The sequence below is a fragment of the Buteo buteo genome, chromosome 16 (genome assembly GCF_964188355.1).
Source record: "Buteo buteo chromosome 16, bButBut1.hap1.1, whole genome shotgun sequence".
Taxonomy (NCBI): domain Eukaryota; kingdom Metazoa; phylum Chordata; class Aves; order Accipitriformes; family Accipitridae; genus Buteo; species Buteo buteo.
In genome coordinates this window covers 22,515,533-22,587,621 of record NC_134186.1, presented here as the reverse complement: position 1 = coordinate 22,587,621, position 72,089 = coordinate 22,515,533, and positions in this window count along the sequence as shown.

Here is a 72,089-nt window from a genome sequence, read left to right as displayed (position 1 = left end):
GAAATAAGAAAGGTGTTTCCTTCACTTGCTGCATAGAAGAACGTATGAACTGAAAGGTAAGTCCACTTCTAGCCCCAGCAGCCTCACAGAAAATTAACATCAATCCAGAATGAATATAATGATGACCACTGGATTCAAAGTGTTCTGGCTAGAGGAAAGTTTCCCTCAACACATGTTAACACCCAGCATCCATCAAATATATTATTGTTCCTTGACAACAGTGTGAAAATACAGAGTGGGGCCCCAGAATAGTCCAAATCTGGAAAGTATTTCATGCATTGAAAAAAGTTTGCAGACATTTCTTGGGTTAAATGGTAGTAAAGACCTGTATGCAAGCATCATGACACATTTTCAAGGCCACGTGCTAGACTTCGAGTAAGTTACAAGTATACCTCTGACAGGAAACACTTTTAAAATTCTTAGGCAGAAAACACAGGCCTACTTTTGTATCATCTGTGATGCTGATTACTCTTGTTTAGAACACCTTTGCACAAAAACCAAATAGAAATGAGAACATGCTTGGCACCCCTCCCAAAACACATTACATGACGTACTAGAAAAAAAGATAATTTTTTTCTCCATATTAACTAACCCATGAGTAAAAGAATAGACACAGCTATTACAATTTTTACATATTTGATTTCTGAAGCAGACAAGGTCCTGCTAACATATCGTGCACACTTAATAAAACATATACACATGCCTTCTTAGCAAGGACATACACTAGGAAGAGGAAGGTTTGCTGAGCAAAACCAAGTCAGCTGCTCTAGAGCAAGCTCTGCAAATCAAGTTTCTGCATTATGCCTTGGCTAAATCTGCATGTGATACTCCAGCTCTTCACTGGACTGCCCTTTTATCAAATTAGGCACAAAGACATAGAGAAGGAGGAAGAAAACTAAAATAATAAAAATGTTCATACTTAATACTCCATTTCCTTTTAAATACTCATCTTCCCACTGGCTAGAGTGCTCATCAGGCTATTATTAAGTCAATTGTTTCTCTCTGAAACCACCTAACCACCTGTAAAGCGTTAGGTTCTCACACCTTGACTAACTGCAGGCAGGAAACAACAGGTAACAGCCCATGTCCATGCTGAGCCATGTTGACTTCTGCCAGCCAAAAGCACCTGAGCTGCCACTCATCTCTCCATGCACATGCAGACATCCCAGTGATAACTGTCTTTCAGCAGTGGAAAAACAGCAAAGGCACAGTTCTGCAGCCAGTGAGCCTTCCAAGTATTATTTAGGTGCCATCTCCAAAATCCTCAAGCTCTTCTGGCAAACGACTATCAGTGGCAATCAAACACATTTACATTGCAAATCTGCTTTCAAGAGATTACCAAAATCCCCCTGATTTCACTTATTTAATTTGGTAAGCAGATTGTGCTGCTGCAAAGTAGATTTCCTGTCTGGATGAACTCTTACTCTATGCAAAACATGATACTGACTATAGGCTCACAGAAAAAGTTTGTTTTTGTAACTGGGCTGGTGCTGTCAAAGAGACGCACAAAGGAAAGAAATAAAAAATGCTGCAAATTTTTGACCTCATGGCTAGGTTACAGTGGGCAGAGCTGTAGAACAGCAGCTCCTTGAGCACAGAAGTAAAGCACCTGTGTATTGTCACCTGTGCCAGCACTGTAGTCCTGATTTCAAGCAGCACTATAGTAAGGGGAATAAAGAAAATCACATTTTGTGTTAATATTTACCCCTGCTTATTAGGTACTTGCATCATTTGCACAGCTACCCTGTTGGATAAAATCCCCACTGTAGATGCAATCAGATCTGAAAATATTTAAGAAATAAAAACACTCTGTTGGTCCACTATGCTAGATCTTTCCTGCATAGTCAGTTTAACCTCATCCAGAATTGTAAAACACATTTATCAGCCCTCTGAGCACTACTGTGAAAGCTTACCATGTAAAAATGTCATTTGTCTTTTGTGGTGACAGCTATAAATGTGAACTACAAGTTTCAACAGGAAGTAGCATTTCATAGCACAGCTAGACCTCCTCCTCTCCTGTCACCAGCCAACATAAATGTTAGCTGCATTTACTGGAGAGGACTGCTCTATAAAAGGGTACAGAAGGCAACAAGTCATCTCCCAGCTTTCACTGTGGAGGATGCAATTGCAATAGCCCTGCCTCTGGCTCATCTGCCCAGCAGTAGATTCAACAGACCTGGCTTGCACAGATGGGGAAACATGAAATACATTTAAAAAACACTAGGAAACAGTTTACTGCAGAAAGGTAGAAATATGCTGCAACAGAGACAGTACTTGTCAGCTGTGGCCTCACAAAGGCAGGCTTTGACATTTCTCAAACACAGTGCTCTCCTCCATAGTTCTGCACAGAAGAAGAATTAGGGAAAATACCTATTTAATCTGTAGCTCAGACAAGAGTAACTCACTCTCCTCATCTTATAAAATTATATACATGCAATCCATCCAAGATTAGGAAATTTCACTCACATATACCCACATGCACAGGAGGTACACCATTAACTCTGTTTTGAAAAGGTAAACAGAAGAACATGAGGCTCAAATAGACTGATAAATTAATCTGAATTATTACAAAGGCATGTTATAGGATTTCATGCCCATTTTTAACATTTATAAAATGTAGATACACGTGGGTTCTTATACAGCCGAGATGTATTTTGAAAGCAAGTATGATACTTGATGCACACAAGTAACAAGGCTCTCCCCCTTCAGGGTGATCCATTTCTTTTATGATGCCATACCACTTAGGGAATTTAATGTGATACTTTTTCTAGCCTCCTCCCGTCACTCCTCTACCTTCATATAGCATTTCTAGTTTTTGAAGAATGCAGGAACACTTTCTAGGTAGGGTGGTCCAGTATGAAGACAATTTTTAGCCTTTTTGCTTGCAAGGGGCATCTGATAAATGGGGTGGCTTTTGACCAGCCTCCCTGTAACAATAATGGCACAGTTTGAGCAACGCATAATTCTCTGTTGTTTAAACAGAAAGCACTAGCTGTTAAACCAGGCACAGAGAAGGTTTGTAGCCTGTGCTTTACCAAAGTATTCTAATAGGTGAGATCTCACCAGTGGCAAACTCAGCAGGAAGGGCTGAGTGGCCTCACCTCACCCCCACCAAAAAAGGGGGCTGCAGCACCTCTGCACCGCACAGGAGCGCGGTCACTCGGACTTTCCTGTGCCGACCTGCCACACGTGGAGCCCGCTGATTCGGCTGCCTAGGGCTTCAGTCACCGCAGGCACAACCAAATAAAGCCTTCCCAAATTCTAACACCTTTTCTCCTGCACAGAAAGGGCAGATAATTCACAAAAAATGTACTACAAAACCTTGACTTTTTCCAAGGATGTTAAGTATCTGCAACTATAACTTCAGTTATAATCCACATACTTCCCCTACCTCTATAATCTTAAATACAAGTGCACGTTACTATACTTGAAGTGTTGAGGATGTGTATTTTTTATTTGTTGGGTTTTTTGGTTTGTCCTTTTGTTTTGTTTTTTAAAGGAGAAGGAATAGCTCTGTTTAGCTGCAAGCACCTAGCTACTAATTAAACCTGCAAAAGGCACTCTGGAGTTTTGTTTTGGTTGTTTTCTGAGTAAACAGGGAATTGATGTGCGCTGTACTGGCCTTGCCAGGGCATCGCATAGCCCTCACTTTCGAGGATGAAGTAAACAGCTTAAGGAAGAAGAAAGAGCTCTGAGGATTGTGTCATACAAGCATTAATATAATGCTCACATCAGCAGCACTGTGGCTTTTTAATTTAAAGCATGTATTCCTTTGAGAATTACCATTATCTCATTTTTTTGCACTCTACCTATTACACAATTCTTTTCGGAGATCTTAACGTGACTGTCATGGCTTCTGAAAAGCAGCAATCGCAACCCCCAGCCACCACCAGCCCTTTAAAAGGGCCCAGAGGGGAAAGCCAGCACATCAATTGTTACAGCTTTCAATGCGTCTTTTTAAAAGGAAGAGTTAAGTGTTATTTTATATATTTTTCATGCATAATTTCAGTTATTTCCCAGTAAACATATATCCCAGGGCTCTGGCATTTCATCACAGAAGTTTAATTGAAAAGGGGGGTTGAATGCAAAGGTGGACGGGACATGGGACGTGGGAAGGGGGGGTTGTTCAACCTTTGGGGGGAGCGGGCGGGGGCGGGGGGGCGGCCCCGCGGCGGGGGGAGGCGGCCGCCCTGACACCCCCCCCCCCCTCCGCCGCCGCCGCCGCCCGGGCACGTCCCGCGGGGCCAGGGCGAGCGCGGCACCACGGCGCCCCCTGGCGGCGCCTTGCGCGGGGCGCGGAGGGGCGCGCTGGGGTAAGGCCGTCAGCCGGGCGGGCGGCCCGGGGAAGGGGGGGCAGAGCGCCGGCCTCGCTTGATGACTACACAATGAGGAGTGATATATTTTAATTTAAACACCATAAACCTATTGAGTGCTTAATTAACTTTAACCGTCTTTAGGGGAATGAAGCCAATTTGAGGGGGTCAAAAGGAGTTGTTTCAATATCAAACAGTTTTACATAGTCAATCCATTCATTCGGCCTACAGCTACTGATTAACACACAAAATTAACATGTTAGTAAAAATTCATATTCAGGTCTCTGGGGAAATTAAGATGCACATGCACAGAGCATGATTAGCACAACTATTGTTTTCCCCCAACAATATAATTTAATGGGTTTTCAGAATTACAGAAAGAGAGACTTGGTGCTGGTTTGAATTGATTATTTACCACAAAGCTTTGAAATATAGAGAAGACGGAAAACATCCTGAGCTAAGAGGCCAGTGACAGAGAAAAGCAGGAGCAGAGCAAGTGCCCGCCACAGGAGGGTACGGCTGGAGCAAGGGAGCAGGCGAGCATCAGGCCCTCGCGTGTCTTGCAGCACAGCCTCCCCTTCGCCCGATCAGCCTCCCCAAAAGCTCTTCCCTTTGCCCTCGCCTACTGACGCCTTCCCCTCCTCCTCCTCCTCGTTCCCTTTCATGTCTCAATGTTATTTTTCCATTGTGTAATTTGTTTTAGTAAGAGAACAAACCACTCAAATCTTCTTCCTATGCCTCAAAATATTGCACATGCCAACTACTTTTCAGAAATAAGAGGATTAGGAAAGGCGCCAAACCGACAAAGCAAAGGTGAATAAAAGAGGTGGTATTTTAAAAATATACAACTGGCAAGCCAAACAAAAATCACAGCCTGGAGGACCTGGCTTAAGTAATACTGAAATAAAATGAGAAATCCTCGGCGACTTCAGTAGTTTTGGATCGGGCCTTCACACGTGGGCATTTCCCCCCATGGGAATGGGGCCACACATCCTACAGGACAAATCATCATTTCCAGTACAGAGAGGCACAGGGAGAGTTACCAGCCACGCAGTTACACATGAAGGTGGGTCATATGAGGCCACCAAAGCCTGAAAGTCAGTAGCAGAGCAGGAAGGCAGAGAGTAGCAAATGTCTGATTTCTTGCATCACTAAACTATCAGCAGGCCTCTGTGTTCAGCAGGTTAAAAAAAATGTAGTCATGTGGGGTTCAGATCAACCATTTAGGGTAAAAAAAGACCGCTTCTCCCTCTTATCTGAATAATGTATCCAACATCTACACAAAGATAGATTAACTGCCAAACTAACAAAGGTCTTGTGACTGGCAAATGGTCCCCTGGCTTCCTAGGTTTAAAGTATTAATTGTTTTATGACAGTTAAGTCAGAGAGACAGGGAGTTCTCTCATCATAAATGTAGGTGATCATACATGCAGCTGGTTAGAAATCTAGCTACTACATCCATCTACTATGTTTGAGCTACCAGACCTCAGGTCCCACAGAGCTCCAGTCTGCAGTGCAAGAGAAGCTTATAGCCACAGTACAGTGCCTGTGGATACCAACAACATCCATAGTCATGGGGAGAGTCTGGAGCAGGAACTGGTGATCTTTCACAAGATAACCAGGATGAAACAGGTGCCCAGAAAAACTGTGCAATCTCCATCCGTGTCATTTTTTTCAAAACTCAACTGCACAAAGTCCCTTGCAACCTGACATAACTTTTGAGTTAGCTCAACCATTAGCAAGAGATTGGACTAGATGACTTCCAGCCGTCCCTTCCCACCTACATTATTCTATTATTTAAATTAAGCATTCCAGTAGAGTGCCTCCTCATGTTGAGAAGTCAGGAGCCATACCTCGCACAGCACCAGGATGTTGTGGAACCTAACCATGGCACCTAATCACGGCAGAGACAGCAGCACTTAGACCCCAGCTTGCGGTGAGCCTGGAGTACAGGAAAAGCCAAGAGCGCCATTCTCTACAAACTGGGAACATGACCCTAAATGTAACGTAATAAAATGCTGCCCTTTTCCATAATCCACAAAGATGACTTAAATTCAGGACTATGATGATCCAGGAATCTCTAAATCCTTATGCAAAGTCTGTTAGAATTAGAATCCCAAGTGTTGTAACAAGAACACAGTTATCTACTTACTTTGGTATTGCAGAAGCATTTGGCAAAGGAGAGCAAAACAAAGCCTAATAAAAATCAGTATACAACTAGTTGGGTCAGAATTTTTTACTTACCTTAACAAGACTTACAGTTCTGTTTCTACAGTTTAGCATCTGGGCACGCAATTCCAAGTACCTAGGTATCTTTGTACAGCTCTGTTTTAAACACCTAACAATTAAATTATTAGGATGGCTAACAACAGTTATGAATCTATATTTAAATGATCATTTTTGGAAGAAGGGCTAATGAGAACAATAGCATAATCCCATTCATACTTGTATGTGATTTCCATTCTACAACTGATATTAGAATAGTTTTCTACGTAGAAAATTTAAAGACCAAAGAATTTGAAAAGCATCTGGATTCTGTAGATCAGAAAACAGCATTAAAGCAAAATACTGGGGGTAGTGGAGCAGAAGGGGATGGGGAAAACTGGCTGAATGTCTCATGAGAGCACAGGTTAGGAAACTAATGTTTGGTTTATCATCAGCTGATTTTCGCAAAAACTGGTGAAGCACATACAAGTGGAAAGTTGATAGCTCTCTTGGACTCAGCCCTTAATCAACCACTGGAAGGACTGCGAGAGAATAAACACAGTTCAGCAGTGATCATAGTTAAGGCTGACCTCCTTGCAGAACATGATATGCAATTGTAATCCACAGTAATATCTTAAGAAAGGGAAGTGATTTATTTATTGCAAAGATGGAAGCCAGAAATAGCTCATAATGGAAAAAGTTAGGAAACTTAAAAATAACTCCAAAGAAGTAAAAATATATTTAAAGTGATGGTGTTAAAAATTAGTCCAAAGTGTGGGAAAGCAAGATATAAAATCAGGATTCTGATGTTATAGAGAAACAAGAGGAGTCTGCAGAACAGACAGCCAAAGCTAGAGGAGCAAGGAGGATAACTAAATTTCAGAAGACTTCTCGCTGCTTAATCTGTTTAACCAGCAATACATAAATAGAAAAGGAGAATGAAGAGACTACAGAGAAGCAAAAATTTCTGTTAACTGGCTTCAGCACAAAAAGAATCTTGCCATTTCACAGATACTGAGGGCATGGTCTGCCAGAAAACCTATTCAGATTCAGTAAAATATACCATAAACAGAGACATCTAAGAAAGGAGGGGGTTGTTTTCAGTGAATTTGCACTAAAAATTAGGACCAGACAAGGCAGACAAAGATTTCCAAGAGCAGCAGACATTGTAGCTATGAAAAGAAATTTTGTTTGAATGCAGACAAACATTTAAAAGGAACGGCAAAGGCCAAAGAATGATCATACTTAAAACCATCTTAAAAGACAGGTATTATGGATGGGTCTGGAAATCATGCATCACAGTCCATTTCACTGGGTCCGACTGACTCTATGAGGTAGAGATCTGGATGCATTCTGTCTATTGAGCAAGGCAAAGCAGCAGAGAGAAGGAGTTGAAATTCTGGCTTTTCACATCAGTATCAAGCAGGGTAGTTAAAAACACATCAGCTCTTCTCCCAGTGCAGTGTGGGACTAAACAAGTACAGCATCTGTAAAGGTGAATGAAAGCCTCCTGTCCTACATGTAGGAAATGTCAAAACTGCCAAACTAAGCACACGCGGTTATCATTTAGGCAGTATTGAAAAGTCTTTTGATCAAAGGGCCTTCTAAGGATCTACTAATGAAATCACCTAAATTGACTGTAAACGTGTCAGGATGGGTGTTGAGAACAGGGAACACTCAGATGCTGTCAAAACTAAACATGAACCAGCCAGGTGACACCACCCCATTAAAAGCTGAACTCCTTAACAACAGGAGTTCAGTTCAACAACAGGAGTAAACAGTTCAGGAAGAGGCATCACCATGGGAAGAAGCAAAAAGCTGGCTCCAGACCCATTTGCGTATTTATTTTTAAATACTTGAAAAGAGTGGGCACATATGTTGTATAGATGGCAGAAGTCTCTACTTTCAAAATGGCATAACTTTGGAAAACCTCAGAATTTCCCTGTGTGTCTCTACAATGGGCAATTCAAAAATGCAATGGCATTCAAATTTCACAAAAATGAGGGCCACAGCACCCAGTAGATAAACTGCTTAGCATTACCTATAACACTAGATACTAAAAAGTCTGAAAATTAGTTTCCATGGCTCATGTTCAGGGAATCTAAATGTGGGGATAACATCTCCCCACTGTAGAAGCACTGTAAATAAAAAGCAACAGTAAACCAAGAGGAGTACCAGTACCCACTGCCTTCCAGGAAAGCAAGAAATAAAAACATTGCTATTACATTAATTACCTTTTCTTATCTTCAGCTTTGGCTGCTGCAAATCAAAGGATGCCACAACATTTTATGGATGGAGATACTTTTTTCACAGAACGAAATCAGCAAAAATAGGACTATTTATCGGCAAAATTCTGTAAATGACAGGAGATAGCACACATACAGCAAGAGAATTTTCCACTGGCCTTTCTCAGAATCCATGAGCAAAAAGACCCAAGGAGAAATCAGAGTGCAACAGCATAACACACAGGAGTCTAACACCTAAGATTACATTACAGCAAACATTAACATAACAGCATAACATACAAACAGAATATTAACAGCAAATGAACAAAAGATACTTTTAATCACATCATAGAAGCAAAAAAAAAGAAACTTTCATCATGAGAGAGCAACAGATACATACTGAGAAGCATATTTCATAAAGTCTCCAAGTCTCCTGGCAGAGAAAGCTGAGGGAGTGTATGTATGAACTTCGGTAATATAACTCTCCCCAAGTATACAAAAAGTTCTGAAGCATTTTTTTGCTAGCTTGTAAAAAATACATTTAGAAAAAACACCAAATTTATTTCAGATTACATGTTGTCTGGCAATTGTTTAACTTAAAATAAATAAGTAAATGGAAAAGTAAAAAAAAAAACCCTGCAGAAACTAAGAAGTACATTCACAACTTGCATCAGTAATTCAACTCGAAGTGCACGAACACACTTAACATCTGCAAACTCTGTGTATGTTCTCCACTGAAACCACACAGGCACTTACCAGTGGCATATGACAGGACATAAGCATACATACATTTTATAGAGGTTTACAGTAGTATATTCCAGAAGGCTGTGTGGGTTTGGAGTTGCAAAAAGAGCTCTCCTTTATTTTATGTACGTGATGAAAACAGTACTTGATGCAATGACATTTTTCTATGAACTTTTTGTATTGCACAAGTGATAGTCTGAACTCCATTTAAAAACAGAAGAGCAAAAGCTTTTTCTATTATGATCTTTTCAAGCAGAATAAGTGAAGAGTTATGGCAAGTTCATGCCACTTCTAAGATGTTTAACACAAGTATCATAATTGTCACTTAATGGGTCAGGAAACAAAGACAGACTTGTCTCGGTGGTGTTGTCTGTTCTCTATAGATCACACTTATTTTCCTTTCATATTTAGGAAATGTAATTATGTCTAATTCAAATTACAAGAGAGAATAATTACACAAAGCCATTTTTTTCTTTATAGTTAATCCTCTGAATATTTTATTTGCCAAGGCATACAATTTTCCAAAAAGAAAACATTAACTTATGTGGCCCGTATGGAATTTATTTAATTATATGATATTCCAATATGGTTGCCTGCAATTTATTATGTTAATTAGTTAGATTATGTGTGAAACATTTTATAATGAGCCCATTCCTTTATTTTATACGTATTTTTTTAAATCCTTCTAATGAACCATTTTTTCTGCAGTTGTAAGAGATAACTGGGCTTTGCAGTTTAACCAAGACATATTATAATTTATATCAACGTTGACTTACTGAAGATTTTGAGAACCTTAAACTGCATATTTGTGAGACTGCAATCTCCTTACTATAATTAAACACAATAAATGGACTATGTTGTGTATTTGATATCATAACTGAATCCTATACTACTTTGGGAGTAACTGCTGTATTCTTGATTACAACTGCATGGGGCGGGGGGCGGGGGGGGACACCTCCAATAGTTCTTCAACTAGGAGGGCAGAAAGATATTAAAAGAAAGCCTCTAAGAATCAGCATGTGCAAACCTCTTGGAAACAGGCCAACAAGCTAGATCAACATGGGTTTTTTACAAGAAAGGAAGTTACTGTATGTTTCCTACAAGTTAACTACAAGTTACTACTACCATGTGATCAGAAAAACAGATTATTGAACATAAAATCCCTTCCATGATGTCTTCTACAGAATATGTTTTGCAACAGTCCTGGGGTACTGTCTCGCTTGAAACTTCATTTTACACATGTAATTTTCCTTTCCTTACCAAAAGGAGGAACGCACTCCACTTCCTTGCCTGAGTTTTCAATAACAAAAGGTGAGCACCTTTAGGTAGATACCAGGGGTTTTGTGCCGACACAGCCTTATGTGTCAGGGCTAGAAACAGATTTCCAGGACCATACTGGGACTCCTAGCACATTCTGTATTTAGCTGGGAATTCATATCTGGATCTTTAATCTCCAAATATACCCTCTGTATTTGTAGGTGGATGAAGTATTGACAGGACATCCTTTTCAGCTATAGATGCTAAACCTTGAAATATACCCACCCACTACTACACTCCTATTACTGAATTCAGCCAAAGAATTCCACTTCATAAACATGGGGGGGTTTTGTTAGGTTGTATTTATTTTCATATCTGCCTTTTCCTCCAGGCAGGGGAGACAATCCAGGAGGTTCCTGCAATGTATTGATGATAACTTCCTTCTCCAAGTGATGGAGGAGCCAACGAGGAGAGGTGCTATGCTGGACCTTGTTCTCACCAACAAGGAGGGGCTGGTGGGGAATGTGAAGCTCAAGGGCAGCCTTGGCTGCAGTGACCGTGAAATGGTGGAGTTCAAGATCCTGAGGGCGGTGAGGAGGGCGCACAGCAAGCTCGCTACCCTGGACTTCAGGAGAGCAGACTTTGGCCTCTTCAGGGATCTACTTGGTAGAGTACCACGGGATAGAGCCCTGGAGGGAAGAGGGGCCCAAGAAAACTGGTCAATATTCAAGGATCACCTCCTGCAAGCTCAGGAGCCATGCATCCCAACAAAGAGGAAGTCAGGCAAAAATGCCAGGAGGCCTGCATGGATGAACAAGGGGCTCCTGGGCAAACTCAAACACAAAAAGGAAGCCTACAGAGGGTGGAAACAAGAACAGGTAGCCTGAGAGGAATACAGAGAAATTGTCTGAGCAGCCAGGGATCAGGTTAGGAAACCTAAAGCCCTGATAGAATTAAATCTGGCCAGGGATGTCAAGGGCAACAAGAAAAGCTTCTATAGCTATGTTGGTGATAAAGGGAAGGCTAGGGAAAATGTGGTCCCTCTCTAGAAGGAAACAGGACACCTGATTACCCAGGATATGGAGAACGCTGAGGTACTCAATGACTTATTTGCCTCAGTCTTCACTGGGAAGTGCTCCAGCCACATCACCCAAGTTGCTGAAGGCAAAGGCAGGGACTGGGAGAATGAAGAACTGTCCACTGTAGGACAAGATGAGATTTGAGACCATCACTGGATAAGGAATTGGCTGGATGGTCGCACTCACAGAGTTGTGGTCAATGGCTCAATGTCCAAGTGGAGACCAGTGACGAGTGGTGTTCCTCAGGGGTTGGTATTGGGACCCGTGCTGTTTATCATCTTTGTTGGCTACATGGACAGTGGGATTGAGTGCAACCTCAGCAAGCTTACCAATGACACCAAGCTGTGTGGTGCAGTCAACACACTGGAGGGAAGGGATGCCATCCAGAGGGACCTTGACAGGCTTGAGAGGTGCGCTTATGCAAACCTCATGAAGTTCAACAAGGCCAAGTGCAAGGTCCTGCACATGGGTCAGGGCAATCCCAAGCACAAAAAGAGGCTGGGCAAAGAAGGGATTGAGAGCAGCCCTGAGGAGAAGGACTTGGGGGTGTTAGTTGATGAGAAGCTCAACATGACTCAGCAATGTGCACTTGCAGCCCAGAAAGCCAACCATATCCTGGGCTGCATCAAAAGAAGCATGACCAGCAGGTCAAGGGAGGTGATTCTCCCCCTCTGCTCTTGTGAGACCCCATCTGGAGCACTGTGTTCAGCTCTGGGGCCCCCAACATAAGGTGGTCATGGACCTGTTGGAGCAACTCCAGAGGAGGGCCACAAAGATGATCAGTAGGGCTGGAATACCTCTCCTATGAAGACAGGCTGAGAGAGTTGGGGTTGTTCAGCCTGGAGAAGAGAAGACTTCAGGGAGACCTTACTGCAGCCTTTCAGTACATAAAGGGGGCCTGCAAGAAAGCAGGAGAGGGACTTTTTACAAGGGCGTGTAGTGATAGGACAAGGGGTAATGGCTTTAAACTGAAAGAGGGTAGATTTAGATGAGATGTAAGGAAGAAGCTCTTCCCTGTGAGGGTGGTGAGGCACTGGAGCAGGTTGCCCAGAGAGGTTGTGGATGCCTCATCCCTGGAAGTGTTCAAGGCCAGGTTGGATGGGGCTTTGAGCAACCTGGTCTAGTGGAAGGTGTCCTTGCCCGTGGCTGTGGGGTTGGAATTTTGCGGTCCCTTCCAACCCAAACCATTCTATAATTCTCTGATTCATTCTCTAAACTGAGAACAAAATCTCACTTTCTTCACCACCATTTTCAGCCCAACGTTGCATCATGTAACACAGAACAACACTGTACCACAAAGACACACAAGCTCACAGAAAAAAGTACTGGTGAATTGAGATGTACACCCATGTACATGACAGCAGAAGTCTTAAATGGCACTTAACCATCATAAACTCACTTTAACAAAAACTTCACTATGTCAGGAGAAACAGTCTTTCAAACAGTATAAAGAAAAATTCAGACCTAGAGGTCATGATAGGATCCATCTTTTGCAAATAGTACAGATGTCATTTGTTTGTAGGTGATAGAGGACAGAAACAGGGTTACAAAAAGCCCTACTGCTCAATGGCAAGGGCAATGGATGCTTAACACAAAAAAAATCCACAAAGAAATTCAAGTTGAATCAGCCTTCTCCTTAGGTCCTGAAAGGTTTTGCCTATGTGTCATCTGAAAATATGTTAACACTACAGAATCACTGATGTTGGCCCAAATGTCACATTTCAGTCAGTTTCCAATTATTATCTGACCATTTATATTCATTTTCCCTTAATGGGAGCACTGTTAGAGTACTATAAAAAATTCTGCTGTGGTCATATACATTTCAAAGACTTGACAGGCCAGCCAGCCACAGAAGCCCTATAAATATTTCAGATGACCTAAATTTTTTTTGACCAACAGATACTGATGTAATAATAAAAATAATAGATGGAGGCAGAGAAGAAGGGGTCAGGGTATATTCCAAGCAAACTAAGTTTGTGTTGATTTCCTCCAACTATTATATTCAAGTTACATTCGCTTCCATGTACAAGTCCATATTCTTAAAATGTTTATATGCTTTGTGTTACATCTTTTGGCTTGACTGTCATTAACAAACCAAGGAAGTTCAGGACTACATTATTGTTTATCTCTGGAAGAACAATGGAAATATTGCTACATGTCACAGTAAACACAGCGCACCTGGTAACAGACATTGCATATCATGCAAATGCCAGGAATTTTGGCTGCAGTGGAGATTTTGCTGGCACTAGGTCCACCAAAACTAACCCCAAAGCATTAAGAATTACAAACAAAAACCCTCACACCAAAAAACAACCATGAAAAATTGCAGCTGTGTTTCATAAGGTATAAGCAAAATCCAAACATAATTTCCTTCCGGGTCTGCAAGCAACTGATTCCTTAATATTGCATTTTGTATGTCTTCATACTGAGCTAGTAGAAAACCAAAAAGGCAATCTTGCTAAACTTGGTTATTTAGAAGTCTTCCTGTGTTATGAGATGCAGGAAACATCAACTATAAAATAACCAACACAGATAATCTAAAATATTTACATTCTTTCATTTTAATAAAATGACTTGCACGCTCACTCCTGAAAGACTGCTCAGTGAAGGAACTCTCCAGTGTACGTTCCTTTAGCAGATATCCTTGAAAAAAAAAAGTCACAATAAATTTGCTAGACTAAGAAGGTATGTATTAGTCCAACCATGGGTTTTTTTAACTGCAATTTTGCTGAATAAACATCCTAAATGTTACTGTATAGCAAGAATGAGCTTGTATCTCACTGTCCCTTGGATCACGCTGAGCCACTAACCCGCAAGAGGAAGGACTGTCTAAATTGTTGCAACCACTTCCTCAGAGATCTCCCACAATGATGCTCACTTGCAGGTCACAGCTGAGAGCACACCATGGACTAATAGTTTAATTCTCAGTGCAAGTTCTTAGAATATCATTAAAGGCGCTCTGACAGTGAGCCTTTAAAGCGCCTTATCTTGCTTTAATGCTCTTTAGAGAATAATTAAACAGGCCTAATACATTCACAGTGAAGCTTATATGAATAGTTCAAGAATGCCTGCATTATGTTCCAGTATTTTTTTTTTGCAGAGAACAAAGTAGTGACCAGATATAGATCATATAAAACTTATTCAGTTCTCCCCACTAAATATCTCTGTACATCACTACTTGTCTCAGCACTTCCTCATGACCTAACAACCAACTAGTCTCTGTAGCCTGTACCTTCTTTCCCTGTCAACACAGCATGTACCATCAGAGCAGGCATTACAGTCTGAGTCATGCTATGACTGGCAGGAGTTGAAACATCCAAGATCAGTCCTTGAATCTTTTTGTGGTAGTTGCTGGATGCAACTATAACAAACACACAGTCTTAAGCTGCAGCACTGTATAATTTTTGACAAGTCTTTCCTGAAAAAAGTCTGTGCGCCAAGTCACAGGATTCCTCAATTCTTAGCTCTAAGCTTTTCAATACTGCAATAGTTTCAAATTAAATGATTAGTGATCAACAAATATTCTTTCCATGTGTATTGTACACTTCAACACACCACTGACAGTTTTAAAAACTCATGCATTAAAATAATTGTCTAGGTATGTATTTAAAACAATTAAGTCATCATTAATTTGGTAAATACCATAATGGGCTTTTAGAAATTACAAAATAATCCTTTCCCACGACATATATTGATATATTTGTCTAACTAGGTGATCTGCTTATCATGTACTAATTTAATGCTTTCTTAAAATATGTAGCAACAAAATGCACAAAGGAACAAAGTTACCCAATCTAATTATTTGACACCGTAAGTTTCAAAATCCTGATATGCCAAGCTAACTAAAAACATTGGTGCCACCACAGGACAATTCACTTGGCACCAAAGGGTTAATCTCACATATTTAATATCCTACCTCAAACAAGAATAATTGTAGCAAGAAGCAAGCTCTTATAGTAGCCTTAGTAAGACCATACCACTTCTTCAGAACACAACAGTAAAAAAGCCATGCAAATGGAGATGAATGGAGCACAAGCCACCAAGGTAATTAAAAATGTATTTTCCATCTCCTAGTAATTGAATTGTGTACAAGCTGCAAGTTAATGAGGTCATCTACCCTCGAGCACTGACAGGAAAGCAGGAATAATTATCTTTCAATTTTTTCTTATGTAGCAATTAATTTTAACCATTCGCCTACACCCCACTCCCACTTCCCTCATTCCAGTCAGTCAAAGTCATAGCTAAGCTGAATTGACAAGCAATTGATACGGTAGCGGCACGGAGCTGCCGAGGCGGGCAAGGTAATCAAGGGGCTGCAGCTGTTAAGGGCTAAGCGCTTCCAGGTGAATGTCACCTGAGATTTTGCATTCTGCCACTCGGAGGACTTGGGACACACAGTAGTGCCTGACAGCACATCTGGTGCCAGGTGGGCAGGGAGGGGACATTGCGGATTCGGGAAAGGAACAGAAGGATGGACAAGGATTGATGAATGGACAAGACTTGAAACAAAATGTCTTTTTTTTTTTTTTTTAGGGCTTATCTACTATCATTGAGTGTTGCATACTACATTTGATAGCTGTATGAAAAAAAGTGTCATGCCTTGGCTTTTAATTCAAAAACACAAACACCAATTAGACTCAAACCCTTATGATGCCTCCTGTAACTATCTGACATGCACTTACAGCAACTCTACACTTAAAAGGAACTAAACATGTGCCAAATCAAATCTGTGAGAGAGGGACACACAGAGTAGTTTGGCACTTTGACCTGTGGACCGAGGCTTCACAAGCTCTGTGCAGATGCCCACATTTATAATTGGGCTGGCAATCTCTGTGGTTCTTCCTTTGACCTGCACCATCTTTCAACAGCTAAAATGAGCAGTTCTGTTCACAAAAAAACAGGTGGCTAGGGGTCTTTTAACAATGACAACACCACCAATGTAACAAATGTACTTAACTTGAACATTTCACTAAAATGGTTAAGATCAAAGGGAGGAGGCCTAAGTGTTCGATTATTACTACAACTCCTACATTTCCTCTCTCAGTTAAGACTACTACAAACGTTATCAGCACATTGCATGCTAGATGGAACACACACTCCGCAATAACAACTTGTTCCTGTATGTCAGTGCACGTCAACTTGTCCCACTTACCCTCAAGCTAACTTTCTTCTACAATTTTTAATTATGATTTTCAGCTAGAATTTTTAGGGAAAAGCCCTTTCCCAACAGCAAGAATTCTGATTCAGATGCTCTTACATTCATGAATTATGACAATGATTGTGTCTTGCTCACCTGGCTGAGCAAAGTAGCAAGCCTGCCGACCAGGTAAAACTCCTTTGCATTTGCAAGATGTATTAAAAAGTCTTTCTTATGTGCACTACTATAACTGCAGAGAAACACCATAAAAATGGTAAAAATTATTCTGTGTCAGCAGTGGTGTAAAGAGAGAAGAAATCTCAGACCATTGCCTTAGACTCCAAGTCCACAATCCAGCTGCCTCCTCCTTTTAGTCTTACTAGCCAATTCAAGGGGGTTTTTTGAAGTTGATTCTACGTATTTCAGAAGTTCCAACAAATACGTTTCCTTTTAGATGAGCATAATTTTCAAAGCAAAGCTTGGTAGAAAACATAACAGAAGTTAGTCCTCAGTGTTTTACCTCATTACAAATGCAAATACTGGTTATTGCAGGGGTGAAAGTTAGTAGGCAACACCTGGAAAAGTGGTACATATAAAGGTCACCTCAGCTTCAGTACAAAATTATCATCAGGATTGAAATCAAAGGCAAGCAAATGCCAACGTGTAGAGACTGGAGGGAAAAGGAGTCGTCACTTTCTTTTGAGCACATAAAGAATATAACAACACATGACAGGGCAGTAATATAGTAATAGAAGTAATTTCTATACATTTATTTTATCACCTAACTTTCTATGTAATTTGCAATGGAGTCTTCTACTTTTCTTCCCATTGATGTTGCATTTTACAATCTAAAAGCTGTTGAGCTAAATATAAGTAGATAGGAAGTGGAAAATCAGTTTGCTTCTCCTGAAATGAAGATCAATTTTTGCTTCTAGCAGAAGACATCACAATCTCAATTTCACACGTCACAGGAAGATGTCTGATGCATACCTGCAGAATGTGCACAGAGCAACACATTCACAAATATCAGCAAAAGGAGATTTTACCAGAAAAAATTTATGCTTTTTGCTTTTTCCTTCACTACTGAGCAGTGCCCAAGAGACTAGAAATTGAATCAGTATCTAGTCTAAGAAATCACAAATGAAAACAAGGGCACCAACTCTCTTTTAGCCAACCAAAAATGAATATTCTTGGGTAATGACAAAATAAAACCCCAAATTTTTGCTCAGGATTGAAACAACAACATAAAAAACCCACAAAAAAACCCACAAAAATTCAACTTCCCCCACCAAGCCCCAGTAGTTTAACTAACTGCAGGTAAGTGCAAACCTGGGACAGTTGGAAACACTGGTGACAAGTCCAGATGAAAAGTGATCAGTTACAGAGAAAAGCACATCCATAAATGTAGTACTCATCACTCATTTGATGAATAAATTCATTTGAAAACACTACACACACGGACATGATGGAAAGACATGAATTGTACTACAAAGACAAACTCATTCTCAGTGGTTAGTTAAATGTTGTCAGTCAATCCTAACCATTTCACAGCCAGCTTTCTCTTTGTAATGGCAAATTAAACATGGCAGACTTGATGGGGCGTAATAAACTTTATGTAGCTACCACTCCTCCTCTTTTTGCAAAGCAGGGGCATGTTCATCCCTTTAGGTTTACTCCAGAAAGCCCAGATAAAACAAGAAGATCAGTTTCCATGTCCTCTGGAGGTTCTTCTGCTCTCATTAGAAGGGAAAGTTCAAATACATGTGCATAAACTGAGGAAGCTGCTTCATCCTCTCTCCTGCCTCTGAAGTGCAAAAGGACAGAGGAACAAAGGGCTTACTCAAACAGTGCCAGTGATCAAAGAGCAAAGACAAGGCTTAAAAAAAAAAGTTTAACATTACACAGCTTCTTCTCTTCTGAACACATACAATGTTCTGCTGGGTCAGATAAATGGTCCATCCTGGGAAGCATTCTGTCTCCCAGAAAGGGAAAAAGGAGATACTATTTCATAAGAGCAGGCAACCTTGATCATTTCCTGTGGTTTGTTTTCCTTGCATCTCCCTGCATCCAAAACTGTTGGGATATCCAAATGTTGGCATGTTTCTAGGGCATGTCCCTCCTTAATCCTTTCAGTATCTGTTTATAGACCCGTTGTCCATCAATTTGTCTACTCCTTCTTGGAATGTGCAGATACTGTGTCTATGTAACTTTTTGTGGCAATTGATTTTAGAGTTCTACTACCCACTGCATTAATACTTTCTCTGCTTGTTTGTCTTCTGATTTTTGTTAAAGTTCTCATATTATGCCAACAAAGTGTCCCTTTCCCTGATCTGCTTCTGTCACAAACTGATCCCAGCGGTAGAAACAAGAGGTGGTTACTCCTGAAGCTCAGTATAAATCACAGCAGGATTTGAGAAGGGGAGGGAGGAGGAAAAAAAGAGAGAATAATTCTTGCCATTAGAAGTAAATATCTTGCCCTAATTGTAAAAATGTTTTTACTGAAATCCAAGATGATACTCTTTCCTTACTTTCAGGGATTTTAAATATCCTAGATTTGCCACAGGCTTGCCCACTAATGATAAACTGAGATGAGTTGACATGGAAATGACATGACAAATTTAAAAAAAAAAAAAAAAAAGCAAGTGTTTAGAATAACCTCTAATGAATAGAAGGTAAATTGTGATGATGCAAAAGTTGACAGGGGTTTGGTTTTTTTTAATACTCAGCACTGTCAAATTTTTTTCTACATATTAGTATCAGATATATTATTTGTATTAGATATATTTACATATTATATCTCCACATTAAAATGTTTTGGGGGTGTTTCTGGGTTTTGTTACAACTTCGTACGTTTATACATCATAACATCTGTGTGAATTTTATGTTCACTTTCTGTGAACCCAAGTTTTCAGATTTGTATTAATCACCCTTTTCCTTTTCTACCATTACTGCAATGTAGATCTGGGGAAAATGAACATATGAAGAACTAGCCCCAGAATCATCACCCTTAGCTCCAAAAGCAAAAGCCTTTCTAGAATCATACCAGAGCTAACTGCTGTTTGGGTAAAATATGAGAAAGGGAACCACCTCTACCTCAACACACATGGAACCCCATAACAGTAAGTATGCTACCCAGCTACCAAAAAAGCTCTATGATCAGGAGAATTCATGCAGCAAATATGACTCAAAAAAGCAGGTTAAATACTTTCTCTCCAAAAAATCAGAAACCTAAAACTTAGATACCATTCTGAAATAAACCACAGCCAGAACAGAAAGCAAGAAACTACATAAAATGCTTAAATCTAGAAAAGCAGACAGAGAAATGTAATTGTTTTGCTTTGCCATCAAAAGCCTCTAGCACACAAATTAAACTGAAATCTCTGCTTGGATGCTGAAGCATAAAGGAACTCACGTTCCCACTACACTGCAAGCAATGTGTTCCCACTGCACATTGTCACAGATGCACAGGAACAACTACACCTTGATACAATTTTGTTTAAATACAACCTATTCTTTTCAATAATGATCTTCACAGGAGAGCTGATATGATTTAATCCTATAGAAAGTCTGAAGGCATCCACAAAAGCCATCCTAAACACCAACATTAGACAAATCAACTCTTCAAATTTGTGCTTAAATTTGATAACCAAAGTGCCAGTTTGAAAGGTAGAACTTTTCACACATCCATCTCAGGCTCTTTTTAACTGCAACTAATTTTGGTCTAGCATAAGTTTTACAGTGTGAATGGAGAGCATTGCACAACATCCCAGTCTGTTTGCCTATACTGCATTCCTTAGATTTTCTTTTTATTACTGTGAAAACACTAAAAGAAGCAACCTGGCAGAACCTATTCAATCCATTACCTTCTTTTGAAGTAATAGCTAAGAGCCCCAGCCCTGCATAGAGATGTAGCATGTAGGGATGTAGATGTAGGGATGCAACATCCCTAAACTGTGCCAATCTGCAAAAGAATATGGTCCCACTCCAGAGGCATGTCCAACCTAAGCTTTAAAATTCAACTTTGAGTTTTCCATTTACAGTATGTAATTTCTGATATAACTGATGCTAACAACCTTTAACTTGAGACAGGTCAAATCCCGCACAGACTTTTTCTTCTGAAGAGTCCCAGAGAGATCAACAAAATTATTTGCTATACTAATGCATCTCCTATAAGTACTTACAGAATATAATTTTTTTATAATGCTAAAATAGCTTCTTACATAAATATACGCACTTATGAAAGATTTTAGGCTGCACCATTGCATACTTCTGTTTTTCTAAAAATCCCAGCTACACAGCTGTTGCTTATCAGTCGTCCATTTAATTATTGTACTCTGTTGCCTTAACCTGGCGCTACCACACTGTGATAGATTGTGCACATGGGTACTGCACACACTGTTCCAGGCACTTCCCCCCGCCCCCTTCTCCAAAGGGTCATATAGGGCATTTACATGAAATAGATTGTTACAGGAAATTTCACACAAATAAGGAAATGCATTTTCTTTTTAAAAAAGCCTGAGATCTTAAAAGGACTCTGATCACCCTCACTGAACAGTATGGCAACTTACCATACAGACTCGCCCGTACTGCTGGTCAATGGCAGTCTACACAATGGTTCAGGGAGATCCAGGCATAAAGAAAATCATATGAGGTATAAGTCACAGTATTGAACTTATCTCCAGAGCAGAGAATCAATTTCAATTATCATAATGACATTTACTGAGGATCCTTGACAAACCTGGTGGTTCTCTCCAGATGTTAAACTACCAGATCAAGATTATATTCCATAGGATCTCTCTAAGCCCTCACAGAACAGGTTGCTGACTGTGCAACTCCATAATAATAATTAAAACCCCCAACATTTACATTCTTTGTTGTCAGTGCTATTTTAGTTTTCAAAAGCACTATCATTTAAGGGTATTTCCATTCACCAGCTGGCTCAGTATTAATTTCTCATCCCCCCCTCCTAATCACACACAAAAATTGGAGAATATGCAGAAGTGAAGATAGCAAAATAGGTGTTCAGGTAGCAATCAATGAAAACAGCAGGAATTTCTGCTCAAAGCAATTGGGGAAACTCTGCTTCCTCCAGACACCACGATTGAAGGACTGTATATGAGTTCCAGCTAAGTCAATTTTCTTAAACCGAAAACTCCAATGTAACAAAGTTTCTACAAAAAAATTGGTGAAGTGCTGTTGTTTCTAACTGTCCTCAGATTTGAATGGAAGTTACATATGGTCAGTTACAGCAGGCTTAATATTGCCTCAAAGATTCTACACAAGCTGAGTTCTGAATTACTGTCTCCTGGCATCAACACTGATTTACTTTAATTTTTTAATTTACTCTTTTCTTTGAAAATTTTTTTCCTCCATTCCCACCTTTCCCAAAAATGGCATGATAACTAAAATACTTTGCTCTATTTCTTAGGTATTGCCTGAAAGAAGAAAAGTGATTTTAGTTTCTAATATATAGGTACGGATTACCTACTGAGTTCAAAAACTAGAACTTGTATCATCAGTCAAGGTATGTTGCTCATCACAAATTATGCTTTGCAATTCTGATCAATAGAAATTATATATTTCATACTTTCATTCTGTTCACATTCAAATAAGGCATTTAGCAATCAAATATTTAACTGAACAGAATTCTAGAATGCTTTTTTCTTTTAAAGAAGCATTTTTATGTGATATTTAGAGTATTCAGATGATTTGATGCTTTTCCAAAACAATTCTATTTTATTACTATTAAAAGGTAAGCCCTGAATAACACATAGCATACTTGAATTAGTTTTTACAGTGAACTCCAGAAGGGAAAATAGAAAACTCAGGGAAATACTACATGGGCCAGCACTGCCTCATAACACATTTTATATACTATTGACTAATGATAGAAGACTACTAACAGAAGAAGAAAATAGAATGTGAAGTTAGCATCTTCCTTGATAGAACATCACATTCTGGACTATAAAGGTTTTATGAAACATAACTTGAAGCCTAATTTAGAAAAATGCACGATGCTTTAAACACCCAGTCTGTATCTGTGCAGGATTGAACTTCAGCAAAACAGCACTGCCCTGCACCGCAGCATAAAATAAGCCCAAAAAAGACGGACTGCAAGATCAAAGTAGTAAGACATCCTTGCTTTTCTTCCTCTTCCTAGGATACTTCTCTATACCTATTTTTCTTTCATGTCCATGTTTTAAAATAGTTATTTGACATTTATACCTGAATTAATTCCAGCTATAAATACCCCCCTTTTAATATACCCAGCTAGTTTTAGGATGTTAGCAACTTACAGTGTCCATTTCATTAAGATCTTAAGGATTTTAAGTGAAAATTTTTAATTAACCTTTCATGTTAAAAACAGTCTCTGAAGTATAACAATTAAAATAAGCAAATCTAGATTAAGCAGGTCTCTGAAGATCTTCTGCCCTTTCAAAATAGTTGTCTGTCCTTATACAGTAGCACTTCTTGTTTCTCCAAAACTGTTACTCAGTAAACAATTCTTAAATTCTGTCTGAGAAAGTCATCCAGCAGAGACAAGAAGCTGGTTTGCTCTCTCTCTACACCTTTTAATCTCTTTACAGAAATTTCTACCTTAAGTGAAAAATCACAACTCATCACAGTAGTGGCTTTTCTGACAGAAACACACACCCACAATGGGCTGGTCAATGTCCCCACTGGGTCTGCTAGGACATTGCAACACCTGTTAAAATAGATTATTTTTTTTTTTAGTCCTGGACTAAATAAAAATTAAAGATACAGCCTTTTCAGCTTACTCTTAACAGTTTACCTTCTCCAGCCATTGAAGCATTCTACTCATTGAAGTTCAAGATCAGCTAAACCCTCACCTTTCTCTAGCAGTGACGACTGTGCTTGACTGCAAGTGTATCTAGAAAAGAATGCCCCTGTGACAAAGTTTGCTAGCTGAGGTGCTAGAGCAGTCTACCTGCATTACTACAGCTCTATTCCTGCTCTCTGTATCAACATAATTCACTATGCCCTAAGAAAGATCCTGATCACCTCTTCATAATTCATGAAGCCTACTACACTATGCCTGCTCTGACAGTCAACCTTACACCTTTCTCACCTAGAAGCCATGCACTGTGAATTATTTTTTTTTTCCTCCAGTAAAATAGAAAAAGAAATCAGAACTAATCTTTCTTTAGGTCCTTCCCTTCCCCCCAGTTTATGTGGCACAGACCAGCCCGCAATAATCAAACCAGAGCCATTTAGTGTATAGTCTAGTCTTGCTGTGACTAATAGGATGATTGGTTGTATAGCTTCTTTATGGTTGTTCATTATATCACCCTTACATAAAGTAATTTAATTTCAGTGGGATAATTAGGGTATTTCTAATCTAACTGATAGTCTGAATGAAATGAGATTCTCAGAGGGAGATTTGTGTACCAGGAGATTGGTGACCTTCGGCCCCAATTTTCACACAATGTATTAAGCTGACAGCCTTACTTCCAAGCCCTGCTGCACCGGCTCTTCACCACTTGTGCAGATCTGTGTGCTACAGACAGCAACACTGAATGAGGTTCTTCTACCCAAAATCCCATTATAAAAGGAAACTGTAATATTTTATTTGAATTACAGAAAAATAATCCAGACCATCATACGCTAGTTGGAACTGCACCACTATTATTAATCTGCCATGCAAAGTGTGCAACTAAATTCTTGATTTTCCTGTGCCTTACAAGTCAACATCAACTATATATAACATTCACTTGATCAACACCTACACTTTTAGAAGTATGGAAAGGAAAAACTTCCCCCACCCCAGTTTTCTGGAAACATATGCAAAAGTTGAAAAAAAACCAGCTTCTATACCACTGGCAAACTGAATCAATGCTATATTGTATTTATGAACAAAAAAAGTGGGTTTCTCTACATTTTGCTGTAACCTGTAGCTGTCAAGTAGACCAGACTACCTGGCTGGTTAACAGAGAAGGTCCTCCGTTTCTTCACTGACATTTACATACCAGCACCTTTCTTTCTGTCTCTCTCTCTCTCTCTGTTCTCTGAAAGCTAACATTCTTTTCCCACATCTGTATAATACCGTTGTGGCTCAGACCAATCCAACTCTCTGGAAGCAGCAAGAGCCTTTTTCCTTCAGTTAAGTGTGGACTGCATCTGGCTACTGTAACCTAAACCCTCATCATACCTGCAGTATCGTCCCTGCGGTTGCACATTCCTCTGTTGATCCTTGTCTTTACAAAGGATGATACCCTTAAATACCAGAAGCCTTCATCCACAGACCTTTGAATTTTTTTTCCCTGTGATTAGTAAACATCTTCAACCTCAACAGCTTAGCCTTTAATCCTAAGAGTTAACAATTAAAAAAGGCCTTGCAAACTGAGGAAAACACTTTCCTCTGTCATATAATTTATTTTTAGTGTTACAATATTTGATTTAAAGACAGCAAATAAGTTATATGAGCTTTCAGGCTTCTTTGTCCCAGACTAACAGAAACAGCTCAAGCGAGGGACTGAAGACATTGCTCACAGTCTTTTTTTTCCAGACACATTGAAATCTTGTCTAGAGTGAAGTTAGAGTTCTCACTAACTTCAAAAGCATAACAATTTCACCTACAGCTCTATAGTTACACACAAATAGTCAATACACAGTGTCAAACATATGTATTGTGTACACATTTAGCATATGCATATATACATACACACACACATGAAACTATTAACCTTTTTCCTATTTCAGCGTAATGAAGCATAACTCAATGAAAGCATGCACACTTGTTCTCTGAAAAAGAAACCTCAACATTTACACTTGGGCACAGAGGAAAATATATAATCTGTAGTATTTATACCTCAACACTTAAAACAATAGACTTCATACAGAGGTAATTCTTTTCAAGAAATTATTCTGCAATTAGCACCTTCTTAAAGAGAGATATGTCATTGTTTTTAAAAATCAAAACCCAATAAACTGCTACATATTATAGCTACTCAAGGCATTTTCTTTAAAGAACAACCACATTAAAAAAATACAGTGAGGATTAAGATTCTGCATACATCCATATTTTAAACTCGGGGCGGGGGGGGGGGGGGGGGGGGGGCAGTAAATCCAGCATAAGAAGAGCCGACCTCAATCTTTATTTCACTCAGTCTGTCACCTTATCATTATTCAGTAATGGTCATTTGTATTTTTATGTTTTTCACCAAGCCTTGCACTTGCAGCTATGTCAGGCCACTTCCTTGGGAATTTGTAGTGATGGGGCATGTAGTGATAGGACAAGGGGTAACAGCTTTAAACTGAAAGAGGGTAGATTCAGATTAGATGTAAGGAAGAAGCTCTTCCCTGTGAGGGTGGTGAGGCACTGGAACAGGTTGCCCAGAGAGGCTGTGGATGCCTCATCTCTGGAAGTGTTCAAGGCCAGGCTGGATGGGGCTTTGAGCAACCTGGTCTAGCGGAAGGTGTCCCTGCCCAGGGCAGGGGGGTTGGAACTAGGTGATCTTTGCAGTCCCTTCCAACCCAAACCGTTCTATGAGTCTATGATTGTTGTTAGCAAGTCACTAACCTGAAATATGGTAATGGCTCTTTTACAGAAGTAGCAGTCTTGTCAGGGCCTATTCAGGAGACTCCTGAGTTTACGGTTCATTGACCTGGTAAAAGGAAGAAGTCATTATAGTTTAAGGGGCCAATATAGAGTTCCCATACAAGTAAAGGTTTTATACTAAAGATGACAAAGGGCCATTTTCTACTTTTTGTGTACCACAAACTTAATTTTAAATACATTTTCAGAGAGAAGACAGTGTCAATCAAAAGTAGTTTTAAAATAATACATATTTTATAGTGTCTTCATCAGATTGCTATCTTAAGATTTGCCAAAATATTCTTCTTAGTCAAAGGAAAGACAAACAAATGAACTCCTTGCAACACTTGCAGATAATCTTACATTAAGTGATTGCCCAAAACTTATCTAAGGATTAAGAATATTTCCTGCAATAAATCTACTTTACATTAAATCATGAAAGCTTAGAAGGGCAAATCAAAAGCAAATGCATTACTATTATATTAGTGTATTTAAGAGAACTCACAATAGACAGTACTGGATTCCGCATTTCTGCATCTGACATCAAGTCAACACAAGTTAGTATTCATCTGAACTTTGGATGAGTCTTCACTGCTAAAGTATCACTAACTCTCCTTTACAATGTACTCTGACATCCTCACATTAAGTGCTACAGACATATTTCTACTTTAAGGGTTTGATTTTCTAAAAAGTTAAGTGTTAAGGAATATAGTTAATTTGAGCATTTAATGCTAAAATACACAACACTGAAATTGTATCTATAGTCAGATGCATACCTACTCATCTGCATGGGGTCATCATTTTGCATGCACAACAGAAACAACTGCCCTGAAGTCCTAGCAGCAGGTTCATCTCCTGCCAGCTGAGACAGCCATTCAGTAAAACTCTGCTGCCTCCATCTGCTTCTGTTCTGGACCTTTTCAACCCTGTCAACACTTAATTTCATACACTTTTAAGAGAAATCAAAAGATTGTGCAACTCTCTGGTGACCTGAAGATCAGTTATTTTGCCAGGAAAATAATAAAAGACCCCCATGCTACCGTCCATTTTTATTCAATTAGGAAGACAAGCACTGAAGCCTTCTACTGGGCTGAACCATATTTTATGTACAAGCCAAGCTAGAGCTATAAGGACAACATGAGGTGGAAGAGGGAAAGAACAGCTCTTTAAACATTTGGCCAATAAAGCACATCTTAAAACCTGGCTACTCCTACAGCTCCTGTACACAAGTTCAAAAAGTTCCTCATCTCATTGTGTCTTCATAAAAGCTGAAGGTACTTAGCAGCTCCCAAATGATGTTTCAGTGCCTCATTGGAGCTTGTTCTTTGTCCCTGAAGAGGCACACAAAGTATTTTAATCAATAGCAGAAAATTATCTTTTTTCGTATAACCAGTAAGCTATGTCCTGATATCAAGCTGAGAAAGAGCACACAAAAAACATCTCCCCTGCCCTAAAAAAAATATATATATATATCTCTTTATTCTTAGTGCAGTTAATAGAGTAACAAATTGCTATGGTATAGAGAGTGTCAAGGAAAGAGAAGACACATCTACTTTCACATATTTCAGGAACATTCAAACCATGCCAGCATATACTTCAATCACAAGAAGCCTTACTAAAGCTCCATTTTTAAAAGCTACAACTGCTATGAAGACATGATTATAAAATTGCTTTATTTCTTACCCATTATATTACTGCCACCAAATAGAATATTTTGATTAAAAAAATCCAGACTCTGCCAGGAAAAGTCAGCACTGTTTGGAAATGGGGGACAGACAAACAGAAGGAAAAAAAAAAATAAATCAGAATTTTAGGCAAAAATCACCCTTACTTAAATTGTACTAATCAAGTAATCTACTAAAGTTTTTACTTTAGCATTCCACCGTTTTTTTTTGCTGAATTTTATTTAGATGCAAAGTTCACATCTTGTCCTTAAAAGCTACACAATATTAAAGTAGTCTGTAAAATGACTCCAACATCAGGTCTCCAAAGAGAGCTGCAAATCATGCAATTCTTAGTGTAATTTGTTCAGTGCTTAAAACACTCAAGATTCTCCAGGAAGAAGTTCTCTATATAGATGTGTTATATAAAACTCATTAACTACATAACAAATTTTGCCACCACATTTCAACACAACACGTGTAACTAAATTAAGGGTAAGGCTCCAGCTCTGCAATGAAAGCACAAGTTTTAAAAAGACAAAGATACAGTCCACTACAAAATTCATACGTCATTCATGCTTTGTGCTATATTGTTGTCTTGTTATTTTTTTCCTGGGAACAGTAATTGTTTACCTCATTTCATCGATTTCCATTGTCTCCACTGATTACTGGAATCACATTTCTAAGGTAAACAAGGTGAAAAAAAACCACCTCTTTCCCACTGTCCCATTTTCTGTCAGGAAGGTTTGAAGCAAACTAGGCCTCCCAATAAGTTTTCTAATCCAGATAAGCAGGGCTAAGATATCTGACAGCTGTTTCACGCTCTTCATCATCATCTGAAACAATCAGTACGCATTAGAGAGTACTTTTCCCTTTACAAAGGTGATAATTAGATAACAAGCTGAGATTAAAGTAATTACAGTTAGACAGCTGGCAAGGCAGCACAGTCATGTTGAAATATTGTTGATACTTCAGCATCTGGTTCTAATAACAGCACAGGCTAAAAGATTTTACATTAATTACAGCACATAATTTAATATAAACATATTTAATTACAATTGATGAGTGATAAACTGTTCAAGAATGACTTAACCCCTTACACATGTCAAAATGATTGGAACTTCATATATATCTTTCCATTTTAGGAGCAAGCTACAGTCAGTATGAAAGGTGAGGAATCTCCATTTTTAAGAAAGGGCTCTAACTGGAAAGATGAATTGTGGGTATGTTATTTAAATCTAATTCAAAAACATGTTAAAACTGACAGCATACTACAGAATTCAGGGCCAGCTCCAGTAAGACAGAATTGCAGCTAAGCCCAAAATTGCTGTCTCAAAAATTCCAACACAATTGCCACCCAACCCTGAGGCATCTACAGCTCCCCGGTGCCTGTATAGTTTTCCCAAGGATGCTCTCAATTACTCTGATCTTATCAAAGCTAGGCAACACAGAGCCTCTGCTTCTTCCTAAACCACTTTGGATCAGGATGCAAGGGCCCTCCTATGTATTTGAAACGGTCATCGGATAAGACGCTAAACAGTCCTAGGCATGTAGCTGGTAGACCCTTGAAGGTACTGACCCTAACCATTAACTTTCTGCATCACACTCACTCTTGTACTCCTCTCTGATCCTGTCAACTTTGTAATTTCTTCTATGTACACAGTCAAAACTATTTGTAGTAGGAAAGGTCCCAACAAGGTTGCTACAGCTTAAAAAATTACAGCAGTGGCAAAGAATGGTAGAAATGAAACAAGCTAATCCCTCTGACAAAAAGGAAGAAAAATGAGGCCTGATTTCCTGGGAATGCATTTTGCTCACCAACAGTGTAAGCAGCCCAGTGCTTACCTCCTCTGCTTATGCTCCTTCTTTGCAGCCCATCTGTAAGAAGAAGCATTCCTTGCTCCTCTTCTCCACCCAGGAGCATATGCACCAGCCCCCAAGAGCAGAAGCATGGCTCTACCTTCCATGCAAATGGAGAACACTGCAAAGGTACCTGCAAGGCTGGCTGCATGTCCTCTCGCAGCCTGAGGCCTCCACTCCTGTCATGGTCTGGCTATGCATGTATATAAAAAAAAATTATTGCCTTTCAGCTCCTGGGTGACACTCCCCTGAATCAGTAAACTCCTTGTGCCTTAGCTACGTCTCTCTTCACAGGAATATTTTCATGTTTGCATCTGATGCAGTCAAAGCTTTGTATCTGAGTGACACTTAAGTAACTTAAAAAAATCTTCTGACATCTGGGGCTTTTTCAAATGAAATGATTAAAAAAAAAAAAAAGACAAGAGAGGCTGGGTATGCTGTGATTCTGAAGATGGCATGTGATACGAGTAACAAATTGAAAAATGTGCACTGATCATGATGGGGAACCCATTAATGCACATATTAGGCCAAATGCATATTAACATTGGTTTTCTTAAAGAAATAAAATCAGAAAGGTGAAATTAAGATGAGCTTAAAAGACAGCATATGCCCTCTACTATAATTTGGCTCTTTTTTCTAAAAATATAACTCCTTCTTTCCCCCATCTTCAAACAGGCAAGAAAGAAGTCAGCCTGCTGCCTTAGGAGAGAAATAGAAAAACTAGGCCTAAAGCAAAGTTGCAGACAAGCATAATTCTCTTTCCTAGACCCACCATGATTACAGTTATACACAGAATATAGGTAGCACACCTTACCTAGCACTGACCCTTGGCATCTGCAGTGCACAGCCTACATGGTGTTTAAACAGTTCTAGTTAGCACGGACCTCACAGTATGTCCAACCAGCTGTAATGTTTCTGGCAAGGCTGTAAAACCATCTTTTTATGAGCCTGCTCCCCTAGTCCCCACTCGGAATAAAACGGCATCTAGAATATCACATCATTACACATAGAAGAAAAATAGAAGAAAAAAAAAAGAGGAGATCCTGTGAGGTGGTATCTTTAAAAAAATAAAAGGATACATTTAAACATTAAACTTTGCCAGGGGGGATGATCAGGGATTTTAGTCCCATGATTAAAAGAATCATATGTCGCTTACAGGTACTAGGTCAGCAAAGGGAATTAACATCTTTTGGAAATTGAAGGGCACTTTCAATTTTTATTTAAATGCTTCTATACAAATCTAGTTCTTTCTTTCAATTAGCCCCAGATAAGGATATTGGATTTCTTCAAAATAATCAATGTTCAACTCTTTGCTCCAACCTTTTTTAGCAACATATATTATATTACACTTCCCTGGGTAATGATATATAGAAAAAAACCACATTTCTCTGTACTGTGAAACAAAGAGTTGCCATTGATGGGATGCTCAAAATAACAAACCCTTTGGAAAGATTAGCCTAAAAACTGAGTAGGCTGCAATATAATCAATTCAAGAGAAATAATGAAAAGCTTAATTTTCTACACACCTCTTTCCTTATTTTCTAATCATTCATTTTAAGCTTCTGGACAAATGAGTCATTCCACAGATGTAGCCAAATGAAGTGCAGTGGGTGCTACCTACTTGAATTCCTGTAGACAAAGAATAATTATTAGCTTATTTTCCATTTTACTTACTCTCATGAATCTAACAGCCTCTTACCAATTTTAATAATTTTAATCTGTCCAACAGATTTTTGCTACCACAAACATTGTTTTTCTGTGTTTCTGCCAAAAAAACTTCTGTATTTTTGTCCTCATCTGTCTTTGGGATTCAGCACCATCAGCGATGTCAACAGAACTGTGACAGTAACTTATTGCATCAGCACAGTGCATTAAATCATTTTCTTTGCAAGGTCTTCTTTCAGCCCTACAAAGAAAAGTTCTGAAATAATTTTAAATATTTTAAGCTTACATGAGGTAAAATTAATCCCAAGAAAGCCAGAGTACCATTGGTCGAAAGCAATTTAGTTGAGGAAAAATATTAAGTAATTAGTTTATTATCTCTTCAAGGTTTCAATTTTTAGGACTTAAAACTGAGCAATAACAAAAAACCCAACATGTGTCAAAAGTGATTTCTAGATAATACTTCCACAGAAAGATTAAATACATGGCCTGAACAAACTGACAACTTTGATGGACAAATTTTGGTGAGCTGCTTTTGCTTTCTCTCAGTTTCTTGTCATTATGTGAATTTCTAGGTTGTGTTAAATCTGGAAGGTCAAAACTACTCAATTATGCTGTTAGAGTTACAGCTTCTCCAACTGTCTACTTACTCTTCTGAACTACAACCAGTCAAAAACAAAACCAAATTCTACTTGTGACATGCAGGTGAGGTCTGAACAAACTTTTCTGCCATTACCACCAGTGTCCTCAGTGCACATGGAGAAACAGAATGTATGTTGTCGGTACACAGCAAGGACTTCATTACTCTGTGCAAATGCACAGCCATTTCCCTGACAACTGATAATTTGTACATAGCTTGCACAACTAGCTTCTTTCAGCAAGACCACAGAAGGAAAGGGTGTATCTTTAGCCTGAAGTGACTGATGCAGAATATACAGTAACTTCCCTCAGATTTTCTGCTGACCTTAGAAAACGATGTAACCTCACTCTTCTTCATAGTGTTCCCTGTAGCAAGTAGGAGAAGCTCTGATGTTATGCTGAAAAAAAAAAGGGTATCAGGACTGATGCATTATTCGATTTCAGCATTGTCTCTCATCACTTAGAACCACTGTGGCCTTACCCCTAACCTCACAACAAAGCAAAGACTTTGAAATACAGAGCTAGGTTACTGCAAACTTCAGCTTGAGGAGGGAGATAGACATTAACCAGGGCAGGAGGAGGAAGGAGAGATGGTGAGGAGGGAAGGGAAAAAGACAGCTTCAGGTCTTTCAACCTTAATCATTATTCTCTTAAGCAACAAACCACAGATTACCTTTTCAGAAGAGGCTCAGGTCAAGGGAACCCCATTTTCATTCCATATTTTAAGTCTTCAAATTCACTAGCTCAAAAAAAAAAATAGTTAAATACCTATTTACAGGTCAAGATCACTCACATTACCTCATCTTAGACCCTGACCTTCCCAGTAGTTTCAGGGCAGGGAGGCATCTGAGGTGAAAGTATCTGTACTATATTCTAATTGTGCTGTGCAGAGTCACTGAGGCGCTTCAGCACACTTGGCTTTCTGAATACAAATATACACAAAGAAATCGGGTGTGTGCTGCCGTTTCACAATAGATGATCACACTTTGGTAAAGGATGATGCATGAAAGAGATCTGCCATACTACCTAGGATTTACCTCCTGTACAATTAAATAGTCATGTATAAGAAATGTTTTGATTAACATTGTCTCTGTTTTAATGTTGCTATACCCCTCCACCTTACAAAATTTAAAAACTTATCTTCTGTATGCACACAATTTTGTACAATAATTAAGGAAGCATATTTTACAACAGTTAGCCCCAACAGGCTATGTTTTCCTTTATGTCAGTCCTAGCCAGTTAAAAGCAGAGATGTTGAGAAATTCTCTTGCAGGACATATGAAGTCCTCTGTTTTGTAATGTGGGTCCTTGTAGCACATGAGACATAAGTAAACGCAAAATACAAAACCCAGAATTGCTCCGTGGCCAATTAAGTCACTCATCTCAACTTTGGTTCCTAAATCTTGTGTAAACACCAGCTGACCTGTCTGCATTGAGTGCCATATGCCACAGATAGCTTTTTAACAATACCTAAACTATCCTGGGTGTTTCTATATGAGATATGAATGTACTAAAGGTCCACATGTAGGCTATGATAATTCGAGTGCTTGTGGCCATACCTTAGCAAGATCTATCATATGAAAAAATACAACATATACAAAACATTTTGCTCTATGTCTTTCTGTGTTGTTTTTAAACCAAATAATTTAAATGATCCTCCTTAGACTGTGGCCACAGACATCTGAGCAGGCACAAAGCAACTTTTACCCCTGGCAGGTATAATAGGAGTAAAAAGCTGAAAAGTGAAAAGAGGAAAGAACCGCTTACATTGCATCCACGGCAGAAATTCTAACAGGGATGTCACACCATTCAGAACACCATTTCATGGTACACTGCCATGGCAGCAAAGCAAGCTGGAAATTTTCTCTACGTGCTTGTTTCCACATGTGCAGAGCTGTTACTCCTTAAAGTGCTGCCAATACATCTGTCTGTGGGGTCACAGTACAAACCCACCACTAAAGTGATTCAGGTTAGAATAAAAATGAGGAGACTTGTTTGGATCACAGATCATTTCGGCTTATTGATGATCACAGCATCGTTTGCCACACAATTGCTAGTCAAAAGCAACAGAGCAGAAGCAGGAGCAAAGAGTGAATCTCTTCTGCCAAAGCAGCACTTCATGGATGGACCAATTCAGTCTGCTTGTAAATTCAATTCGCTGCCTTAGCATTCTTTAAATCCTGTCAGTGAGGTGTAACCTAAAACAGAAGTGCAAGACAGATACACAATATTGTTTTGAAGTCACTCATGTAAATAAATATACATACTAATCCTCGTGGAGATACACACATACCTGATCAGATAATGGTTGATTATAGTGTCAAAGTAGCTATAATAGACTACACTGGTCACATGCCCATGTTGGTCATTATCCTTCCATCTTATTTGTATTGGTAAGAAGTAAGCATAGGAAGTATGCTATCAATTACAGTCCTCAGTCCCTAATTTCACAACTAGTCAGATAACAGGAATTTCTGTGCATTAGTCCCAGAAATCATTGTAAAAGCCTCATTGTTCTAAATAACACCAACACAATTCTATATTAAAACAAAGAGAAATAAGTACTAACTTTGGCATGACACTGTCAGTAGTTTATGGAGAAATAATCACAGCTCTCAGCTACATAACTGGTACAGTTATGCTGATGAAAATCCTTTACAATGTACACAAAATATTTAGGAACAGATTTATAAAACAACTAAAAGTAACAACACCATCTTCTCACACTTCAGCCTCTACTGTTTTCAGAACAACCTGAAACCAAGAACATTCACTGTCAGCTGTTTTTAGGTTCATGCCTCTAACACATCTACCAGCTGGCATGCAAAAGATTTTTTACCCTTCTTTTCTTCTCACTCCCCCATAAACCTATCACCCTCATTCTGTTCATCCCTGCTCTCATTCTGGCTGAGGAGGGACAATGTTTGTTTTGCCACCCATTATTTCTCATAGCTCATGTGGTTAACTTATATACAATGCATAAAATACAACTATATAAACACAAAAAAGGCAGCCAAAGATCCAGAGATTCAACCCTGTATTTCCTCTTCCGTATTCAGCTTTTTTATTTCTCTAATCTATTCGTGCCTTTCTAATATTTCTTTTTACTACATGTCCTTCACCTACTGCTATCTTCCATTCAACCTCTTGATTACAGAGAGTATAGGCATGTAGTGTAAACCACTGTCCCAATTTCCTTCTCCTCCTCCTCTATTCAAAACAGAAAAGCTCAACCAAACAAAGAAAAAAAAAAGAAACCTGAAAACCACATCTGCTCCACAAAGCACTCCAGATGCAGTGCCTACTGGCCATGCTGCAATTGTTCTGTGCAACTGCTCATGCCTCTTTAGAGATGACATGCTTCAGGGCAGAAATTCCTTTGTCTGGCACATCTACCTTTTGTGAATTGCAGTGTTCACTTGGAGGTGAACACAGGGCACTCAGTTTGATGCAGGTTCAAAAAAAACAACTTATACAAACCAGGTCATCAATATAGATGTAAATTAAAGCCCAGGCTCTGAGGAATGAATTTAAAAGCTTCTTCACCTACACTGGAGAGATTTCAGATAGGCAATGACTATTTATATTCACTAAACCCAACACAATCGAGGGGCAGGAGGTGATTTATAAGATTTTAGGGGAGAGAAGGTGGACTGTGGATCCAAACGTCCCCAGATTTTGGAGGAGTTCATGCATTCCATGGTAATTCCAGTGCATGTGGTTTCCTCATTGGGAGGTTTGGGTTTTTTTATAGAGAATACACGAGTAATCAAGTCCATCTACAAGGACAGAACTTTCATTTCATTCTTTAGCATTTCGAATAGATTAGGACTCCAGGTGGGATTTTAAAAGAAGCTATATTTCAAAATTAGCATATTTACCATAACCATTTTAGAGCAATTTACATCCATCAATTCTTCTTACAGGTTACGTATACACTAATGTCCACCCATGTGGACACATCACCGTACTAAAGAAAGAAAAACTGCATGTGTCTGAAGAGTAGTAGGCAGTTTTGATAGACATGTGCTGCAAGGGCAATGGGGCTACTTAATAAAATGTAGGTAGAAAGACTTGAGCTGGTAGAAGCTGTTGGACTGTAGCGCTGCATGCTAGCACAGTTTGATCTTTTTCATTCCATTAGAGGAAAATACTGCTATGCAGCCCTCAAGAACCTAGAAATAGAGGCTGGGGAACAGATCTGTGGCTTTGTTTTTTGCCTTCCTGAGAGAATTATGTGCCACTTTTAAAAACAGAAATCTAGCAAGAAAACAGAAGTTTCAGGAAGCTGCAAATAAACATTTGTTTTGATAAATTTATTCACAAGCTGAAATAGTATATTTTTTAAAAGTTTTATTTAATTTAATGAAGTATTCATCTTTTTGATAGGTGATAATTAACCATTATTCTGTCATAAACAGAAAAGAAAGATGTACCTATGCAGCATTTAACTGAGCATTGTGTTAATCACACTGCAATGACTCAAAACACAAAACCAAAGCAGTGAAGTTTCTTATATGAAGTGTTCCTTTTGCCAAGGAAAATATAGCCTTAACATCCCTGAAAGTTAACTCATGATCACATAAATAAACCTTCAATTCAGTTTTACCCAATCTATTTTGATTAAATTTCAAAGACAGATAGAAGCTGATCAGCTGTCATGATGACAGATTTAAATAATTTACACTTATGTTGAATAGTATGGCTTAGAAACTTCTCTGCATGCACAATTTCAGGAACTTGTGAACAATCCCTCCAAATATCCCATGCTTTAAGTTAGATAAAAATATACATTGTTAAACATTTATCTTAGCAACTGATAGAGGCACAGACCTTGAGCTCTACTGAGTTGATACATCAGAATTAGGGTGGTGAGAAACAGCAAAGACGAGGAAGGTTTCTCCAAAGCACTCAGGACCATGCCAGAGCGGGAGCTAGCTAACACACCTGCACATCAGCCCAGTCAGTAGGAAAAGTATTCAGTTCATCTTTTCAAAAAAGCAATAACCACACATAAACCATGATATACACTGCTTTCAGAGTTCAAGGGTAAGGAATCAGCTAAGTCCAAGGGTAAGGATCACCAACCAAGTAAAACATTTTACATATAACATTTTTATTTAAATATAGTTAAAATAGAAAATGTATGGGTTCAGATATACTATTTTAAGTAGTGTGAAGAAAAATAAAGTTTAGGCATAAAGATATTCCAGGTCCTCAACTGCATACCTTTAAATTAAAATTATTTTTAAGATGCATTTTCCCACTTTTCTCAAAGTACATGACTATAAGTACTACATACTTTTCAAAATGGAACAGAGGCTGTGAAGGACTTAAATACTGTACATAAATGCCTTTAAGTGGGTACACTGACATGGCTGATCCTATAGAAATCTATTAATTACTTTACAGTCCTTCAAGAGCGCAATAATGGCTCCAATTCAGCAGTCATATGATTAATATAACCAGTCCACTACAAGATTTTATTTCCATCCTATTTAGAGAAAATATACAAGTCAATCTGACCCAGTTCAGTCTTGCTTGAAACCTCCAGAGAATTATGCATAGGTCTATGACATGAGAAAACTCATTTAAAAACAGATTAACATGCAAATCTGGTTTGAATTATTCACTTTACAGCATTTATATTATTCCAAAAAAGTTGGGCAACACATAGACTATGCTTACAGAAAAGGGCCTGCATATCTGCATTGCTACATCTCAGAAACAACTACTGTAATATTTTCCATTTTCTTAAATTGAACGATATATGGAAGTCAGACAAAAGTTGTGGCAGATGGATTTATCCCTGAAGCTAATACCTCATTAAATAAAGGAACTGAGAGAAAAAGGAATTTGTACTACAGACCTCATTCTAGAATTAGGACAATGGCAGTTTGGCCTATCTGGACACAGCTTTAATGACTTCATCATCTTCAATATGTACATTGTAGACCAGTCAGTTAAAGGCAGCAGAAGAGCCCTGCACTGGGTAGGAAGTATTCATTGAGTCAATATGTGCAATACAAATGAATACAAAGCCCAAAAAAGGAAGTGAAAAGGGTGATTTAAAAAGAATCTGAAAACCTGATCTCTATCAGTCTATGTAAGACTCAGTCTTTCTTAACACAGTCTGCTCAGTCAGTATGAGACACCGAACAAGTTATAGTAAAATTGAGGGATTTGGGGACAAAAGGTTACAGAACAGATAAAACTATTATCAACTATAGCAGTGTGAACTTTCTTTCAAAAGTATTTTTTCCCCCCAATATCTAATTGCAAAATGTCTAATTTAAAAAAAAAAAACCAAAACAAAAACCCAAAACAAAACAAAAAAAAAAAAACTGAGGGGGGGACTGTTCTTCCCCAATCTGTTGCCTACAATCACACTTTCTGCATCTTCAATCCTGAAACAGGTTTGGGATTCCAAGACATCCAAATCTAGGGTTTACTTTCATCCAAACCACACAGAAGATCAAGCCTCTGTGTGTGTGTACATATACATTTATACACACATATACACATGCACACACCATGTATATATGTGTGTATATGCATATGTACATATGCACATACATACATGGTGTATATACATATGTATGTATGTCTATACATACACACACACACACACACTGACAATGTGCGTGAGAATACAGAGCAAATAAAATTACCTGACAGGCTGAGGATGGCAATGCTGTGTACATTCTGTATATTGAATATGTATGTTAAAATACTAGAAATCAAAAAGGAGCTCACTGATATTTTGTCCACTGGGATATTTCATTGCCATTGCCATTAACATAGGAGAGAACAGTCCCATCTCACCATCAAGCACAGTCCAGTTCTTGTTTTTTCAACTTCTTCTCTCCCCGGCCACTCGAGATAGTAACAGCTTAATGATGACTGCCTGGAACAGAACCAAGGACTGAGAAGAGAACCAGACTTCCTCTGCTGAGATGGTTTCAACAATTTGTACAAACACTACATGAGCATTGGTTGTGATCTTTTCATTCTATACCCCCAAAATCAACAGCCTATGTACATCCTAAAAGCACAATACATATTTGATTACTGAAACTGCAGAAACTGACAAGATCCCAGACCTTGAGAATGGTGAATCTGACACCAGAATCACAAAACTGATGCCTGTCCCAACCTGGAATCTTCTTCAGAAAAGGAGGCATCCTTTGCTCCTTTAAGGACACAATTAATGAAATGACCCTACATTATCTGAAATGTAATCAAATGCTACTCCCTCGAGTTGTAAAAATGTGAGAACAGCTAAGTTCTCACTGAAACTAATAACCTAGACTCAACATGATCAAGCACCAGGAAAATAAAGATGACGCTTAGCTCCACATAACCTTTGCCACATAGAAAGTCATTACTACCACACCGTAAAGCTTGTACAAGTAGCTTGGGGCAGCCAGGTGAAGCTGAATCAAGGGAAGGCTAAGGAAAATGTGGTGAACAGTTCAGAGCTACTGCACAGTTTTCTTGACTGAAGGTGCATACACACGGTTGGTTAATCCAGTCCACAGTTAAAGACTGAGCTATGGAGTACTACTTTTGATTTAGGATGCCAATACACTCATAGATATCATTCCTCATAGATGCTACTGCCATCTCCAGTTGGCTAGAGGATAATAAACATGAGGCATCACAAGTAATTAGGATTGCATTTGCATTGTACAGAAGCCAAATATAGCACACCAAGGACAGGCAGTGAAAGGCTTCTTTACAACTGATCTGGTTGCTTACAGAACATAGGGTAACTACATGAAAACTGGATCAAACCCCATTGCTCATCTCCTTTCCAAGCTGTGCATCGTACCAAAAGACTGAAGACTAAGTGACATTTACTGGAAACAGTCAAACACAATTTCAAATTCTTTGTATCTTATTTTTTTATGTTAACTTCTAAATATAAATGCCAAAATCATTACATTGAGCCTTGCTGAAGTGAAATAGAGTAAAGGTTTACCTAAAATGTGTTTGGTGCAGAGATAAAAGTGGTAAATGTAGGATGCAATGCTTTCACAGAGACACTGGACTTAGTGGAAAGGCAAGGGAGCATTCAGAGTGACCTAAACCTTGAAGCTATGCTTTGGGAGCCTCAGAGCTGCAGAGCACAGCTTGGCAGTCTGCAGAGGATCTGAGAGGAGGGCTGCGTTGCAAGCTGCCAGGCAAAATGATGAACTTGCAGCAGCCCACAGGAACTGTATCCCTGCTTCAGAGGGCAAAGGGAGTCACTGTGCAACTGTGAGTAATCCCCAAGGTATTAAATCCTTGCGTTGGCCAATCTTGCATGTTTCTGACAGACCAAAGTAGTCCAAAATCAGAAACTGAGCCTCCAAGAATGAACAATGCCACACACACAAAAAAAAAATAGTTTAGAGTTCTGATACATACCACTGCAGACATGCAAATCCAAATAGATATGAAGTACTTATTTGGTTGAGTTTAAGTGTATTTGGTGGAAACACAGTGCTTTGAAATTAAGAACAATTAAGAGCACAGGTGATTTCCAAAAATATGTCTGTCAATGGCCAACGTATTTTTTTAAGTACTTGTTTATCTGATTACCTGCATACATTTCCAAAATGATAATACCTACACTAAAATATGAATTACCTGAATAGACTTAAGCCACATAATCAGTAACTTATCTGCTAGAACAATTAAACATCTGGTACCTACATTAATCTAGTGAAATGAGTTCCAAGTTAAAGACTGAAATTCTTTATCTTTTTTGAAATATACAAAGCCAAAATGGAATGTTTTATTAATATTAAAGGACAGCTACTAGTAAAAGTCAGATAGTTCAAAGTTAAATGGAATGATCTGTTATCCCTAAGCACTGATACACATATTCAGAGTAACATCCAAGAACCTATCTGTTCTAACCTCCACTGAGCAGTATTGTTGCTAATTGAACATGGAGAATGGGTTTGTTCCATCAGATGTGTTCGTTTCTTCTAAGAACACCCTATGGAATATCAAATGTACTAAATATAGCTGTCAACATTAAAAGCATGCAACTCGAAAGTGCTATTAAAGAGCTAAGTGTACTTCACTTGACATTATAAAGCCAAAGCCCTCTTTAAACATACATCATGTTATTAGAGACTATTCACATTAATGCAAAAATCATCATTCTTAATATATTTTACAAGACGTGTCTTGGCTACTTCCACGCTCAAGAGTTCCTCAATTTCTCCCACATTTACTGGTAATTACATAAACAAATGAATAGTGTTTCAAGTAGGACAAAAAGAGATAGTGAACTGTAGCAAATCGATACATTAGCTTTCCATCGCAAACCAACTGCGTCCAGGCAAAGCTTCAAAATAAGAAATGATGCAACATCTACAAATATTTGCCAACATCTTATACTATTGTATTTGCCACTGCAGTGTCTAGGTGCTATAAATTTTCAGATATGACCCTGTATAATTATTACAGGTTTTTAGTAAGAAACACTGGGAGACTTCTAGGAAAGCCTTTGCTCAGTAACTATGCCTTCCCTAATATAAATACATATGAGAATCATGGCGGGGGGGGGGGAGACAACGCAAAAATGAAAGCACAAGGGAATCTAGAAATAACTAGGCCTGAGGAACGGCTTGCTAAAATCACAAGCATTGTTCCTATGTCATAAGCAGAACTACTGTACATCTACTTACTTTCAGAGGCCTCTTGCTTCTGCTACAATTCCATCCAAATTAACAGCACCCCACTGATACTGTTTGAGAGCAAAATTTAAAGTGTTTAGCTGGTACTTTGGTCTCTGTCAAAGAGGTGTCAGAAACACTGATGGAAGCTCTCTTCATTTAAGAATACCAGAGATAAGCCCCACTAGTAGAAGTAATAACATAGAATACTTCAGGCAAAATATATTCATTTAACATGATCCCTACTACATATCCCTCTGTTAGTCTGCTTGCTCCTAAAACATGCAAAATTAATTTCAAAGACATATGATTTTAAGCAGCATGGTGTTAAGCACAGCAAGCAATTTGTGCATCTCTGTCAACTTCCCCACCCTCTAGTTTGTGGGAATTTATATAATTTTAACTATTTTATTTCTATCCTAAAGAATGCACTGAGATCGCTATCTTATTCTAAAAGTAAGTCAAGTTAAACACAAGATGTCCTTCCAGGAAATTAAAAAAAACCCCAACAACACTTCCAAGAACATACAGTCTTCTCTTAAGTAATTGGATAGCTACTCAAATTAGAGAGTAAAATTAGCCCTGGTGTAAAACAACAAATAGATTGTGGTAAATAATCTATAAATTCAAATACAGTCTCCATAACGATGAGGTGTCTCAATTCCAACAAGCCAGACAGATAAATAAATTACTAGATCACCTATCACACGTTGGTATACAAGAATTTCTCAGAAGGAAAGAATCTCCTCTCTACAGTAAACTGGGTCAGTTTAAAATACTAAGAGAACCACAGAACAGTAATGTCTTTTCTAGAATTCAGAATACTGCTTGGCAGAGCACTAATAAAAACCCAACTAATTCTGGCCTTTACCATAGTAACAGAAACATTCATGTTATTAATGTCAGCATGGTCTAAAACTGAAAATATACCCATAGCAAAAGAGTAAACTCATGGAAGAAAAACTATTTTTTTCCTCTCAATAAAGCCTACCTAATATTCACGTCTGGAGTTAAACATTGATATTGTTCTTCCCACCAAAGCTGATCCAAGAAAAAAAAAGAAAAAAAAAAAAAGTCAATTCAGAGGAAAGCACGAGAGCTACAAAAGCTTAAACTATAATCCAGAAAATATTTCTCCTGTTTACTCTGTAAACCACACATTATTAGAGCCAAATCCCACAGGCCTTGTTTTTGTCAAAATTCCCACCGATTTCAGAAGCCATTTTGCCTAGTTTTTCCTCAGCCAGGAAAGACAAATGCAATCTTTCCGTGACACACAGCAGAACCCTCTTATGTAGCTCATCGTCTCTTTATTATTGCTTGCTGTCATAGAGCAGTGACTTTTGTATGGTTACGATTTTCCCATTGCAAGCGCTCAATGAGGAATAGTCAGTCTCTGATTAGATATTACAAAACCTTCTCGGAAGGCTTTCTGAACCACAGCCAGTGGGATTCCCTGCAGCATTAAGGGCCAGTCTTGCTCCCACTACAGTCTGTGGGAGTTTTGCCAAGGATATAAGTGGCATTATGACTGGTCTCCAACAGCAGATATTACCCATCACACTCAAGACTTGATTAAAGACCTACCCACCTGCAAATATATAATAAATAAAGGGCTTAATTGCATAATTAATTATAAGGGCTTTTAATCCACAAAAGACAACACCATAGGTTTTAGGTAGCCCACATACACCAAACAATTCATTAGCTCAGTGTTTGCTTGACATCAGTTTACAGGAAGATTGCAGAGGGATTCAAAAGATACATATTTTCAAGAACCACAGAACACAACAGGAAGCAATAAAATACAGTGAAATCAAAAGAATACCACCACAGCCTAGACCTACAGGCAGAAATAATTTCATACCCGTGTACACAAGCTTCCAACAAAGGTTTTCTTAAGCATATATGCATGATGAGCAGTGATTTTGAATAGTAAGTACAGCACTGCTACTAGACTTTTCCTTTTCCAAGGCACCAGGCAGAGATGTAGAAGTGTACACAAGTGAGGTGTAAAGTCAATGGGATTACATTTTCCTAATTATTTTCTGCTTGAGGTTTACATCACATACACAAAATGAGATCAGCCGGGACTTGCCTCTCTAACAAATCACTCAGACTTAAACATTGCTCAGATAAACAAAAGGGGGGGCAAGGCTGAGAAAGGCAGAGGAGTGCTTCTTCAATCACAGTTGCAAGGAACAAAAACCTGGAGGGGGAAAAAAGCTGTTGGACCGCCACCAAATCTCCCCCCACTAGAGACAAGAGCCCATCTGCTGAGCTCTGCAACTTAGCTTTAACTACCATTCAACTCGCGTCTCTGCAGAGATCAATCTACAGAGCTGGCAGATGGACCCCTGCTTCCCTGAGTCGCTGTGTTATTTGTTTAATAAATTTAATTAATATCCATACTGCATTGGATTGCTCCCAGAAAGGGGGCTGCAGCTCTCTCTTTCCCCGATAGCAACATGATGAGTGATTTCCCAGAAAAGACCAGATAACAGTACCCCCAGGCTATTGAAAAATTAAAAGTGCCATGTGCTTACATTACTTCGCATGTATTAATTTTTGCAGTGCACTAATTTGTTCTTGAAGCCTATTTTAACTTTATGAAAGTATGGGATTTCGAAAAAGTCATAATTCATTTTGTTTTATATCAGTTACAAAATTAGCTGGAAAGGAAAAAAGCATCAAATCTAATTGGATTTCCAAAAATTTTATCTATTTGCAAGAAAGAAACAAATTGTTAATGAGGGTGTCTCCTTAGGCAATATATATTGTCACAGTTTCTGCCAACAAGTTACAGGCATTCAGGGTCATGTTGGACATGCTTTACTTTAATGCTTAAGAACATACTTATTTTAACCAATAAAGACATATTCAGCCCACATAAAATAATTTTTAAAAGCATGAAGAACGAAGGAAAATAAAACTACTAGCAAATTTTTACAGTGAAAAGCATAAAGAAACAACACATGTTAAGATATTCCAGTAGCAAGAGGAAGCATAAAATATGCACAAGTGTTGAGAACAAAAATGTTATTTGTCTTCAATATTAGCATTTCATATTTGCTTCATTTAAAGTGTTTCATTTTTCATCCTAAAAAATGAAATTGAGTTATAAGTAAGAGAATGATTTCAGTCAAGCCTATTTAACTCCTAGAGTCATGTTAAATGGATACACTTCTCTTTGGGTCCCATTTCCTTATTAAGTCACCTTATGACTGGAATATTTCACCCTCATGCTTATTAGCTCAGCTCCAGCAGCAGGTGTCCTAGCAGACAGTACAGGCTTGCCAACGTTATCTTCAGCATCTAAGCTTTCCTAAGACCTTTTTCCAGAAGTAACTGTGGCAGGAAAGGTTAAGCACACCTAAATACTTACCTCTGCCTCTGGGGAGGGGAGGGTGAGAGGTACCCATCCCTCAGGTCAGCCAGCACACCTGCTCCTGGGACCAACCCTCTAGTCCATTTCACTTGAAGCCAGCCTTATTTATTCAAATAATGAGTTTAAATATGAGGCCTTTGCTAGCTTAGGTGATTATGAGTGAAGCAGGTTAAGGAACAGCAGGTTAAGACACACAATTCTGCACACAAATCCAAAGAGGCATTTAACTGCTTTCAGTTAACTACTGCTCTCTCTCCCCTTGCTGGTAGTTGATCCCTACACATTAACCTTTTCCACCACTGCTGCCATTTTCATAACGAATGTCTAACCTTACCTTCAGAAAGCAAAACAGTAAGAATACCAGTGACCATGGGTATTCTATCCCCATCAAAGACAGCAGAGATAGAAGTCAGGAAATAAGGGCCAGTACACTTCTGTGGTGTCCAAAAAGCAATTACCTTCTAGTTCCAGAATGACATTCACTTGTTCAGAGAGGATCCAGGAAGGCAGCCCTGCATGGAAGGGGGAACAAGTGAAAACACCTACTCAAAACAGCTGAAGACCACTCTGTGTTCTCTGGCCACATGCTTTGCAGTTGCAGCGCCTGGAGAAGTGGAGGCAAAGCCAGCTACAGGACACAGAGCCTGGCAGTGTCCCTATCCACAAAAGCAGGAGTCACAGCAAAACAAGAGGTGCCAGAGAATTAGAGCTTCTCCATGGATAACTTCGGGGAATACTTTTCCTTCCAGATCTCAAGTATTGCTACACAGAGCTCACTGAAAGAGTGTTTCAAGAAGGTGTTTAGTGCAAAAAGAATTTGTACAGCTCAAAAATGGTTCACACATGCATTGACAGAATTTTTTTGCTGGTCTGGGGCATTTGACTGTGTTCTGAAAGAAATTAAGATTTTCCCCTCAATATAACACCTAAACAATCTTTTCTCTCATAGTTTTAACTTTCTAAGATATTTATAAAGTCAAATCACAAGCAAACAACAACTGACTACCAAATATTTACATAGTAGCTTTTATTCATTAATTGTATTGTGATTTTCATACAAGTATTATTTATTACTCCTGTCCTGTGAACAAGGAAGCTGAGACACAAAGAGACAGCAACTTGCCACAATCTCTCCCCCAAAGGTCAGTGGTACAGTCAAGAGCAGAGCCCTCATTCACTCACTCATGTCCTGAAACTCCTCCTTGCCCAGTGTCTAGAAAGATCATAGTAAGTAGCTGGAGTCTTGAATATAGTGAACATCAAAAATAAGGCAGGATTTTTTAACAGGATTTACATTTCAGAGTGATGGAAAGGACAAAGTACTATGGAATAAGCCATCAACACAGTATATTCCACTGTCAAGAGCTTCAAAATCAGGTACTTTGTGTATACAGCATTCCATCACTCAAAGTAACTGTGTCACTCTTATACAGGGCAGGTTTGATACTCCAAGAAATGACCCCCCCCCCAGCCACAAAACAGCCATTGCACAGTGTTAGTCAAAATTTCATGCACCTCAACCATGACTAGTGAAAGCCTATGGGGTGAGGGCACAGTTCATCCTTTGTACAGAAGACATCGCTGGCTTCTCTGCCAGGAAATGATGGGAGGCTGCAGACCCTGTCTATTAAGAGAAACATGCAATGGACTCACCATTTCCCATAGGCTATGAATGCCTCACAACTTGTGACTTGACTTGGAAGAGAAGTTTCTAGCTCTGTTTTTCACTGCCTTGGCAACCTCATTTCCTTACTATGATTCAGTTTTGTTTGCCAAAGGGAGGCTGGTCATTTGTTGTCTCATCATACTGAGCTGCCTTGATATGATTAACTTCTTTTTTTTAAGCCTCATTTCTCCTTCCATAACATTTTTTGTAATGTTATTTATCATCCTCTAAACCTGAAATGAAAAATGCCTTGAATGACTTGTATATTTCACTTCCCAGAATAAAATGAAAATAAGTTTTTAAACACTGCAAGGAAAAGGGAAAGAAGAAAATATGTTATTTGATTAAAATTCTAATTGTGACCATGTGATTTTGCTTTGTAGGGGTGGGTTAGGATTTTTTGGAGGGGGGGGGTTACATCTTTTGGTTTTGTCAACTTCTCCCTGAAAACTGTCAACAACATCAGCACTAAGGATCTACCTTTTCTAAAAAAGCCAGAAGTTTCAGACATCAAGTGCATACTCAGATGTCTGAAAAGGAAATTAATTTTAATGCAACATAAAGGTCACTATTCTTTAAATGAGAATCATGCAGTTATATTCAGGACAAGTAGATTTCTTGAACTAAAATCTGGCTACTTTCGTAGCAGTACTAATTTTCACAACATACCACATACTCATAATGGCATATGAGTTAATCAGACTGCATCTGCCTAAATTTATTTTCACATTCTCAATGATATGTTATTAATTGGAAGACTAATTCACCTGACAGCCATTAAAGACACACAATAACATTATTCATATTCCCCTGTGAAGTTATATGCATGTAAAATATTGAAGACAGCACAGAAAAGCAGTCACCTATATAACAGATATACTGTAAAACCCACGCAAGCTGTTTATAGGACACTAAAACTTAAACCTCTCTTTAACAGATTTACATCTGACTTTATTTATTTTCCCCAACATAAATTCAATGTGCTTTTACATTCAGGAGTGCATAGTCCTTTCCAAGTCATTTTCCTTTGCGAACTCCAAACACTAAAATGACAGGAAAAGTAGGGTTACTATTAAGAAGACAGACAAATTAAAGAAAATTTAGCAAATGTGACCCTTCCATATAAAGTAAGCATGCAAGCCTTAAGTCTACCTTATAACTTATGTAAATATGCTCTGCATTTTTCTTGTGAGTACAGAATTTTGCCTTACATGAGCCTTGGGGACTAAAAAGGAGGTGAAGAAATCCTCCAGATATTATCCTCTTCAATTACAATACAGAAGGAAAAAGTTCTTTGTAAAAGTAAATGAATAACACTCTTAACCTCCCTTGTGTCTTTTCCCAAATCAATCGCAAGCTGAATTGATAATGCAGCTTCCAGAACAGTGAGAAAAGTCCTGTTCTTTCAATATACTCATGATGTTATGGGTTTTATGTTTGGTTGGTTAGTTGGGGTTTTTTGTGTGTGTGTTTGTTGGCTTTTTAAGTTTTTATCTTTATTTTTACAATTTTCAAGTCAACAGAAGACTTCAAGTTAACTGTAATGCAATTTATCTGTTGCTAAAACCTTATCTGAGTTTAATGATAAATTTCAGTCTCATTTTGAGAAGATCACCTGGGAAGTGTGTTAGAGCTGCCTCACCTCAATCAACTGATGTTACCAATTGCTAGAGAAAGATAGGATCCTATCATTAACATCTCCAAGTATATCTTTTCTTTGGTTGTCATTTTGGACAACATTGCTAAACCAAGGAATATTTTCCACAGGCTCACATAACACTGCTAATCTAAGGTCAATCACCAATTCAAACAAAATAGCTAACGGCATAATATACCATGAAAAGTAAGCGCTGTCTGTCCTTAGGGCAGGGAGGTATCACCAACATGAAAGGTTAGGAAAATATGAGTTCAGGAGAGCAAGTGGAGCTTCAAGCTGATCTCTCATCACATTATCAAAGATAGAGAATTAATTTCTTTACATAAAAAGAAAAAATAAAGGAGACATTCTAATACGCAGACACTACAATTACAATATGATAACTGACAAACACAATGGTATGCTTTGACAAGATGACAAATATTTATTGACTGTTACTTAAAATATCAGCTAGAAATTCTTCAGGAGTATCTTTAGGGGTCAAACGGACTTTTCAGAGATCAGAAATCATGGCAAAATGGGCAAAATTCCTTTGTGTGGAGTTCCAGAGCCCAGCTGCTTAATTCTACCAAAACCAAATGAAAACTAACTAAAACCAAAAGCCTTAAAAGGCTGAAGTAAGTCCCTTGAGGACATGCTCAAGGAACAAGGCATCTAAGGCTGACTTGCAACTCACTCAGAGGTCTGCTAAGCAGCAGTGGACACTTAATTACATATTCAGAAGGGAAGATAATGTTACCTTAATTGCCTTAACCATATAACAAGTGTGAAGAAAGTCAGTAAGAGCAATATTACTTTTCCCAGATGTTGTTGACTCCAGTTGGACTCTGAGATTCACTTCAGGTTAGAGTTACTAATACAGGGAGGAAAGAAAGGGTGGGAAAGAGGAGAAAAAAAATCAATCCCATGTTCCAAAAGCTCCACACAGAGGCTGTAACTAGAAGTAGATAATCTGGAGCTTCTGCAACAGTCATTGACAGTTAGTTTCTAGAACAGATGAGGAAAACTCTTACTGAGGTCTAGTGAGTGGACATTATACCACCTGGGAGATGAATCATCATTTACAGAACTCAAGTGCACTTAATAAGGATGAGCTCATTCTAATAATGCAATCTGACAGGCTGACATTCCCTATTACTGACTTTTGAGGTCACACAGTGAATTTTTACATAACTGTTTTTTTCCCTCCATAGTCTACTAACATAGAGTGCTAAACCTCTACCACAAACTGAATTCTACTACTAGTGTACCTGAATTACACCAATGGTGCTAAATGATCAAAAATTGTAGAAGAAACTTCAGAAAGCAGATGCTCTGAGAAACAATTTCGTGTGAAAGCATCCTAGTTTACAACTTTCGTGAAGACAAGGTAGTATCATAAAGTGCCACTGCCCAGTTAGGATGCAAGATTTTCAAGTTCTGTTGTATGTGTCACACTTACAACCAGAAACAAACATACAACATTAATGATAGATAAATATGATTATCTAGTATTATTTTCATTAATCCATCCATCTGCAGATTATTCAAGCAGTTCCACTTCCAGAAGGCCTCAAATTAAACATATAAACTGAAAAAAACCTGTCATTATGATGACAAGCAAAATAATGCTCCACATTTTGGACGTGAACATGATATCTGAATCCAACTCCAACAGTAGTACAATTCAAACATTTGGAAATCCAACTGCACTATGGCTAAGCCTAAATTTTATTGAAGTATCTAAAAGAAATTAAAAAAATTTGAGGTGTAGCTGGCAGCAGCTAGCTGTAGCATGCCACTGATGCCAAAGGCAAAAAAGTAAACATATATACTTCAGTGAGTCGATCATGCAACAGAATGGTGGAACCATCCTTCATATGTGGATGAGGTATGCATTATACACATGGGAGAGAATGTAAACAGAAGGTCTAAAATGCCACGAGAGCAAAAACTTATTTTGGAAGTTTTGTTGAGCAACTTACCCCACAATGTATGGTATGAGTTAACACTATTCAGAAATCCGAACCTTATGTATAAGAATTTCAGCCTGGAGCATTTCAGGTTCCTACTGATCTTGCATAATTTTTGAAGTCAATGGGAAGTCATGATATTCTGCATATGCTTAAGAACTCAAAGAAGAACATCACAAACCCACTGATACATAAGTTTTTAAATACAAAAAAATCAGTCATTTTGTGTAAATAAAACCACTGCAAGATTCAGGTCATTACAATCATTTTTTGTATGTCAAGATTTCTTTGTTTACAGTTCAGTATTACAAGGACTCCTCCATCAGTTATTTAAGACTACAGCTCAAACAGAAGAAATACTGCAGAAGTAGCAGAACTGCCAATGAATTTTTAAGTTGCCCATCAGGTAGTTATTACAGACTGCAAATCAACATGCCTCAACTTAGACTCTGCTGTAGTAAGATATGTTCAACTCTCCATTCAGCCAATCTCCATTCTCCCTACTTATTTCTTATTAACGGGAGAAGATTGTTTTTCCCCATCAGGCCAAGACTGAATGCATGCATAGTGGCTGGTTTTATGATACAGAAACATCCATCTGCTCAGAAGGAATTGAGACAGCTACAGTATTTTGTGTAAACCTTCAAAATACCAGCAAGTGATAGTCTTCAGTCACATTTTGATATCAATATGTTCTAAAGAGGGAAGATCCACTACCAAGCTCTTCAGTAAATCCCTACCTTTCTGATCTGAGTTTCTTTTCTTTTGGACAATGTCATTTTATGATGTTGTGAAGGCTGGAGGCTAGATGGACTCCACAGCTTTCCTGTGGGGTTTTTGGCCAAACAGCAACCTGAAACTCAATCTGACAACATAAACCTTGTTGTTTTAAAAACAAAACAATAGGGGAAAAAAAAGCCAAAACCTTTAAAAAACAGAATAAACCTTTCTGCAACAAAACAAATAACATCAGTCTTGTATTATTTATAAGTGACACAGCATCAGGTAAACTGTTTCACACTGCTCAAAATTAATTTCACGCTGAATAACCTGACTAAATGTTTCATGTCAAAAACTAATCTTCACAAAAGACACTATCTGATCTACACCACTTTACTCAAACTTACAATGAAAAAAAATTATCATTCCCTGAAACATAAGTTCTTCCATTTGAAATACTTACATGTCATTACTGGGTGACCATTAAATACTTTATTCAGCAAGAACAAAGTAGTTGTTAGATATCTTCTAAATATCGGATGAAAACTAAACAGTGGATTCCACTAATGTGAGCAGAGCAGCTAGGAGAGATGAGCAAAGTTAGCTTAAAATCACTCTTATTCTCCACTTTTACTGTTTGGCACTCACACCACCATCCCCCATATACCATCATCCCAGCTCCAGCTCTAAACAGTTTCATTCCAGAGAAATAACCTGTAGTTTTATGCAACAAACCTAAATAGATCTTGTGTATATTTGATAATATACTAGCATCATCAGACAATATCTCCCTAAAGTTGGACTACAACAAACAGCCTTGAAAAAACCAACACACAAATTTTCATAAATTCAGCCTGGTTTTGTACAATCTGATGTTTTCTGAAGACTAAGCTTTTATATTTGTGGAAGTGCCACAAACAATGAAGTGCATTTACTCTTTTGAGATGTTTCTACCTTCCCTTTAAACCAGAGCAGTTTCCTGATTTTACTTGGTGGATTTCTCCACTTTCATTCCACTGATTACTCCTTCCTCAAAGTCCCATCTTCCTGGCCACACCAGGGCACTGAACACTTTAGCATAGGTCCTGCCGTGCTGTGTAAGTTGAACCAGAAAAATTACCACAATGCACAACTACAATAGACAAAATCAGTCAAAGAAATCCTGAGGCCCCTGAAAAAAACAGTATAGGAACAGGCTGGTATTTTCCCTCCACAGATTCGGCCATTCTTGACATTACATCTGTTTGAATGCATTTGCAATGTTTTTCTCTCTGGAACTATTCCTCTTTTAGATTTTGGTAGAAGAATTTAGAAGTAACTTGAAAGTATTCCAATAATTTAATAACCAAACTTCATTTAAAGAGTAGGTCAAGCAGCCTCCACTGCATTCTTAGGTCCTTGCAAAATAAAAAAAAAAGAAACCACGTTTTGCTCAACTTCCTTAGAAAACAGTGTTTCTAAATCAAAGCTTTTCTAGCAGTCTCACATAACTTTGTTTCCAAGCATAGGATAAGATTTCCACTTTCATAAGAAATGGCTTATAGGATGACCCTTGCTTTAACAAGGCTCTTGCACATTACAAACACTGTGAGTGCTCGACAAATGCTCTAGAATCTGCATGAGCCACGTATTGGCAGAACTTAAGATATTCATTATATGTATCAATTAACTTAAGTGAAGGAAAGCTTTTCTTTTTGTAATTTACTACCACTTCTACATTTACTGGAGTGCATTTAAGAGATGCATCCTTAAGAACTGGGAATCCCAAATATGCCTACGACTCTGAACTTTCACATCCTCTTGGGCTGAAATTATCAAAGAAGTAGAAATCCTTCGAATACTGCAGAAGTCAATCAGTTTGCAAGGTTTCAAGTACAATTTGAGACCCAATCAGCTTTTGCAGATTGTCTGCTGATAAATTACCACCTCTCTGAATAGCAAAGACTGCTGGCTTGTGAAGTTTATTTTTAACTGATAGTTAACTTTAACTTACAGTTATATTTTAATTTATAGTTACTTAAAATTTAATTACAGTCATGTCACTCAAAGCTTTGTACAGGCTTTCTTTTTTAATGGTAGACATAAATCAGTAAAATAAATTAAGTGCCACTGACTGCTACATAGTTATACGGCAAATTAATGAAATCACTCAGGAATATACAGGTAATATAGGCATAAACAATACTGAATCCAACAAGTGGGGCAAATGTGCTATCATCAAACCTGTCATGCAGCCACAAGAGAAGCTAGGGGGTACACCATGAAAGACAGCTATCTGCTTATTTTAAGTAGCAGCATACACACAAACCTCAGTTATTAACCCACATCTTAGCAATTCTGCTGCACTTGCTGGGGCAGTTTTCTCCTAGTTTTTCAAGCAGTTCTTTTTTTACAGCTTGCCAGGCTTCTTCTATGTTATGTCTTTTTATGGCCTATTTTAATAAATCAAAAATCACCTTCTTTGTACCTATTGGACAGATGCAGCTCTTGTGCAGTGATGAAGATTACCATGCTTCAAGGTGGTGTTTTGGAAACAGCATGTTACTGTCTGAGGCCTTCTAGAAGGCTTTTACTGTAGCTCAGTCCCCCTTTGTGGCTGCCATTCACAGCCCAAGTCTGTGTAAAATAACCTTTCTTTACAGGCATTCATCTAACTCCACAATGCTACTATTTACATGCTAAGTTAGCCAAACTATATCTTAACTGAGAAGTCTTGAAGTAACCCTGAAAGCCACAGCATACCGAGACTGTGCTTCTGTAAGCAAAATTCTTTCCTCCAAGTGTCCACTGATCCAGTTCACAAGCTTTGTGAAAATATACTGAATTTCAAGAGTAATATATTTCTGGAGATGCTGATTTCTGAATAAAATGTAATGCAGCCATTCTGTCCTCTTCTTGTGACCAAGGGTCTCTTTTCTGAAGACCAGGAATATTAACCTCAATGTCCTAACCCAATCCTGAAATGGATATTGCAGCTAATTTCTGACTATGTAAATAGCCTATCCATTTTCAGTTTGATGGGGTTTTTTTTTCCTTCCTAAAAATGTTATGTAGTCCTACTGCTGACTGTTAAACAGCTTCTGAGTTTCACTATCGAGGTGCTACATGTCAGGGGTGGATGAAGTGATCCTTTTATATCAATTAGCAATTACTGTAAAGTGCTTTGGGGTGAAATGCCACAAAGGATTAGAACTTCAAGGGAAGAATAAGCAGCAGGAGCACATGAACTCATAAATGGCATAGATCCTATTTTATGTAAATTGCCCTAGTAATAAAGAATGAGCAAAAGGTCAGATAAATACAGAAAATGACATATAAGCAGAGTAGTCTCTAAATAGAATATTTTTTCTAGTTTTCTTAGGCACTAGTGCGTCTCTAGGCCAATAGCTCCCTCATCTGAGCATCTGTAATATTCAGTAATACAATATTCTTCAGTTTCACCACCCTGTGAGTTAATGTCATTCCAGGCTAACATAGTGTGAGCTCATAAAATCCATCACAGGAGAATCAAAATCTTCCCAAAATTTGGTAACAAACAAACAAAAAAAACAAACCAAAGCAAATACGCTTCTCTTCCCAAGAGATGCACACAAACTCCCCACACATCTAGTCCCAGGAAGATCACTATTCCTGGAACAATTTTACATAGGATTAATGAAGCTAGACATTATAAAGACAAAATCTAAACTACACATAAAGGCTAGAACACATCAATAAAGTAACATAATCATACATATTTGAGCAGCCTTGCAATTTGAGGTATTACAGTTTCATTGTAAAGAAAACTTGTTTCCCATTTGTGCATTTTTATACCATAACAATCTTGCATTAGCTTTAAAAGATACATTACAGTGCTTTCTCCAAAACATGTAAAAGGAAAACAAGAAAAGTAATCACTGATAAATGTAATAAATTTATTCTACTACCAATACATCAGATCTACATTTCATTAAATAGTAGCCAAAAGCTGAAGTGAAAAAAATTTTGCTGTTCACATCTGGAATTTAAAAGCCATGGAAACGAAGGATCATTTACCTAAAACTTGACTAGGGGAAGCAGAAAAAAAAAATAACTAGCAAGGACAAAGCAAGTCACATTTGATTCTGAATTCTTCTATGGGTAATGCATTTTATATTCTAAAGAAAAGTAACATATATAATTAACAATATGGCTTTTTACAGCACCAATAGTTCATATACTAGCTCTTTTAGTTTGTATTTACCCTTATACGACTTCTCACTTAACACCGAAAAATGACATATGAAGAGCTAATTATACACAGTACTAAGAGGAACATTTAAAAGTATCTCCCAAGCATGCAACAAAATGCCTCATTAATAGCATGAAAAAGACTTTTATTATATTTAATTCTTTACTAATACTTTCTGAGAAGTAAACACTGCAGTAAATAAAGTACCTTCAAAATGCCCCAAACTCTGTAAAATAAACTAATTTTCTTTTCATTTCAGTGAAAAATATGACCCAATGGTATGTGTCCCATTTAGCATGATTTTCAGACAGTGCATATATACAATTTCTACATCATTAACTCATCTTCCTGTGTTTCCAAATGTCTTGCAGTTCTGCTGGGTAAGCATTAGTTCATTCACGGTGTTAAAAATGCTACCTTTTATACATCAGATATTTTACTTGTTCAGTTATTTAATGCACAGCTACTGTGGCTGAAAGAAAAAAAGCACAACAGCATACAAAAAAATCTCAAAACTATTTCTCCTGTGGATTCAAATTTTAGATGGGTAGGTTGAAATTGATACCAAAAAAATACAATGATCTACTCATTTTTATGATATAATTTTATATATATGGTATATGCTATTTAATTCAACATAACTATGCAATTGCAACACAGTCATAACATTCTGTATGCACATGAAACAGGTATGAATGAAAAGGCAGAAGGGAAAAAAAAAACAGACAAAAGAGAAAGAGCGATCTCTTGCTAAAGCAGAGAATTGCGAGTCAGCAGATAAAAATTTCCCAATTCTGTCACAGACTGACTATATTACCACAATAAGGAACTAGTCTTTCTATGCCTTTTCTTACCTATAAAGCAGGTAATACTTCTCCCTGACCTCATGGAGATGTTATGGTGCTTCATTTGTTAATATTTATAAAGCAATCGTGTCTGCAGACACCTGTGTAGATGGGACAGTCATTGGATCCGATGATACATGAAACACTACAGAAGTTTTCTATAGGCAGTACCCCTCATTTTAAAAAAATCTAGAGACTAGAAATTTCAAACATAGACCTATAATTTTTTACTCAGGGGTTAACATTGACTTGAGCTGAAACTTGTTGAACTCCAAAGAAATGTTACAGAAAGCATTACTACTACATTGGATATTGGAAAACATTTATGCTAAGCACCTATCAAAACGGGAAGTTAGGTGTGAAACACCACTCCCTGTCACCAGCACTGCTGCCCAGCTCTGTCCTCTACACCATCACCCAGCTTCTCTCTTCTGCAAATCTACTCAAAACAAAAGGCAATATACTTTCCTGGGAGAGAAGCCCAGGGAAGCCCTTCTGACAGACAGCCTGTGCATAGATTTCAATCACTGTGTCCTCTTTCACCATTTACTCTTAGAGTTTGAAACACGCATGCATTTTATGAGATCTCCAACAAAATGACCCAGGCAAATCTCAGAATAAGTCATTTATCAAGAAGCAAGATGTATAAAATGAAAGAAAATTGCATTTTTAAAAAGAAGTTCATAATGTCTGCAGACTGCATCCCCTACTCAGTTACAGCTGAATGAAAAAAGATTTAGACATTTTTTAACATGTAAAGCTCACACTTACGCAGAAGGGTTTTAACAGATCATCAACATCAGACAATTTTTCCCACACCTCCCTCTATGGGTCCATCTTAAAACAAATTATTAGAAGTCTTTAAATTTGTTAATCTTAGATTATATGTGAACCAGTAACCTATATTATTAAGTTATGAAGCCTTCAAACACACTTTTGAGTTTGCAAAGCTTATTTAGCTGAAATTGCTTTTGCTCACTTCTGCATTTGCTGCTTTTGATAAGAAATGGAACTGCTGAGATACAAGAAAGCAAATGTTGTCTAAATTATCAGGGCATTTTATGAAAAAAGCTGATTTATGAAGTGGTTTCTATTAATTTCTGCAACTCTTAATAACAGATCCAACCTTCAGTTGCATATTTTCCAGTAAATCTTTAGGTGCTCGCTAGCTGCAGTTGATACCAACAGAACACCAGGAACCTGACTGGTTGCCTAACCAGCTGATTAAGAGTAATACAAATGGTAAACCAAAGCAAAGCAAAAGTTATAGAAGATATAAATTAAGAAACTAAAGAAAAATCAAGATACCATTGTGCAGGAAAACAATATGAAAACAAGGCAATCATTTTATTTACAGGAATTTTTCTGCATTATCTGAAGGGCAAAGAGACTCCTAAGTTTTCGCATCACAGTTAAATAGTCAACCTTTTGAATACCAAAATCCTGCATTGTGTACCATGTAGTTGCTATGGCAATTCTTCATTTACAATGAACAAAGTAAAAACTGAACAACCAACACAGTCTCTGTGTTAAGCAAACAGCACACCTATAGACTTGATAATTGAGGTTAGTGCAACACATCGGGTAACCAAAACCAGAGCTTGGCATTTCTCAAGTCCTCACAGATACAGATGTTCTTACCTCTACTTGCAGACCCTCTGTTTAATCCTTGTAAATCATTCCTAATAATCTACCTCAGGTGTGATCCCACTACATTCAGCATTTTGCAGCATGAACTCAAGTGATGCACTGAGATTTGCCTTTCCAAACTAAACCTTGTCCTTCCTGTTATGGCACTGTATCCCCACCTTCTTCTCTATTAAATGCAGGCTAAAACCTAGTTTATGAGATCGCCAGATTGCCGTTGTTACTTCTTGTACAGCACCCTGCCCAAAAGACCTACCATGCAGGAATGCAGTGCCTATCTTCTGCCTTTATACAAAATACCAGTGCATTTCATTACAACTGCACTGCAGGCTGGGTGACAGAAATTACTTAGCACTTGTGGGTGTCATGCTGCTGATACCCAGTATTCCATACACAAGCTGAAGACAAAGAATGATGCAGTAAAAACAAATCCATCCTAAATTAAGAAAGCTGCTACACCACTACCAGCAAACTCCTTTTTAGTGGTATTGCTCAAGAGTGTTCTGCCTCATATAGCCATATTTGAATATCTAAACTGATGTCTCCTTAGAAATATCCCCATTCATGGGCAGAGGTACCAATTGCATGGCATTTCTTAGAGTATTATGGCTTGGTGTAGATTTTTGTGGTGGCAACTGTAGGCAACAAAGACCTGGTGCAGCAATTTCCCACATATATGGCTAGAAGCTATTATAATAGGTGCAGATAGCAGCCTGCACCAGCAAAACCCCTTTGTCTATTGAGCAAGAAACTGCAGCAGCACTGACAAGACATAAGTATCCTTGTCATGGCTGACAGCCATAGTCCAACACCCCAAATACATCACATCAACAACGATTCATTCATGGAAGAACCACGGCATGGTGCAGGCTGGCAAGTTTAGGAAGACTACAAAGTGGGGTAGCTGAAGAAGAAAGTTCATCAAGAAGCTGGAATTGCAAACAAAGTGGAACTGGGGAGGTGCTGGGACTGGGAAAAGCAGTAGAGTAAGTCATGGAGCAGGAGGCAAAGACAGGGCTGACGTCTTCATTTTCATAAGCTTAGAGCGTATAGATTATTAAGGCTCATCTTTTAATCTAAGACACGCAGGAAAGGCCCATGCAGCAGGAAGAAGTCAAAACCAAACCACCAATAGAAAGAGGTGGGGTTATTTTTATTATTTCAGACCAGTCTAATGATTTTGTTTAAAAAACCCCTTACTTACAATTTTCAAATATTCAAGCCTGGCAATACTGCCCCACTCGTACACAGCATTCCCTTCCTCATGACTGCTCAACTCGTGCATCTCAGCAGCAAGACCAGATCACGGAGAATATCAAACTGACTACCTTGCATGAGGCACTTCACCTAGGAACTCATTGTGAGCCTGAACAGCCTACACTGATGCTTGCAAAACCAGCAGCATCACCTTACCCAGCAATCTGTCAGTAAGTTTTGGAGACTGGGCTAAACCCTAATACAATTTGTTAAACAGAGGTCCAAAAGCTAGATCATGCTTTAATGTATACTTGAATGTATACATTGATTTAATGTATATACAACATGACACAAAAAATCCTTCATTCCATGTCCTTCTTAGAAAATTACACTATAGCCTCAAGAACCAAAACTAGGGACTGGTACAAAATGTATGACATAACATGAGGGGTTTATGACTTGTTTTGCTTTTAACAGAGGCGACTGCTACATCTTCCCTTGGCTGTGCAGGTAGGCTTCAACTTTTGCTAGCTATGCTCAGATAATGCTTTGCATGGTCAAGAACACCACACACAAGATCTGGCAGAGCATACAATCTGTAAAACTTAAGCCATAGTGTATGTCCAAACTTATCAATGTACACATCACCTACATTACTCTAAACTGGGCTGGATGCAGCAAAGCAAATGTACCTACTTATAACATCTTGCCTCTTTCTTCTTCTTTTTTTTTTTTTGAGTCTTACATCCATTCATCACACACACACATGTTCACAAAGCTGTCCTGCGAAGGAGGATGTGTCATCTGATTACTGTGGTGCAACTTGGTTCCAGCTTCAGCTTTACTTCTGCCACAGACTTCTTGTTTAACCACCTAAAACTATCTGCTGCACTTCTCCCTGCATGAGTTCTTCAGCAATTACAGCCCCATTTTGCTTAATGAGAGTACTGATACTAAATTAAACACATTCTGCACAAGACACATAAGCCTGCATGAAATAAGTATGGACAATACCTTCCTTCTTGCAGTGCACATCTCACCTCTTGAGTTCTTTCTGCCAAGATTCCCCTTAAATGCTCTGTATTGCATCCGATAGAATCTAGATGCTATTGGAATAGCTATTCTGTCAGTAGTTTTTGAAGCTATTACACACACCAACTACAACGAGGCAAAGTCCATAGTAATACTGCCTGGAACACTTTCAAGGTCCAAATTTGGAGCCAGGGAAACCAGCAGGACCCAGTAGTTCCCCGGACACCTTCACTAAAAGGAGAGACTGCTCGTAGTGTATTAAGTAGATATTCAAAACATAACCTGTGTGAGGTTACTTCTCTGATCATGGCTTCAGGTCTGCAAGGATCACATAGGTTCCCAGGCTTTGCTTGAACTCTGTTTTTCACCTGCCCTGACTGGAAAAGTGAGCTGCATCACCCCTTAGGGCAGCACAGAAGGTGAGAAGCCAGAATGTGGAGATTCTACTCTGTTTTCACAAGGAAAAAAATAGGAGTTCAATACCAGCATGAAAAAACACCACAGCTAAGAGGAAACATCTCTCTGCAAACACCACCTTCCATTATTCTCAGTTCACTTTTTCTTTTCCTTCTACAAGTTAACAACAGAAGTTTTTAAAAGAGTTATTGAAGAACTAGTTGGTATGATACATTGATTGATAGTAGATTTTTCCCTTGAACAGGACTTACTACCTGAAATTAATTCTCAAATATTAGAAATTTAGGACAAAACAATCCCTATTTATGCAGTCAACAAAACCGCACACACTTCAACCATGTTAACAATGCCTGGGAAAGTATCACATTCGTGCATCTCCAGGCACATGAGGAGAGGAGAGAAAGACACACCTTTCAGTCTGGTCTAATCTATCTCCCACAGATAACCCTAGCCATGGTTTTTAATTACAACATTTTAAAATTATTTAACTGTATCTTAAATGACATGCCTACATACAGAAATACATAACACCACATAAACACACACACACAGCATTCCTCTAGATGTATTTTTTTAAACAGAAGTTTGGCCTCAGAAGCTATTTATTCCTCTAGATACTTTCCCTCAGGAACCCTGTTGTCAGCTATTCCACTTATGCTTTTTTCTTCTCCTGTTTCCTAGTCTGGTAAAGTTGGAAGACAGGGTAACAGTAAAAACATTAAAGATTCATTAGGAACATTTTATACATTTTTAAAATCCATCCTTATTTAAAAAAAAAAAAAAAGAAAAAGGAAAAAGAAAAAAGCAAGTCTAGTTGATCCAGGGGAAAAGGCAGTGTAGGAGTTTAGTCTGCTTTGCCCACATGGGCACCTCAAGGCATAGAAAGGTATAGGCAGCACTGTGCAGGGATGTGGTCCTCAACAGGGCTAATCAGCGTGGCGAGACTGGCGTACCAACATGACTGCTCTGCCTCAGGGATCCAAACTGATTTCTTTTAAAGACACTCAAACTACATCTGTGTGGCACTAAGCACAGCCCCAATCAAGATGACCTGGTTTCCCTTATTTTGGTTTGCTTGATCACTGCGTGACATTCAGACAATGGCTGTCAGACATACATTGAGGTTTTCTCTCAACCTGCCAAGACATTTTTCTATTCACTCATAATTTGGGGGAGATCCACTACTTGCTGTATAGATTTCTCATGTTTGTGGCTGATATTTTGTATCTCATAGTTGAAAGTTATTATTATTTTAAAGCAGGAATTCATTCTTTATTATGATTATCCCTCTTCCCTCTTTCCCAATATGTTACTTCAGATTCTAAAGTCAAGAATATTCAGAAATGTCAATTCTTAATTTTTAAAGGTTAAGACAAGAATAACCCAGACTAGTTTGTTGTTGATTTGGGGGGGGGGGGGGGGGTTGGTTTGGTTTTGGGGGTTTGTTTTTTTTTGAGGGAGGGGTTGTTTGTGGGGATGGGTTTGGTTGGTTGGTTGTTGGGTTTTTTTAATTTAAATTCTTGGATGTATAGACCTAAATTTTGCCCACATTAGAGATGAACAACGCAAAGGAAAACAGACAAAGAGAACATCTAGTCAGATCTATAACTAGGTATTACAGAGTATCCAATTTTCCTTTTTCCTTTTACCAGCTATTCATAATTCACATTATCAAAAAAAGTAAAATTTTAATCTATATAGCAAGCATTAAAAATAAAACAAAACATTATCTGAGAAAAATAACATTAATTTCAGAGAAGTCAAGGTAACTGTTCAGATGTCTGGGGAATGAGAGACTAGACAGAATCAGGAATGGAAGGAATGGAAGGATCCCTCAGAAAATGGGAAAAAATTGATGGAAAGCCTGGGCTGGAAAGATCTGAGCAGCATATTCTCTTTAAATTATGTATAATATACATAATGGGGAACTGAGATGTCCCACAACAATACTCACATAAGCTGCAAAAAAGTGTGGAGGACCTTGTTCATTACCTGCTATGACTGTTGAAATGTTGCTATGTTTTATGCAGATATATTTTGATGATGGGTAAAGTAATTCTATCACATACTGTGTATTAATTGCTCTCAGGAGACAGCCCTCTTGTTATTTGTACCCTAAATTCTCTGTTCTTCCACAATCCTATCAAAATATTACTTGTTCCAAAATCTTCCACTTTACAAATCAATCAAACCAAAAACTGAAGCCGTCAAGTTAGTAACTATCTGCCTGTTACCACAATTCACAGCTAAAAATTTGCCTTACAGAATCACAGAGTAATTTAGGTTGAAAAGGATCTCAAGAAGTTACCTGGTGCAGTCCTCTACTCAAAGTAGTGCTAGTTTTGACATTAAATGAGGTTACTCATGGCCTTGTCCAGTCTAGTTTTGAGTCTCTCTAAGGACAGAAATCTCACACATTGTCTCACCCTGCATTCCAGTGAAAAGTCTTCCGTCTTTTCAGGCATTCTATTCTGCGAAAGTAATTTCTAGAATTCGTTAGGATCCTTCAGAATTTAATAAAACCCTATACAGTAAGAATAAAATATTATTTTACAATACTTTAGCTAAAAATGCTTTACAAATTCAGGAGTTGGGTTTTTTTAAATATATATGTATAACTATACACATATTCACAGAGTAGAAGTATTAAACTTGTGAATATAATATACTTATCAGTACCTATTATAGCTATTATGTCACCTTGTTTTCAAAAGATTAAAATTAATCATGTCAAGGAATTTTCAAGTAATATAATCATACCTTGTAAAAAACATCATTGTTTGATCCAAGAATCAAGTGAAAGGGAATACTAAACACCTGAAATTTACTCTTCATTTCATTTTCTCAAATTTTATTTTGTTTCATTACAGTGGAGAAGTTACTAAGTCTGAATCACAAATATTTAGAATTTTATATATTAAAAATTCAATCATAAAGCTCCACCATGTGGAAATCCTTAAAACTACACTAAGCAAATTCATGAACAAAAATTCATGTTATAATTATAACCAATACTCACAATTCTAATTATATACAGTGAATAGCAAAGCTGGCTATCCATACCGATAACCCATCATTTTTACCAGTGCACACTAATCACATTATTGATTGGGGTGGGGGGAATAATAATTTTTAAATCATTAACATATTTAATTTTCCCACTGTTTAGAGCTGCTCCTTTGAAAACATTATTTTTTCTATATCCAGTGTGGACTAAAATGATCTCTAGACACTGATTTGCTACTTCAAAAAAGTCACCCTTCTGACTTCCTGAAATTGCTATGGGCAACCTTAAGTTCCCTTTCTTAACATGCAGTTTGGGTTATTTACACAAATTAACAGGCATTGCCATTTTAGGTAGCATAAGATTCTCGAACAAATGTAGTTTGTTAAATGGTTTGCTCTTTCTCACTATTGAAATATTCATCATCTGTGTAATTTTAACAACCTGATAAAAACTGTTAAAAGCATAGCCTTGCTGCCCAGCAGGTAGTGCCATTTTTAATGAAACCATAACTATCATAAATAAATAATCAACTCATGAAGTATTCATAACGTACCTTAACTTCCATAAGAAAATTTATTTTGGTGTGGGACTGCAAAACATGCCACAACTATTCTCATCCAGTAAAAGAATTAACAGAGAGATATTCTAAGCCAAACTTTGTTCTCAGAACATTTCAACTTGACTTGACTACACAGAATAAGTAATTTTTCCACACAGAATTCAGAGGGATCTAAACTCACTTGTATGTTTGATAACACAATGCCTCTCACAGTACAACAGAAGCATGAACAAGTACCTCCCTTTTGAAGCGACTCCTTTCCTTCTGTATGGATGCACCATGCCAACATATCTGTGAGGACATTTGACACATGCCAGGAAACTTCTTCCAATGCAATGTGGGTCACTGCCTGCATTCAGAGAACAGTATAGAAAGTTATCAGCATGGTAACTCGATCCTATTTTATACAGCAGAGAATCCAGGACAGGCAGCCTAGCTTGTAAAGCCCAAACACCATCAACCTGGAGTGTGTCTATATTAACACTTAGTTCAGATCACATGTGGGCTTTTGAAGTGAATTTCAGCCGCCACTCTCACATACTGTGCTTGTGTTTGCAACATGGAGCAGTCTTGGAGCATATCAATGGGATTTCTTGGAGATGAAACAAAACCAGAAGCTGCACTCCAAATGGTAACAGACATCTAGTCTGCAGGACAGGACAAGAGCGAGCTCAAAATATCTAAACCCATGTATTGCATAGACATCAGGTCCTCACCACCAATTGCTCTAATCTATAGCCACGTTTTATAGGTATATTTATACCACACCACCATATTTGCTAACATAAACATAGCCTTGGTTGTCTCAATCCTGCAGCTCCTGTTTGGTTTTGCATTTCCTTGTTTTTGCTTTGTTTTTGAACTCTTGGGTTCCCACTATCATATACTGAGAGAGTCTCAGCCTTCATTTGAAATAGCTGTTGAGAAACAATTGCAAATTCTTTACAAATATATTAAGAAATACAAGAACTGCTTTCCCAAATAAGGATGGGTCAAACTATCTGAGGTTTTGCTATTATTTAAGTATTAAAATAATTTAGACATGGTACAAACATACTGGGAAGAGGCAGAATGAAATACTACTCTCTTACCGCAAAGGGGAAATGCTTTCTAAAGTACCACTCACTAGGCAACATGTGAAACACTAACTACTAGAAGGAAAGATGTTTAAACTTCCAGGACCAGAAAAGCAGCTCTTTGAAAGATTTAACTTCTTTTTCAGAACAGAGTTTTTTTCTTCTTAGAAGAAATTCTAGAGCTGGAAAAATCCTAATGCTTTATCATCACTTAAAAAGGTTAGTAGTAGATGCCCCAATTAACAACAGGTTAGTCAGATTAACATCAATACAATGCTAAATCATGTCAAGATTGTGTATGCAAATAGGACTAAAGGATAGCAATAAGTAACATAGTTACGTGGAAAGTAGAGTTTGACATGCTTTTTAAAATATATTACAAAACCAACTGATAAGGTAACTGGGTTGACACTAACCATGGTCTGTAACAGATGTGACTGCATGACATTTTCTTTAAAGCATGACATTTCTATAGTGACATTTGTCACTATATAAAAGTTAATGAGGTTCACCACAATGACTGAAAACCAGTGAAGAGATAGCACAAAAAATATGTAAATGTAGAATCATTTAAGAGGGATGTTTTCAGTAGTCTCAGAGACTTCGGGCCAGTGCTGCTGTTTTTACCAATGACTGGAAAGAAAATGGATAAATATAAAATCACTGATAGCAAACTCTGTATAACAGAAATCAGTGAATTGGGCCACATCAGTTACACAAGTCAGCTAATCTCACTTGAATTCTAATATAATCAAATACAAGTTAATGCTTAAGAACAAAAGATGTAGATCTCTTTCAAGATGGCAACCTCACCCACAGTCTAAAAAGCAGGAATAATTACATTATTTGGAGGTAATGATTAGTAAAAAAATAGAAAATAAATTCCTAGAGCAAAACCTTGTTTTATATGAATAGCGAGAATCCTAAGGAGATACAGTGATGAGAGTGAATCAATGCACAGCACTGAAACTACACCTTGTACAGTGCTGCCCTAACAACTATTTCTAAATTTCAAAAAGTCCAGAAGAAGCTTACAACGAGTTAGCCACTGTGGGAAAGATGACTTCTGCCCATAAGCCTGAAAAGGCTCTAATCAATGTACTTTTTCAACAGGCAGTGAGGAAGAGAATTCATCAGGCACCACCAGATACCTGCACAGGGAAGAGACTTCTGATAAGCAATGGATCTTTAATCCAGAAACAAAAAACCTCATCAGATGCAGTCACTGAAAGCCAAAACTAGAAAAACTCAGACTAAAAGAGAAGAATAATTTAACAGTGGCAGTAATTAATTATTAGAACAATATACCCAGGATTCTCCATGACCAGAAATATTTCTTTTAGAACCAGACTACTTTTCCAAATTGACCTGCTATAGCTCAAGCAGGAATTACAAGCTCCATGATAATTTATTAACCAAAAATGGCTGTTCCAAGTGACACAGGTCAAGCCGTTTGAACAGAAGGGTCCCACTGGTATTTAAAAATCCAAGCATCTATGACAGCATCCTAGTCAAGAACTGCATTTCTCACTATTTAAACATACCTTTGGGCTGTAAGCATTAACAATACAGCACCTCTGATACATTTCACTAGGCTGATAATTGAAATTCCAATAAAAATATGGTTTATTTATGCTCATTGATGCACTCAAAATTATTTGCAAAGAGCAAAAGCATCAGGCTGAGTGATCAGAATAATGGCTGTGCATCTGTAGTGTTCGTACAGGTTTCTGTTATTCTTTTCACTCATTTGAATCAATCTGAATCATTTCTGCTTACCTGCAAGGAATATTTTTTCAAGCATTATACCCTGTTCTGTGGGAACATCGTCTCTTTATTTTGTTTCATGGGAATAGAGTGTTATGATCACGAATTAGCACTACGATCAAACAATAACCTTCAAAGAAACTGCAGCTGCTACATTCAAATAAAAATTCTTCATGGAGTGCTAGGTTTTAAAACAAGTCTTTGTGACTGCTCTGGCATTTGGTTTCAGCCTAGTAAAAGTAATTTCTGACCATTAACAGTTTATGCAGTTGACTTATGCCAGTAAATGAAAAACCAGCTACTACATGGAGCCTTACTAGTCAGGCACATTTCACCAGTACTCCTTGAGATGCTATCAACTGCACTGAAGTGAAACATAAGTGAAGGCCAAGCTGTTACCACAAAATATACTGTTAGTCACAGTAATGGCTGTTTGGAAGGCAGCATCACTTCTGTGGAATTCCTGAACTGTATTAATGTGCATAAGCCTTGTATAATAAATAAATTACTATTCTTTCCAGCACTTAAAACACATAACTGCAGAATTCCCAATTTATCCATTCCTCAGACATGCTTTTTTTTCGAATTGTTTATCCTAGCAGCTACCAAGGTGACTTGTACTTGCTGGCCACATGGTTTCAGACTGCCATTATTTTCTCCTTAACTGCATTAAGTGAAGCAAAACACAAGTTAAATACTCTTTTTTCCATATAATCAGTTACAGTAACTGCAACAGAAGTTATGCAATTGTCTCATCATATGCACCATATCGTCTTTCCTTTACCCTCTCAAACTGTCACCTACACTATGTTTATCCAGCTGTTTTAGGGACATCAGAAGCATTTCAGGTAAGTGAGGCTGTGGGTTGGACTCCAATTCCACAGCAGCTGGTTTATTGTTTCATGTAAATTCACAGGTGATTTTTCCAATCAGACAGAATGAAGGGCAATGCCCAGTTTATTATTACTGTGCTCAAACACTGCAAAAGGCATTGTCAATAGCTTTGCCAACCCCCTGTGGTTTTTTCATTGGCAGAGTTAGCAAATGGCTAAGCATGACCAAACCTCAAGCACTGAGACATGCTGAGCAGTTACTAGACATTTTGGAATTAAAAAAACATAATAAAAAAACCTCCAAACAACCTAAAACCATGAAAATTTTACACAAAGGAAAATTTGTAAAGAAAAAAAATAAAAATTAGTCTATAGCAAGAAAGGCAGTGCCTCACAAACAACTCACCTTTTTTGAGTCAATTCAACTTCTGCAGAATGCAACTTCACCAGGAAAAAAAGATTTTTTTTTTCCTACCCTACTACATAGTATTTGGATGTTTTAAAATAAAACTCTGCAAAATTAAGAAATGTAGGACATCTAAAAATCATGCTTAAAATCCAACCCAAGTTTCCTAAGAAGGCCTGTTTTGCAGAGCTATTGTAAACAAAGCCATCAAATCTATGAAAGAAGAGAAATTACTTTAAGTGTGCTTCAGTTGTACCTACTGAACTGTGTTTAAACTTAGTAGTTGACTACAGGATTCCTGGTTCTGTGCTGCCCTCCTCCCAGACAGCTAATCCGGTCTCCTCTGACCTGTCCCCTTGCCCCATTATTTGGTGGTGTCTGTGTGGAACGACCCCCCCTGCCCTGGCAATCGTCTCTGAGTGTTTACAAGAGGGCAAAACCCCTTCAATTCTCTTCCACGGGCCTTGAAGAGACAGGGATAGGCAATGATTTCTTAATGCTTTTCATTACATTCTTCATTAGACAAGGAAGTAATTCCACGGTTTTAAAATCAAATAATGTATTTCTATATATCTCTCACTTCCTCTCCTACTATGTCCCATATAGTCTCTCGCCTTAATGATAAATCTGTCACTAAACAAAAAAACGTAGGATGTAAAGGAGAGATTCCTGAACTCACCCCACACAATAAAGGCAAATATCTCAAGAAAAACTGAACAGAAGTTTGCTTTTGTCAGGTTTATGCAACATAGTAAATAAATTCTTTCATGCCAGCTACCAGCAAAGGTTGTGATTTTAGCTTATGTACACAGATCCCAGAAGAAAAAAAACAAGCAACAACAGCAAATTGAGATATTCTACAGGAGAATGACCTAGTGAATAACTTTACTCCAAGCATGAAACTGTCCCTTCAAGCCTAGATTTCTGAAAGCTTTGTTTATTCCACTTTGGCTCTTAATTCTTATCCAAGTTATTCCTGATTTAATCTGATGAAAACAAAAACTGAGCCCAGGAAGTGAAAGAGGCAAGCAATTCCCTCTGTATTCCATTCAGTGAATTTTACAGATGTTGCAGTTCAAAAACTTCTACGGAAAAAAAAAAAACAACCAAACCAAAACCTTGCTGTTTCTATATGCACCAAAGAGTTTAAGGAGCTGTGTACTCTGTACATATGAGGTGTGAATGCCATATTGCATACAGCTATTCGGCATGCAAGTAATCTACAAATTATTCTACAGACATTTGGCTAAATGTGAAACAAATTTTTCAGGTTTTCTTTATCTGTAAAGTCAAAGCCAGTTCATATAACACAGATTTTCTCCAGCAGAAAAAGCTGCATCATTGGAGCACTCTTGGTTCAAATGAGAGCAGGCTAATGGGAAGTGTACTTCAGGAGTAATCTTGGCTTTTAAATGTCACCCCTGCAAGAACACAATGAACCTGCTGTCCTTCTAGATAAGCCTCAATACAATCTTGCATGCTTTACACAGACATGTTTAAGTTTAGCACAAAATTAAAAGCATTTGGTTTCCCAGCAACTTTTTGAGGTATATTATCTGAAGAAAGTGGTTCATCTGATTTTTCAGACATAATATATCAAAGACAAATACGTCTTCTAAACCTTCCCATCCCCCCCCCCCAAATGGCCGCTAATCAATTCACACTTTTGAAAACCTGATGGAAATGCATGAGCACTACTTAGAGAAACATACAGCATCCATAGCAAGGAAGGGAAATCATTATTGGTGCAAGGAATTGCAGTCACAAAAATACTGAGGTTTGTGTTGTTTTTTTAAAGCAAAATGTCTGCCATTTCACATTCAAAAGTCAACACTGTTATTAAAAAACCCACAACATATAAAGTTGATCAGTCTCTCTCTGAAGAAACAAAATAGTATAAACACAATAAAGGATTGAATGCGTCTTCCTTAGTAACATCTACTTTAGTCTGAATACCTATTCCCAGGGCTGACTTTCAAGACCCAGTCCAAGTTCTCAAAGTCTGACTTTTTTTGATTTAAATGTAAATTGAGTCAGGCACTTGACTGTTTCTTTTGTAATACTAGTATGACCAAAGTGGTTAGCTGGAACGGCAACCTAAAGTTTCACTTTACCTCTGTAGACTTGTACCAGGTTATACAAGTATAGAGTTTCATTTCATTTTTCATTTTTTCTTAAATGCCACTCAACAGATTCAGATTCCAAACTGACCTTTATCTTTACACTAATAGCTTTTCTTATCAGCAGCACAATCACTACATCTTCCACACAGCTGATCTGTCACTGTGTTTGGAATAATCCTTTACCCTAACATTTGGTGCTGACTATTAATAAATTAAGAACTAACAGCAAAATAATTACCCTTTCACCTAGAAAAACACTAGTGGCCACCACAGAATGCTCCCTCAGTGACACAGTGTTTTGCCCTGTATAATTGATGCAAATGCGTAACAGGATACTGTTATGTTCTCTGCACTAGCTGTCACTTTCACACACATACGATTTGTCTCCATACTATGGCAGATGCAATAGTCTACTGCAAGGAGGGTTTGTTTGTTTATTAGAAACAACTCTACTTTTAATGTCAAACTATTTCTTTATTGTGACAAGAAAGATAAACCTTCTTTTTTTTTTTTTCCAAAGGGCTACAGATACTGGTGGCGTGTAACATTATCTTACATTTCACTTCCAGATAAATTTGAACCTTCCAACAAGAGCCAAAAAATATTTATTTCCAGCTTGTATATGTAACGTGTATGACTGAAAATTGGCAAATCTTTCTTATCTGTTAGCAGCAAATGCATCATAAATTATGGTGCAGAGAAAAATTCAGCATTTCACCTTGCATAAGCATATAATTCATAGAATACTGCAGATGAAGGAGCAGAGATCTCTTTTCTCCACTACCAATAAATTAACCTCCAACTTTGTTTTATACATCTGCCAGCACAGTGGTGAACTGAGGTGTTGCAGGCGCCATTGTGATGGACTAAGGAAATGCTAAGGTCTGTTGCTTTACCTCATCAATCTGGAACCCGAATGGAGCTTTCCCTGAAGGTTGCCTCCAAACACATTCCTGAGGAGCACTGACTGGTGACCAGAGCGGCTGGCTGGAAAAAAACAAGTTGTGCAGCATAGTAACAGTGTTAACAGCTCTTCACCAAGACATGCTACCTCTTTAAGGAAGTCTTTTCATCAGTACTGAGTAAGGGGCTGACCTGTCCTTGCAGCAGATAAAATATTCTGAAAGCAAGGCTTGGAATTTTTTTTTTTTTAATTAACAGTTTAGTATTTTCACATGGGAGTCTTTTTTCCCGCATTGTTTTCGTACTACTCAAAGTTAAGAATCAGAAATATACATAGGGTAATGCAACCACTGAAGCTGCTTGCTCACTTTCTTAACATATGCAGTAGAAAGTGCCATGAAAGGATATTCCTTCCACAGCATTTAAGGCACCGTATGGAGCTAGCTAGCAGACATGGATTTTATTCTCAGCCTGTTCAGTGACCCTAGGGAGTATCTTTCTGCTTCACTTTCTTTTTCCACAGCCTAGAAATGGCAACACTAGCTTTTTTGTAAAACTGTAAGTTTTCTAGTAAGAAAAGAAAAGGAAGACGTTAAAGAGGACAGTATAAATGTCACTATAAGGAATTTTTTTACTGACAAAAAGATTTAGCTGAATGCTATCTACAACAGA